Source organism: Aythya fuligula, chromosome 21 (genome assembly GCF_009819795.1).
Source record: "Aythya fuligula isolate bAytFul2 chromosome 21, bAytFul2.pri, whole genome shotgun sequence".
In the NCBI taxonomy this organism is placed as follows: domain Eukaryota; kingdom Metazoa; phylum Chordata; class Aves; order Anseriformes; family Anatidae; genus Aythya; species Aythya fuligula.
Window position 1 is genome coordinate 5,077,429 of NC_045579.1, and position 69,881 is coordinate 5,147,309.

At 42.9% G+C, this 69,881-nt stretch overlaps 4 protein-coding genes across 5 annotated transcripts in view; 3 read left to right on the forward strand and 1 right to left on the reverse strand.

Moving 5' to 3' along the window:
* Positions 1 to 28,028: 28,028 nt before the first annotated feature.
* On the reverse strand, positions 28,029 to 33,248 carry B3GALT6 (beta-1,3-galactosyltransferase 6). The gene has a single exon (XM_032201449.1). The coding sequence runs from the start codon at positions 32,903 to 32,905 to the stop codon at positions 31,859 to 31,861; it is 1,047 nt and encodes a 348-aa protein (XP_032057340.1). The 5' UTR covers positions 32,906 to 33,248; the 3' UTR covers positions 28,029 to 31,858.
* A 119-nt stretch (positions 33,249 to 33,367) lies between these two features.
* SDF4 (stromal cell derived factor 4) lies at positions 33,368 to 50,233 on the forward strand. 2 transcript variants are annotated; one of them, XM_032201422.1, is made up of 7 exons: positions 33,368 to 33,426; positions 34,769 to 35,135; positions 42,097 to 42,233; positions 42,721 to 42,834; positions 45,411 to 45,569; positions 46,538 to 46,713; positions 47,739 to 50,233. In XM_032201422.1, exons 2-7 carry the CDS (start codon positions 34,828 to 34,830, stop codon positions 47,913 to 47,915), a joined length of 1,071 nt encoding a protein of 356 aa, XP_032057313.1. In that variant the 5' UTR covers positions 33,368 to 33,426; positions 34,769 to 34,827; the 3' UTR covers positions 47,916 to 50,233. The 2 variants fall into 2 exon arrangements, with proteins under 2 accessions (XP_032057313.1, XP_032057312.1); XM_032201421.1 differs by lacking the exon at positions 33,368 to 33,426 and adding an exon at positions 33,770 to 33,894.
* Positions 50,234 to 51,615: 1,382 nt separating this feature from the next.
* On the forward strand, positions 51,616 to 57,778 carry TNFRSF4 (TNF receptor superfamily member 4). The gene is made up of 7 exons (XM_032201491.1): positions 51,616 to 51,966; positions 54,281 to 54,403; positions 54,752 to 54,853; positions 55,269 to 55,335; positions 55,862 to 56,094; positions 56,252 to 56,377; positions 57,207 to 57,778. The coding sequence occupies exons 1-7, from the start codon at positions 51,735 to 51,737 to the stop codon at positions 57,275 to 57,277; spliced, it is 954 nt and encodes a 317-aa protein (XP_032057382.1). The 5' UTR covers positions 51,616 to 51,734; the 3' UTR covers positions 57,278 to 57,778.
* Positions 57,779 to 67,020: 9,242 nt separating this feature from the next.
* Positions 67,021 to 69,881, forward strand: part of TNFRSF18 (TNF receptor superfamily member 18) — a 4,683-nt gene continuing 1,822 nt past the window's right edge. Inside the window, exons 1-3 of the mRNA XM_032201627.1 lie at positions 67,021 to 67,218; positions 69,009 to 69,140; positions 69,455 to 69,542. Of these exons, the coding sequence (XP_032057518.1) occupies positions 67,029 to 67,218; positions 69,009 to 69,140; positions 69,455 to 69,542 (410 nt within the window). The 5' untranslated portion in view covers positions 67,021 to 67,028. The remainder of the gene's footprint in view (positions 67,219 to 69,008; positions 69,141 to 69,454; positions 69,543 to 69,881) is intronic.

A 69,881-nucleotide genomic window follows, 5' to 3' on the forward strand; every position in this document is an offset into this window, starting at 1 on the left:
TGTAAAATACCTCGGGAAGAACATTTCCAGAATCTGTATGTGCAATGGCGTGAGAGAGGAGCAGTGGTGGTTGTAACCTCGGTACTTTGAACTGCTTCCTTTTTTTCCTTTTCCTGCCTTTTATCCTTCCCTCTCCCTCTTCCATCATGGGAAAAGAGGACTGTGCTCTCAGGTCCCTCCCTGTGGCAGAATCAGACTTGTAGCCAGTTCCAGATTCTTCAGAAGCCCTTTGAATTTCGTGATTTGATACCTGTGAGAACTTCCTAGCTTTATCAGTTTAAAATATTTCTGCCTGGGTTTCAATTTGTGCTGTTTGCATTGAGGGAAGATTTAATACTAAAAATAAAATGAAGAAAGGCTTGACAGCTTAGGGCATTTTCCATGGAGATATGGGCTCAAGCTCTCCTTAAGCAGAGGGAATTTGGCTTGGGGATGGTTTCCAAGCTGCTGCAAATTTGCTAGCCCTTTCTTTCTGTCCTGTTAGAAACCACCCTTAGTTGTACTCTAATGGCTTCATGCATTATTGTACATTAAGAAGAATTTTAAACCCTCTGTAGCTGGCTATATGAGTAAAGAGGTGGTTAATTATTTACCTGTCCTCAGGAAGAGCAGCCCTCTCACAGGAAGGCAATGCTCCCAAATTTTGGCTGTTGGTAACACACTTGGAGCTCCAAGTCAAGTGGTTTTTGAGCAAGAGGAGGTCTCAGTACATCACAAATAGATGCTCCACTTAATCTTTCTGTCTCCTGACAGGATGTGGGCAGCACATCAGCAGGAGGCACTGCTTTATGACTGCGCTTGCTGCAGGCAATTCCAGCGAGGTATGGCAGATACTTATCTGTAGGTGGTAATATTGTTTCTTTATGATTCGGAGGGACTGATGTCTTGGGTTTTGCTTTTGTTTTTGAACTTGCTGATATTTGAAAGGAATTGTCCATTTATGCATGCTTCATAAAGCTGATAGCATTTAGGAAAAAAATAATGAATATTTCCAGAGTATTTTACTTTGTTTTCTTTAAGAAAAACAAATAGAGCTAAAAACAAGAGTGAAAACCTCTTCCTTTGGAGTCTCTGTAGCTCAAATACATCAATATTTTGCTTGTGTATAAAAGATGCATACATCTGTTTTTGTTGTTGTCTCTATAGACACCACAAAAAAATGTGACTGCAAAGGACCTCCAGAGGTCAGTCAGTCCATCCTGCTGTTCTCAGCCCTGCTGAGATGAAGGGATGTGTTGTTTCACTACAGGGCTGAAGAACCCTAACCATAACCCTAACCCTAACTCCGAGACTTTTGCAAAGTGGGTAGCCACATTAACGCATGAGCTATGCCTGCTGCTGCATTATTAAAGGCGCAAGCAGCACTACCATTGTGCATTTGCTTGCAGGAAGTCATGCAGGCATCCTGAGCCTTTCACTAGCAATCTGATTAACACGGATAGCTTCTTGTTCAGTCCTTTTCTCACCTTCCTGTAGAGCTTGTCAGAGGCAGAGTTGGAAATGGAGCTTAGTATACTTTAGACCCACCCTCTTGCGCTTTCGAGGATAAATTCTCTTGCTTATCTTGCCCTGCAATTCCTTGTGTCTGTTGAGTCAGACACAAACACTGAGCTGAAAAGTTTGCTTGGGATGTCAGGCACCACTGGGGTGACAGAAGAAGAGAGAAAGTGAGATGATTCTTTGGAGACTGCCTGGGGCCAGCAGCAATTCCCAGTGAAACGAGATTAAGAGTGCACAGAGACAGTGTCATGTTTGGCCCATGGCTCTTGATTCCTCGAGTGCTGAAGTCAAACTGCCAGAAATCTGATAGTCTGGAATGTGCAGTAAAATAAATATTTCCTCATAGGTATTTCTTTTGTCTGGGGGTTACTAGGCAGGTTGACAGGCCTGCAACCAGCTCCCTGCTTTGGGTGTGCTCAGGCTCTGATTGCCCCTCTTCTGAAATGGATTTTGTGGCTTAGCTCCTGGAGTCTGGTCTCAATCCTTGCCTAGCCAGAAAGGATGAGAGTGATGGAACTTGTGCTGGTCAGGGCAGAGTGCAGACCATGGTCTGTGATGGACGGGGTCATTGCAGAGTCACAAAGAGGTTGGAAGGGTCTCCAGAGGTTTTTGGTCCAGCCAAACACACAGGGCCAACTTCTGCTTTACACAAAAAAACAGCTCACCAACCTATAAAAGTAATAGATAAGGAGATTTTCACAATCTTGATTCAAAAGCAATTTGTTGCAGCCTCTAGCTCCTGTTTGGTGGGAAGACTATGTCACTTAGTGTAATACATGTAGACACACGTGCTGCAAAGGCAAAACTGCAGGCTACAGTGTTTAAGTCCATTACTGGGCAATTCTTTGGGATGTGTTTCTGTTCTGGTAGCGTGAGTTAACTGATGTGAAACTGATGGTTTAATTAATGGCTTCTGGTTGTGGATTCTGTGAGCAGTACCATCCTTAACTGAACTTTAAGGTTAATTTCCACTCATCTCCCTCTCTTTTGATATTACCGAATGACCACAGAAGACCTTTCTGCTTTTGTTCTACTGGATGCTCTAACTACTTTGTAGTCATTCCTGATTGCATGTTGAATATATACAGCCTTCTGCTTCAGGAACAGGCTGTCACTCAGGCTGAAAGACTGTCAAATTTAGCTAGCAGCATTTGAGGGCTTATGGATCCTGATGGGCAGTTCCAACGCTTTCCAGCCCATGCACTGACATGTGCACAGTCAATTTAGTGTTCAGTCTGAGTTCCTCTATTCACGTTCCCAGCAGTAAATGAAATGCATGTTCTCTGTTGATGGCCTTGATTGGGATTTCTTCAAGGAAACGGATTTGTTGGAATATGAGGTTTTCAGATCTGTGAGAAGAGAGCCACTCACAAGCTCTGTAGTGTTTTTGGAAAGGATCCACTTGGCACTGTCCTCCAAGTGTTGGAATGAGCGTGTCACAGCTTTCATTTTCCAGAAATATTTCATGATTGGCAAAGGAGACTGACTGGTGGATCTTGCTAAACAAATCTGGGGATGAAATCCCACACATCTTGAAGGTTTGGGCATTGGAAAAGGAGGGCCCTGTACCAAGATGCCCTGACCAAGCAGTCCCACGGAAAAGTTGCACTGGAATGTGTAAAAGGCCTGGAAAAAAAAATAATAATGGGGACAATAGGCAAATGTAGTGATGTACTATAGTAGGAAATGTATTGTGTGTGTAATCTATGGCCTCCATGGCTGTACTCTGTGCTGACTAGCTCTGCTGTGATTAGTGTTTGATAAGGTCAGGAGGAATTGGTCCATGTGTGCTGCTTTGTGCCTTCCAACAACATTGCTGATGCACCCCGTGCAGACAAGATCTCTTGGTCAGTTGAATTTTCAGAGGTGTTTTTTTTTTTTTTCCCCACTGTTTTTCATAATCAATGCTCTGAACTCTGAGATATTTATGAATGTTAGCAAGTGCTTAATTCTGAAGAGCACAAATTCCAGAAGTAAGTTGGTTTATAAAATAAAGAGGCCATCTCTGCTTGGAAGCCTTTGATTTGGTTTATATTCAAAGATCCAAAGTATAGAAAAATGTCCTGCATTCCTAGAGCTCTGTTCACAACAAAGAAATGCTCAATGTGAGGAGAACATTTGTCTTTGTGATGTATCTGAAATTCCTGGCCATAGCTGAGAATTGGCCCTTTGCTTAGGTCCAGCTATGTGCCCAGGTGTGTTATTGGCTCAGGACTCCTCATCTTGCAGGATGGAGCCTTAAAGGAAGGTAAAGAAGAGTTAATTGTTTGGGGAATTTCATTGATGTATGCGTAATTAATGCAAAAGAAGGGAAAAATAAAACATTTTGTGTCTGTAGCAGAGCCCAGTGGATCCAAAGCAGATCCTGTTGTGCTGGATGCTTCTCAGACATCTCCACGCTGGGTCTTGATGGAAACGACTTGTGACATGGGGTAGATGCAATTTTGATGGCAGTCTCTGTCCTGTTACATGGGACAGGGGTTATATTTTTCCTTGGTTATACTATGCTGGAGCTGTGACCTGCCACAAGAAGGACATGGTTTTCTAATTTTTGAGATATGAATAACCCTCACTTCATAATGTGCTTTGAGATCCTAGGGAAAAATAATACTGTAGGAGTGTCTGCAGTTCTTTTAAAGTAAGGCTAGAGTATAGCTAATCAACTGCTAGAGGGGATAACTCTTCCCACCATTCTTCTGGTAGTAATTTCCAGCTTTCATGAACTCAACCCAAGTTGGATTTAGGGCTAACAGAGCTAGGGCTGGAGTCAAACCAGGTCAGAGCCAAAGCTACAAGCCAGCAAATGCTATTTTGGAAGCTTGTGTGCTGAAGTGTGCTTGTGCCTCTGCCCATGATTTTGCATGCTGCTTGTGTGGTTCTGTGGTGGCCTGAGTTATGACTTCAGAAAGGACAGAGAATAAGTAGCTGAGAATGAATAGTGTTATTTTTCCACAGCTCATTAAATCTCTAATAAGTGACTTGCTGTGTTGCTTTTGGGAGGATGTTCTGTGGTTGCTGAGGAAAAGATGGCTAATGTGTTTATTTGTATGTTGCAGTTTGGAAAATTGCTTAAGTTGTATTTCTTTCTGTTTCAGTCAGGGCCTCGGTTGGAGCTGACTGTACAGAGCTTGCCAAAGCTGCTGAAAGGGGAAGCAGGCAGCAGGGGAAAAGGGCTTTCCCCCTCTGTTATCTTGAGTACAATCCCCACTTCGCCTTGCACTGCATTGCTCATACTTCACCCAAGAGTGCCTCATCCTTGTCTTCTGGCAGGGGAGGTGGGAGAGAAACGACCTGGTTGTGCTAAAGCCAGCCTCTCTGACGTGTGTTTTCAGGCAGAACTGCTTGACTCCCTTTCCGATAGGATTGCTGGCTTCGTGCTGGTGAGAGAGGAGTCCTGTCACGGGGCAGTCACTACACGGGTATTGTTGGACTCAGCGATCATGGGTGGACTTGGTCTTGAAAGTCTCCAACCTGAATGAGTCATGGTCACAGAATGGAAAAGCACTAGGAATGCTGTCAGGATTGCTGTTTTGTGCTGAAGTTAACAGGGAGGCGTGTTATTCCTGCTTCTTGTGCATATTCAGCCAGCATCCCTGCTCTCAGTAAAGCTGGGTCTAATCCCTACACAGGCTGCAGGAAAACTCTTGCTCAGGATACCATGGGTGCCCTTGGTAGGTTCTGGGGAGTGCCAACACTTAAATTGTTACCTGCCCTGGGAATACCATGCCCAGACGGCTTGCACTTTCAGGAGTACAGGGGGAGTTCCTGGAAAATTTGGAAGAGGAACCCTTGCCAGGTTACTCTGGTGTGGGGCCAGCAGGTCTGCTGCCCATCTGGCTGCCCCAGGGCTGCTGGAGGAAAAATGGGGTCTCTCTACAGAAGGTGCTGTGGTGGCACGGCAGCTACTGTCCTTGTCAGCTGGATTTTGTTTCTCCACCACCTCCTGTGGTGGCTGGAAGCCCTGAGCAGCAGAGTTCATCGCCTTGCTGTCTGCTCAGGATGACTAATGTTTACTCGCCTGCCTTTAATCCCCGGTGCCTTTCTGTGGGTTTGGGCCAACAGCAGGGCAGGAGCAGGAGCTACAGAGAGGCTGGAGAGCACCGAGACACAGAACACAATGCAAGACTTCTCACTCTCAGTAAAATGCCCTGGCTTGTTTGCTCTAATCAAAGTCAAAGGATTAGATTTAGAAGACATTATTGTGGTGTTTTCCAATCCACAGCAGCTCAGTGGGCTGCTAGCTCTAAAAGTGGGTCTCTGCAGTTGAGAATAAACTGGATGAGAGGAAGTCCTATACATGCTATGTCCAGATCATGCCACAAAGACTAGTATATATAGCACAGTGACTATACTACTAGGCCATACTTGCAACCACTGCAAAGCTGGATTTTTCCAGGAGTAAGCCAGATGTCTGTCAAGGTTTACTTTAACTGTTACTGCTGCATTGCATCCTCTTGTAAATGCATTTTTTATCAGAGACAGCATCTTTCACTGGAAGCAACAACAGCCCAGGACTTTACTGAAGGCAAACTTCAACTCTAGACCTCAGAAGGGGGTGGTGCTGAAATGGGGGAGCTGTGCCCAGCGGTGGCACCACTGTGGCTGTGCTGCTGAGGGACCTAGGGTCTGCCAGGCCAGCTGTTGCTGTGCCAGGATCCCCAAACAGAGCATAAAACTGGTTGTTTATTCATTTCTCCAGCGTGTGTTTGGGTAAACGACACAGTTTGTGTGCCTGAAACACCCATAGCCAGACGTGCTGCTTCCCCCCAACCTTTGTGGGGATTTGGGATGCTAGGAGAGCCGTCCCAGCCAGCTGAGCCAAGCTGGAGGCAGCAGATAAGGGAATCCAGCAACTTGTCTCGGGAGGTGAGCAAGTTGCTGAGGTCTTATTATGAAGGAGCTTTACACAGGTTTTTTGGTAGAAGAAACCAAGACCACATCTTCCTTTCCCAGGACAATCCCAGAGATACAAAACTGCTTTGCGTATCCTCACAGCCTTCAGTTTTGCTCTCTCCTTACCTCTCCTGGCTCCACGCGTCCCGACATGGGTGGCAAACCCAGTCCAAGAAGACTACGCTTTCCTGTTAGATTATTCTTGGCAGTCTGTAGGTTCTTTATAACTGGTTCTCTGAGAGAGCTGAGAAAGATCAACACACACTATGTCATTTTGTCTGTGAGGCAGGAGGCAATGGGGGGATGGCCAGGCAAAGGGGGAGAGCAGCAGACCTATGGAAACTGAGGTCTCGTGTCAGTCTGTCAGGGGGCGTGTCAGCTAGAGAATTAAGGCTTAGAACAATACAGCACAGTGTGGGGCTGCTGGAGTCACTGGTGTTGTGCTACTTCATGGCTAATCTCAGCTAATGCCATTTTTGAGGAAGGTACAAGATGAAGCAAGAGCTGTGGACTCTAAGGCTCGCACAGGAACAAATACAACATGTTTGTGCTGCAGGAATGGGGCTGCAGGTCATGCTGCACTGCCCCTAAAACCATGTAGGTAAGGCACTAATGCCAGTGTAGAGGTTAAATCCTGCAGCTAATCCCTTCAGCACACTCCCTGCTTTTACATAGTAGGAGAGAAAGCCAGCCCAGTCCTTTTTCCAGCAGCATCCATGGCATATAAAAGCACAGTTCTTTTCCCCTGCCCAGGTATTATCCAAGTCACACCCTTGCCCAGTGAAATTTGAGAGTTCTAAGTATGCAAAGCAGTTCCACAGCACACACGCTTCTGCTAGGAAAATCACCAGCTACCTCCAGAAACACACACAAAAAAACAAGCAGTCTACTTCTGTGACACTTTCCTTTCCAAAATATTCCACAGATGTGAGTTCTTACCCCATTGCAGGGAGGTTGGTCCCCCCGTTTTGCAGAGGGGGAAGCCAAGCTATTGAGTGGGTCAAATGATGTCATTGAGACGGCCGTCAGTAGAGTTGCTGTCTTCTGATCCTCAGCCTTTCTGCATCCTGTGTTTGAGCAGGCACACAAGCTAACTTCTTGGCAACATCAGGCAATGTATGAAATCAGCCTTCTACTGTCAACTTCTCCAATATTTCATGGCATAATGAAGCTAATTGACTTGGTAGACCTGCAATTTCACACATAACAACTCACACATTACTAAGCAAACAACAGTAATTCAGGAACCACAGTTCTCACAAGATGAGATCATGTCCATTTCGCTTCTAACACAGCATTTCTGTTCTATATTTGCCTGACACCTAGGTGAAAGCCATCTACTTGTTTTATGCCATTTTAGCAAAGAGCTGGGAATAACCAGTGCTGAGTTTGTAAGGGAAGGTTTTCAAGAGCAAGGGGTTTAGCCCTAAAACTTAAATTTGCTCGTGCAGTGTATTAAGAATTGTCCACAATGCACTAAGATCGAGCACAAGGCCTAGAAAACAGTTTCATCTTCAAAGCAGAATTGATGTGTGGAGTTAACATAGTGCTAACAACTCTAATGTCATAAGAAACTGGGTTTTCAAGAAGTTCCAGATTCTGGAACCGTGTGATGATGTGGGACATTCAATGTTCATTTAAAACATAAATATGTTCCATGCAGTTGGTTGAAACTGTGAACTTCCAATCTCAGAAGCTATATAAAAAGAAGCCAGAATGTTTAAGTCCTAAAAGTCTTGTGATTTAAGATAACTTTGCGGGAAGTGTAGGAACTATATAATTAGTAGCTGAGCCACTGCCAGGATGTGAGTACTTCTCAGGCAGGAGGCTGCTAACACGGGCTGTACACCTGACTGTCACAGCTGGAGGGGTCCAGGCAAAGAGTGGTGGTAAAACTGGTAAAAACTCACAGTTTTTCTATTCTGCACAGGGAAAATGCACCACAGAGACATCCAAATTACCACAAAACGGGTCCTGGAAGCAGGACATTCAGAGGAGATAATGATATGAGAGAGGAGTATGAAGTTGCCACCATCTTTGTCCGGGACATAGAAATTAAATTTGTAGGTGCACCTAGACTTCTTATTGCAAAGAAAACTGTGATTTGAAAAGTAAAAAGGTGACTTCGGTCCATCCTGTGGATTCAGGAAATATCTGTAGGCACACTCGGAGGCTGGATCCCCCCCCAAAAAGCATTTGATCCTTCAAATTTCCTAACCTTTGAGCAAGATAGGCACACCTCCACCATTTTGTGGAGCAGATCAGCCTGGAATGCTCCCACCGCCAGTCACTGCAGCATGGAAGATGAATGATATCTCATTGCACAGAAATGCAACCATCATCTAGCTGACCATGGCCTGAACATCCAGGTAAAATAGTTACGTGCTGTCACAGCTGAGTTCACGCACCCATGGTGACAAACTGCCCAGCAGGCACCATGTCGTGCCCTTTATGACCTTGGACGCTGCTTCCTAGAATAACTTGCTTCAGATCAGCTGTGACATGACGCCTTGTTTCTGTCTTATTTTTCAGGGCTTGGGCCAGATCAGCCTTCTGACAGGCCAACGAAAACTGGGTGATAGAACAGAGAGCTGCAAGTTTGTCGTAGAAATGAAGTTTTCCAGCACATGAGGGAGCTTGGTGGTGTTTACCATCAGGAGATGATTGGAGGCCAGTTGGACACAAGGAGTTCAGTGTCACAAGATGATGGAGAACTGAGCACCATTTATGGAGACTCTGAAAGGAATAAACAGGAAAGCAAACGTCAGAGAGGGAAGGAATTTGCCTTCAAATGGATGGCCTCCAAGGGCATCTGCTCACAGTCTAACCACGATAATGATTTATTGTCTGCTTTGGGCTGACTTTAACCTCACTTGACTGCCAAATGCAGTGTATAGGCCTGCCTTGCCCTGGGGAGCTTACAGTACAAAATACAGACTCACAGGAGAGATGACAAGTGGGGAATAAGCATAGGAAAGGAGGTGATTTTGCCAGGTATGGATTTTGTCAGCACTGGGAGGGATCTTGCTCTCTTCAAACCAAAAATGGCTTGTAAACTGATTTTGGTGGTCTTCAGCAAGTTATAAGCAACTTGCTCTCAAGTTCAAATGAGTGGGATCATGCAAAAGGCTTCATCCCTCCATCCTTGTGGACTTAAAACTGCATTTAAAGGTAGAGAGTGCCAATTTCTTGAGCTGTTATTGTGGGGAATTTGGGCACTAAAAACAATTCATTAATGGACTGTGACTACTGTCTAAGTTGTAGGAATTTCTCCCATATATGTGGCCATATCAGCAGTAAAAATCACCTGCAGTGCGCCCATGCACCATGTGAGCGCTTCTGACAGGTACTCGGGTACTTTCTTTGGAAGGGAAATGTGGCAGAACTTCACTGTTATTGGAAAGGTATTTATGACTTCTTATTTCACTCAGTGTTTATTGCCATAGACTGCTTTCTAATGGGAAGACAAAATTTTGCAGAAATGACTGAGTAACAGGACAAACCATGCAGTGAACTGATGTCTCGAGTTCTATAAATAAGAAAAGGACTTCTATTTCTACCATGTATACTGTAATGTACTGAAGTAACTGTAGTATCCAACCAGAATATCATGCTTAAAAGTGTAGAGTAGAACTAGAAAAGGTCCAGCAAAGACCAAGGGGTGTTTAAAGAAGGGTTGAATAGATTATGACTATTCTGCTCGGAAAATAAAACAAAGATTAACGAGGGGGACAATAATAGTCTATAAAATCACATAAAGCAGTGAAGAGGAATAAGGTAGACACATTTTCTTGTAATATGTGGCAAAAGAGTATGCAGACCCCAGTACTTGACTATTTCCCTGCTTTGTCATGTGTTGACAAGAGGATTTCAGAAATGCAGCCAACACCCTCAGAGAACAGAGTGGGAGAAGCACGTAAGCCTGGCTTTGCCCAAAGTGAATCAAGATGATATTCATTCCAGGAAATTTGTTTTCCTTCACTGGAGAATTTAATTAGCCATGGAAGGAACTCTAATTACACTTAAGAAAAAAATATTGGGATACATGTGACTGAGAGCCAGTCATTTTCTATTGTTTCGAAAGTAAACAGTGGAGTCTTAGGCAATTTTTAGATCATCCGAGTTACAAAGAAAATAATGAAGATGCATAAAGTGGATTCAAAAATTTTTAAAAAGGCAACAAAGTATTTCCCATAAGCATAGTGCCTGCATCCCCTAGTAAGTACATGCTTGCTATCCAAACTCCAGCCTTGCCTTGTTTGAAAAAAACTGTGATGGGATCGATCCTACACTGGTGATTTCCTTGGGAACACCCCTCAGGAACATTGGTCAAACCTTTACTTTGAATCTCTTTTTATTTGAAAGCAGGTATTGCTTGGCTAGCAAACAGACCAGACACACAAAATAGGTAGGCAGTGGAGATATGTTGGAGAGGATGGCTTGCTACACAATTAAGATGCTTATTTCAGGTCTTTATGATGAGATTATTAAGAAGTTACTTTAAAAAGAAAAATCAAACACTGGGTTCCTCATTCATTTTCCTGGCCTCACAACAGATTTGCCCCATTGCATACTGTAAGCCTTCAAAAATTAAGAGTTGAGACCCCAGAATTATGAAGTTGCATCAATAATATATGACAACATTCATGCTAATAGCATAAGATCCAACAACCATGCCCAGGGCGAGTCACTTTGTTCTGCAATGCCTTGGTGTTTTCTTCTGTGACTGAAGCAGAAGAAATCCTTACTTGCCTCACAGATGTGCATATGAGGCTTAATGAGGCTTGATTAATGTTATCAAAGCACTTTGAGATCTTCGATAGGATAAGAAGCTTCCCAAATGCCAAACAGTGCTCTTTCCAGATGAGTTAGGTCTAACTCAATCCCTGTGAGAGCACACAGATGGTATTTCCCTCGGTAATATTGTTGAATTTTGGCTATGAGGAGAGCTCTTTGGTTCTTGGCTACAGAGTTGTGTAAGACAAACATCCTGAGGCTGGTGACCATCTGGAAGGCTCTGATTAGTGGTAACATCTGCCTTTAGTCTCTGGACACCAGATGGCAGAAAACAACTTCGTATACTGTCCTAGGAGAATCCTGGGGTTTCAGCTAACCCAGGCAATCTCTTTTTCTACTAAGAGTTAAAGCAACATTTCTAAGTCTATCGCACTGCAGTGTATGCTACAGGGTCCTGAAAATGTGATATCATCCAGGGTGGACATAGTACTTTAGACATGGACCCTAAGGGAAACATTGCATGATCAGGAGGTAATCCAGTACCAGAAGGTATTCTCCATGAGGTCTGGATTATCATCTTTTTGCTCAGAGTGCTATGGTATAGTGCAAAGAGAAGGTATAAGGGACAATAAATTCACTGGCAGCAGTGAGACACGTCTATGAAATGTGCTAACATTGCAGGAGATGAACATCTATCCAGGCATCATTTTTCTTCATCTCCCTGAGTTTCCAGCTAGAGCTTTATAAAGTGATGGCGGTGCTAACATCTGGAGTGAGAGAACGTTTGAAAAGCTCTGAGTGAACAGCAAAGAATGTTGTTTAACAAATTTGCTGGCTTTTTTGAACAGATAAAAAATAAATTGGAGTGGATGGGGAAAGTCAAGGTTTAGGTAGAAGGCAAAGGAGATGAGGACTTATGTAAGTAGATAAATGATGTTGAACTCAGGTGTTGGTCTTGTTGTCCTGGGTACATTATGGTTTATTTTACACTCTGTATTCCTGCTGGATTCCTTTTTTTTTTCTTTCTTTTTAAATTAATTAATTTATTTTTATTACATCCATATGGCTGTATGTCAGCAAGAGGTAAAGTGATTTCTCTCCTAGGCTTAGCCTTGCCAGGTGATGTATTACTTATAGCCTTCTTAAAGTCTTGTTTCAGTGTGCAAGTAGATTCATATTTTGAATCAGTGTTGACAGTGCCCAACTTCTCTGGGTTTTTGTGAGAGCTATTACCAATAGATGGAGAGCAGAGCTTGGCTTCCATCAGTGCCTTCAAACAGCGTGGGTAAGTGTGCATGGGGCAGTGGGGGCTTCATACACACCTGACTGTACTTGGACAGCCCAGGGCTTTGGCCCCTGCCTGTCTGCTACCTCGTAATAGCAATTAAAAATTGCAACCAACCCTTCCTGTTTATGGCTTCTCACACTGAACAGCTGTCTCTTTTGGGGAGTAGATTTCTTCCTAGCTTGAAGTGACTTGTTATGAATTTCTGGGCTGTTTTTTGAACCTGAAGGTTTGCTCATTTGTTTGAAGTCTGTTCAGACTGAAGAGCTAAACTGCTGCTGAAAAAAGAAAAGCTTGGCTGGCTTTTTTCAAATACTCCTTTAAAACCCTGCTTAGCAGAGATGCTTACATCTTAGTGGTTGTTTAGGTGCCACCTTCCATTACCGGGCTTTCGATCAATTAACAAATGGCCAGATCTGTTAACGATCAGCTCCTTTGATTCTGGCCTTCCAGAAGCAGGTGAGAAATAATGCAGAGAGAAAGGTCTTGGGTCTGTTGGAAGTGGGGCCGTGGGGTGGCAGGGTTGTGTGTTAGCGCAGTTTGCAGTTCTCTGATCAGGCCAACATGGCTGGAGGTTTTCCAGGCTCAGAAAACTGATGCTTTAAAACAGACTGGATGGGAGCTGACCACCCACCCTCGCTATGCTTTATTTATACAGGGATGGTAATCCGGATCTCCTCGGCAAGGATATGTGGATAGATCCGTGTACTGGCCTCTCTGTGCTTAGTTAACCTCTTTGTGGCCATTGCTGCAACAAGTCCTGCAACTCGGCATTGGAAACCAGGGGGAAAGAGGCAATGCTGAGAGAAGGGAGGACTGAGACAGACGTGGAGGTGTTGTTCTGTTTGGTGTGGGAGCCTGAGCTGGGGATGTTGCTTAGGCTTTCTTCCCTCTAGTCTTCACCCCCCAGCTTTCTTGCATGACCCTATGCTCTTCAGCATCATTTTTTGCAGCTTGTCTTGGGAGCTGTAAGACACAGAAGGACGTCTTGTTGACAGCTGTGCCCCTGATGTTCTTCTGTGCCATGCCAGGAGCCTCAGTGATAGATGATAACATTTCAAGGGGAAGGTGCATGGCTAACACCCCCTTCCAGTGATGCTCACGTGAGTTATCAAACATATTCTTAAATGCCAAAGTAATATCAATAACATCTCTTTTATTGATTAATAGTCTTTAAAAATAAAATAAATTAAATTAGAATTCTGAAACATGCCAATTACTTTTCAAATTCTGGATTTATCTTTTATTCCAAGCATACTCTGTGCTGCCTTTGAAAGCAAGAGGAATTTTGCCTGAGGCTGACAGCAGCCTGGTCAGAGGGAAGCTGGTGCCTGCACCACCAGCAGAATGCCATCACCTGTGGCGACCGCAGCCATGGGAAGCACAACTGGCTGATTCGTGGGTGGAAAACAGTGGGGACTTTAAGTAAGAGCTGAAACAGAGGAAAAACTCTTACTGTTGCAACAGGCACCATGGGCTCTGAGCTGTTAGTACTCCCTTGCCTTCAGAATCTCAGGGAGAGGTGAAGGCAGCAATTAAATCCTGAAAAGAGGGTTGATAACTAAATTTTGGTTCCACCTTGAGCAGGCTCCCTTCCAAGGGAGGCATTTTTTCCACCTGGAGAGTGATGTGCCTGATGCTATTATCACTGCTGCTAATACTTTTTGGCACGTATGCTGGAAAAGGATGCGCACTGCTTATCATATAAATGCCATCCAGAGTTTTTGGGGGGAGCTTTAATTCCTTAAAATCCACTCCCCAGATTCCCATGGGTTTGGTTTTGTCATTCACAGCAGTTACACCCAGAGCAGTCTGGAGCTGGCACTGTTCTGGGCGACCCGTCCTGCTCGGGGTGTTCCCTATTAGTCAGAGCTAATGAAGCTGTTTCTGGATCGCTTGTGTTGCCCAAGTGGTTTGGGGTCTGCTTGTTTTCAGCCAGGAACACTTCCCTTCTGTGCATAACCCTGAAAAATGGAGACTACTGGAAGCAAGCTGGGAGCACGAGGGGATCCCTGTGATAGCTGCACCTGGAGGCCAAGGACGGTCACCAGCTCCAGTGCCTGGCAAAAATCTCACCATCTGAGAATGCTGTTGGGAATTCTCCTTCCATATGAAGCCAGTAAGCCTTAGGTATCTCTGGACTTGGACTCCAGAGTGTGTTTGAACATGACCCCAAACTTTGAATCCAACCTCAGAATCAGTCTGGCTCTTGGTCAAGAGGAGCATTTTTGCAGCCAATTTCTGCTCAGTTCCACGACCTACATCCAGTTCTCAGCAACCCTGGAGTGAGATCTGAAGTAACACCATGGATGCTGGTATAGGTATACATGGCAGAGCCTGAAATCAGAATTTGACTCGGCTCCTCAGTGTTTATCACAATCCCTCCTTTCTGAAATGCCTTTTTGCCCCTGTCTTCTGGAGGCTCATCAGGGGGTGTCTTTGCAAACAGAATTTATGTACTGTGGCCAGATCTAAGCTTCAGTATTCTTTATTCCCTCGCATTTGCTTATGAGCTGGAACTTCAGCAGGCTGAGATGAGGGAACTTGCTCCCAATTAAAAACACGCCAGTGCCCTCTTACGTGAGAAGCCTGCACTGCTGCCTGCTGGGGATGTCCTGCAAGACTTTCGGGGGTCCTCTTTCTCTTCAAGGCCTTGGGTTGTTCTCGTTCCATGTGCAGCACTCACATTCCTCTTTGTCTCTGATGTTCTGAAATGAGAAGAGTTAATTTCTGTGCTCACTGCAGGGATGAGTTCTGGCAGATCACGGCTCAGTTAGGCTGGTGCTTGAAGTGCAGAGCAGTTCTACAGTTTGAGAGGGATGTAGAGTAAAACTGCATGAAAAATTGCTTTTTCTGTTTCCTGGCTCACTGAGAATTTAGGAAAGAATATTTACTTTGAGTTGAGCCAAAGCAACAGGAGAAAATTAAACATGCTGTTTTAGGTTAGGGTTCTTCCCCATCTTTTAATTAAGATTCAGTAGATAGACTCCTGAATGGAATGCTGCTTCAAACTGAAACACCAAAACACGCTATTTTGCAAATAAATTAACATTTTGCACTTTAAAGAAAGAGATTTTCATCCTGATTTCTAAAGCAATGGGATGAATTCACAACAGGCAACTTCAGCAGATACCAATCGGCCTCGCTCGGTGCGGACAATGTTTTGCCAGCAAAGGCCTGCAGTTCAGTGCAAAGGCAGGGTGGGCTGGGGTCAGAATCACCGGGCAAGCAGAAAAACAACCCCAGGGAGATGAGCAAGTCAGAGAATGTCAGGATATTGAGACAATGAACCAAGCTGTGTGTTCTTGGGAAAGGGTTGCAGCCCTCCAAGGTGGCTCAGTGTGGGCAGAAAAGCTGTTCCTTAAGAGGGAAATGTTGTGCTGATAGAAGCTGTGAGTAGGAATGACAGCAGTCTGCCCAAAGAGGGAAAAATATTTGATTTCCCCATCTGGAGTCCATTCAGCAGAGGTAAGCAGGCCATTTGCAGAATTTGCCTTAAATTTGCTGAGCCCTTGCAGCTTTACTGCACTCTTGCTCCATCCCCACCTTGGAAGAAATAACCTGGTCCTGCTCTCTGCTTTCTGGCTCCATCCCTTCTGCCTCCATCCCTTCTCTTCATCAACACCGTGGGTTCTGCTGTGGGTGGGCAGATCTTATCTTGTCCTCTCCTAGACTATAACTCTTGCAGCTCCAACGTGGCAGAAAAATTGGTTGTTCTCGGGTTGTGTGTGGTTGGTGTGCTTGTTTGCTTTTGTTTGTTTGTTTTCCTTTTGTGGGTTTTTTAAAAAAGTGTCTCGTGTCTCTGTTATTCCATCCTTCCTCTGCGAGCCCATGTTCTTGTGCAGAACATGCTGCTACAGAGCTGGGGACTCGAAACCACAGATGAGAGTAGGAAATGAATGTATAAATCAGAGCATTACCACGGCGCCCGCTAGCAGTGCCATACCAGACAGAGGACACTGCCTTACGTTGTCTTGCCCATAAACCCCTTTGGAAGGGGCTTGGATTACCATTTGCCATTTTGGCTTGGCCCCTGGCTCCACCTCTGCAGAAAGCTTGGCTGAATGGCACTGCAGAATCTGAGAGGGAGAAAGCCCGGTAGGTTTGATGGCTGCAAGACGATACTCTTCCCTGCTCTCTTTCTGTTGTTTTACAGCTCCTCCAAGTAAGAAGTACACAGGAGAAAAAAAAAATCAATTGGTTTCATTTAATATAGTGGGGTTTCTAAACAATCAGTCAGGCTGCAAAGTGGATCAATCACTTCGGCCTCTTGACAGAGGAAATACTAAATCAAATATTGATCCACTCTCCCAGCACCCAAACTCCCTTTGCTAACAAATTATTTCTCATTGAAGATAGCCCACTGGACCAAGTACGCTCACACTTGCAAAATCAATTTTTGTCCAGCATACGGAGTGACAAGTTTTCTCTTCTTTTATTCCTGATTAAGAAATTTCATGCATCTCCAGTGGGCTTTGGCTTGGCTGGGAGAGCCCCATGTGTTGGTTGCAGTGAGTGAAGCAAGCATGGCATGAGTTTGCCTAAATGGCCCACGATCTCATGGTCTGTGAAGCCTCTGGCACCAAGAAGCAGTGAGTTCAGATCCATGCTGGGCCAGTACAAGAGCACTGGGCAGCCACTGGGAACTGAGCGAGTGGGTTCAGGCCAGCCTGCAAACAGCAAATGTGCCCAGTCCAAGAACTGCTTCACGACTGGGAAATTTTCTTGCTTGCTGGTGGCCTTGGCAAAGCTGTCCTGTTTTGGATGGGCTCTAAGGAGCAGATTATGTCAGCTTTCTTGCAAGGGGCCCCTGCTGGCCCTACGTGGAGAAAAGGGCACGTAGCAAGAGCTTTGTTAAAGGGTGCTGTGTCCCGGTTCATTGCTGGGAACAGGGGCAGAGGAGGGAAAGCAAACAGCATCATCTCCTCTGCCTGTGCCCTGAGCCAGCAGGACTCAAGGTGCTCGATCCCCTGCGAACAAGAGTGATGGGTCACAGGGTGCAGAGATGTTAAGCCTCAGAGACGCTGCAGGATCAGGCCTAGGCTGACCTAGGATGCAATGCCCTGCTCTGTGATGGATGTCCCAGCTCTGTGGGTTGGGCTCAGACTGAACATTGCTGTAACTTTGTCTTTGTCGGTTTAATTTTCTAATAACATATTTAACCGAGCAATGCAGCCAGACTGGAGCCATAGCCCAGAACAGCAGTTGGCATGAAAAACTCTACTGTATTTCTGACACTAGGGTCTTTTATAGCCAGGGTATGATGGTTTCAGCACCAGTGCAATTGCAAGTAAGTATTAAATATCCCAATTAGCGCAATTCACAGTTATCGACAACACTGTTTTCTTTCCAACATTCCCCAAGGACAAGAAAATGCTCTGTGCAAATCTGAAAGCTTTGGAAAGAGGAGGTGTGCACCAGTGGGGTGCTGCAGCCATCACCATGGGGAGTTTCAGAGCTGATTTGGGGCTGGGCAGAAGCAACATATCAGCTTTGTTAGGCAGCCAAGGGAAAATAGAGTCAACGGCCCTAATCCCCCACCTGAGAGGGGCATGTGGAGCAACAGGTACTGAAACTAATGGCATTTGTTGGACTCTCAAACAGCAGAGTGAAGAAATGAGAAGACAGCGGGCCTAAAGGAGAGAGATTCACCCAGCAGAAGTCTGCATCGCTTCAGCATCTACACGAGCCTCCAAACACAGGCATTTAGCTTGCATTTCCACCTGCTTTGTGAAGGTGGAAATGAGAAGAGGAAAGTCTTTGTAGTCATGAAATGTTCAAGGGAGGATCACAGTATTAAAACCATGCCTCCAGGTTAGACTGTGAGTCCAGGTGGGTGTCTGGCTGGTTTGTGTCCCTGCTAAACACGTGCTGCTAGCTGCACTTTGTGACTGCTGCCCATGCAGCTATGTAAAAATGTCGTTTGCCCAAGCCCATTTTACTGGTTTGTTCTAGATTTGTGGAGTAAAAGAAGTAACAAATTTCTTCTTATTTTCTTCTTTCTAGCCTGGTTACCTAACTTCATTTGCAGTATAAGGGCATGAGCCTCCAAATGCAGGTGTGTGCACTCAGTAAGTACACAATGCTGGTGGAATACAGGATTGACTTCCAGGGATCAATGATTACAAAATGATCATTTTATCCTAAATTCTTTATATTTAGCTTGTTTTCTTCTTCTTGCTCTGTGAAGCCAGAGAGGGAAACTACGCAGCTACAGAAAGATGTTGGATTTGAAGAGTTAAAAGATGACAGTCAAAAAAAAAAAAAAAAAAAATAGCCAACACATAACTGCCTTTTAAATAAACATAAGTGTTACTGATCTAGTTGTTTATGACTCTCTGTTCCAGCCCATTTCTCTGACAAAAGCCAAGTGAAATTAGTGTTCGATGCCTGAAGAGAAATGGAAAGCCATAGGCCTCACATGAAAGGGGAAGCCGGGAAGTAAACAAACTCTGATTGCATGGAAGGGGTTGCGTGTTTGCTTAGAAAGAAATCAGTGAATCACAGGTTGTTTGCAGTCAGGAGAGGGAAGAACAATTTAAGGAACGGGTACGTGGGGACACTTCAAGAGCCCGGTGCTGCTGCAGAGATGCCACAGCAGCCTCGGAGCCTGAGTAGGACCAGAGAAATGTGGCTCTGCTCCTTGATTTTGCTCCTGAAGCCAAGATCTGCCTGTCCCGTATGGTCTGTGACCTTTTGTGGCTGAGATTCTGACCCTGAGTTCAGCCTCGTGGCTACGAGGTGCTCCCGGACAGTCAGCTTGTGTCAAGGCAGAAGGTGCGTGGGTCTAAGGGATGCTGTAGGGCTGTCATCGGGGGCTTCCCATCCCTCAGCTCCCTTCTGAAGTCGCTCCATCACATCAAGCTTTCTGATAGAGATACAGCAGGGTAGCAAACCCTGGGATGTTCTCTGGGAATGGGAGTCCCAGTCAGTATCTGAACTAAATGAAGTGGCTCCCCTCAGCTCCCAGTCCTCATAGAACCGACCTAACGTCTCTTGTGAGCCCATCTGTTGGGACAGGACCTTCCAGATAGCTTTGAATCTGTTTTGTAATGCCTCTGATTTTTTTTTTTTTTTCTTTTTTTTTTTTTTCCCCTTCATCTCTGAGTAATCCTACATCCAACTGCTGCCCGCTCAGCCTCACACACCTGAGGAATCCGCAGCTACCTCCAACCTGCTTCTGGCTTATGCCTGTTCTTTTGCCTGGGGGTTCTCCCCAGGCCATGAAGAGCTCCTTGGTCAATGTGAACCCTACCCTGAATGTGGAAGGGGAATGCAGTGGGAGGAAAGGAAATTAAGGCCTTTGATCTCTTATTTCATCTGCAAGGCATTGCGAGCCAAATGCTTTTGAATAAACAAGCTGTCAGAGGTAGGGAGTGAACAGATCCACATGGACTGGGTGGGGTGCTCTCGGCACAAGCCAATGTGGAACTGATGTAAAGCAAGTGATGGGATGTCTCCCAAGCATTCCCCTGCCTGGTGATGTAATCTCTCATTTGTCATGTGCCCTGGCCAAGGCTGATCTCTCTGCATGCCAAGGATGAGTGGAGGCAGACTTGCTGTCAGTCCTAGGATGGGTTGGAGGAGCCCTCAGGAGATCTCTAGTCCATCCTACTGCTCAAAGCAGAGCCAGCTTTGAGGGCAGACCAGGCTACTCACAGCTTTATTGCTTGGGTTTTGGAAGCCTTCATAGATAGAGACTGCACGAACTCTCTGGTCAAGCTGTTCTAGTACTTGACTGTTGGCATGATGGAAAAAATAATCTCTAAATCCTGTTTGAACCACTTTTATTTCAATTTATGCTCATTATCTCTCAACCTCCTGCTGTGTAGCAGTGTGAAGGGCCTGGCTCTATCTTTCTGATGACTTCTCATGGGTATTGGAAGCTCGCTATTAGGCCTCCCAAACCTTTCTTCCCCAGCCTAAACAAGCTTAATGCCCTGGGGCCCTGACCATGTGCTTCTCTGTGCCTTGCGTTTGCAAAGAGGCAGCTGAAAGCGTGCCCCACTGCCGTGGCAGTGCAGGGAGTGTGTCCTGGTGTCCTTGGATGGCCCTGGGATTTTTCTCCCCCACTCTTCACCCTGCTATCCCTCTGCTGAGATGCAAACTTCACCCCTGCTTGTCTCACTGCCCTTTGGTGTAGCCCACCTATGACCACAGCCTGGTGACCAGGTACCTAGCTGGGAGAAACTTTCTTTACGCAGGCATTGCCCACTTCTTGGGCAGAAGTACAACCCCTGGGCTAAATTCGTCTCTTTTGTTGTGCCCTGCTTGTTTCCAAAAGCAAATGGAACAGAGATCTGTTGGTGGTGCACTGTAATGAGGATAACGTTCCTCCTGTCACAGCTGGAATTAAAATCAAGGTCATTTTACCCCTTCAGGCTCCTCCTTTTCATCTCAGTCCTTCCCCAGACAAGCATCTATGTCTTCTTTAGTGACCCCAGCACTTAGGACAACTGGGACAGGACAGCCCTGCCTAGTGGCTAGTTCCACCCAGTTGCAATATTTATGTATTTCTCGCTGTCTCTTGCTCTTTGAGACCCTGCAGCTTCTTGATGACTGCATTTCATTTGTCTCAGGTTTTAGAATTTATTTCGGTGCCTCCAGTCCTGATGTCTGAGATTGGCTGAAAATAGTAACTCAGTCTGATCTTATCTGCAGCTATTACAGACTTCAATTGTATCCTCCCGGGACTATCCGTTACTCCTAAGAAATTAGATCTTGGTTATTGTTTTCTTACCCCTTTCCCTGTCCTCATAAACCTTCCAGCTATGGGTTTTGCTTTGCTGAAGCTTTTCAGGAGCCAGATTGGCCTTTTATAAAGTGTAAGATAATCACATACTTCCCCAGATCCTGCCATGCCTGGGTGCTGAAGGTCTTTGATAGCTTTGCTTCACAATGCCCTTGGAAGAGATTATGGAAGAGATAATCTGTGGCACAGAAACTGAGGCACAGGGTGGTTATTACTTTCATTTTAAGAACTATTTCCACTGGGTTCTGGTGGAATAATAGATGCACAGCTCATCGAGAGCTCAGTGCCTCGCAGACCATGGTTTGGCAGGCCTGCCCTTGGTTACAGACTAATCTGGTGGTCGGCTCCGTGAGTCCTGACTATAATGAGTAGGCAGTCCTCCTTCGAAATAATAAAGTGACCAGCACAGCAGGCTGCATTAAACAAAGTCCAACCCAATATCTCACTGCCCCATCACACAGGAGTAGACCTGACTTTGTGCTTGCAGAAGAAGAGCTCCAGGAGTGACTGCATCTGGGTTAAGGAGCTGGCTACCCTGACCATGTAAACCTGATGGGGTGGAGAGCCTGCTGTCCTCTTGCACCCACTGCCCTGAAAAGCTCTGTAGAATAGTGTGCCAGCAGGCAAGTCAGAAAGAGAAAGATAAAAGCCAACCAACCACCTTACCAGCCAGGAGTCTTATGAAACCAGGGGTTAAGAAGGGTAAGGAAAACCAGAATTTGTGTAACTTCCTTAACTTCTTGTGCATGGCACCCCAGAACTGGGAAATGCCCTGCATGGCAGAAGATTTCAACTACTTTACAGCCAAGATCAGCCAGATTTGTTTTTAGGAAGGGTCACGCTGCACCGTTCAGAGAGAAGCTACTTGATAAGGAACTCTCTGAGCCTTGCAGCAGATTAGGGCAGAGAGAGCTGAAAAAACTGCACGTGAGTGTACAGAGTGTAAATATCTGAGGAACTACAAAAGAGACAGAAATTAATTTAAGTCTGGTTTAGCTCCTGGCCTCCCTGATCTTAGCAGAGCCAGGGATTTGGGCCTGGAGCTCAGCATGACACAGTTGTATGGGTGTTTTCCAGTGCACAGAACATTTGTTTTATTGAGGTCAAGGCATGGAAAGAAAGACAAATTTATTAGACAAGATAAAATCAGAAAGATTAGACCCAAACCTCCAATTCTTAGCACCTCAATTGCTGGTATGTTTGCAATCAAGATCTACTATCTCTGGCTTGAGTCTTTCCCTAAAGTAAATATATAAAGTAAATATTTGTAACTCTTGTGGCTAGGATCTGTTCTGGATAAATGTTTTTGCAGCGTCTTGTGCTACAATGCTTCAAAGCCAACTGGAGCCATTTGGCACCATCCCAAATCAATTGATCACGAGCAACAACAACACCCTTCCCCTTTATTTAAAAAAGGCGATGCTATTAATTTTCCAGCCCCTGCTGTTGTTTAGGTACGGTGCACTTTGCACTGGAGGGACTTTGTGCGGGGCTCCTCCACTTACCCAGCACTTCAGATTTCAGTACCGCGCATCAGCCTGCTGCCTGGAAAATAAACAGATGCTGTAACAGGACTCACATTCCCTGGGTCTTGGCTGTCAAGCCAAGTGGGGAATTGCAGGGACCAGCAGAAGGTGGGGCTTGGGGCCAGAAATGAGGAGGTGTCCATCAGCCTCGCTGCCAGCTTGCGAGAGCACGCTGCCCCGCTGGGCAGAGGCGATCGCCTCGGCGTCTCCAGAAATCAGGAGTGATCAGCACACAGTGGGCAGCAGGGGGTGGATGTGCGGGCTTGTGGCTTTCTGAGTTTTCATCAAAACATGAATCAGTGTCTAGATTTTTCCACATTTTTTTTTCCATGTTTTCATTGAAACCAATATCTAAAAAAAAAAAATAAATAAATAAAAGAGGGAGAGCTAAGAGAGGATGTGGAAAGTATGGGTGAAGTTTGAATTTTAAGCAATGTTTCTGACTTGGGTATAAAAGCATAAGGCTACAAGAGCTCCACAACAGTTCTGGAACTGAACTGCTCCATACCCCCCAAGATATAAATAAGGATTTCTGGGCTCTGAAACCCTGGATGGTCCAACACCAGGCTATGCCAGGGGAGAATCCCACCATGGCTTCACTTGGCTTTTGTGTCCTCATGCTCCAGACACTGGAGCTGATATGTCTAAGCAGGAGCATGGGCACACCAGGAGATGGGACCCAATTGTGTCAGTACTTCCCTACAAGCGGGGCATCGCTTTACTGAGTGGGTGCTGCTCAGAACTAATGAGGAATTTGGAATCTGCCTCAGAACAAATATTTATTTCCCCTGCAATAACACTTAGGTATTGGGAACTCATTCCTTAACCCCACTTTTCCCTAATTCTTTTAACACTCCCTGTATTTCAGCACCAACTGCCAGGTGAATGTTTTAATTAAATATAATGAGTAATTATTTCCTTATTCCAACAAAGACTCACCTGAGAAGCTCCTAGATTCAATCAGTGCATTGATAATTTTTAATGTCTCATTTCTACATAGCCTTTAATCAAAACAAAAGTTCAGGAACAAGTCATGCATTTTTGCAACTGAATTCTTCTTTGAATATCTTGGAGGAGGGCTTCCTTTAACAAAATGAAATCTGACATCTCAAATCAATTGCATTCTTAGCTGATGAAACCCACAAAATGTATTTCTTGATGAAGACACAGGAAAACAGGATTGAAATGGGAGGGGGATGTGCTGGGGGGTTTGGGTTGCCTTGGCTTTTTATATAAAAAGTGCCCACCTGATTAAAAAGCTCTTTCTCTTCTACCTGCCAACCCTCTCTCCAACAATGACAAAATCCTTTGATGTTGAATTTTTGGCCAGTTAACTACAAAATTACACAGACACACAACAAAAAATCATCCAAGGAAGAGGCACCGTTATCTTTTCATAAACCCAAGCCATTGTACCTCCCAAAAAGTACCTAAACTTCACTGTTGTATCGACCAAAATGTGGTAAGTCACAGGGTCATAATTTTTAGTTATTTTGTTTTCTCCATTTTAGGAGGCTTTGTGGGCTTTGACAAAGGTATGCCTTGAAAACCTGGGAGTGCATTATCGACCATTAATTTCATGGAATGATATTTTGGCTCCATCTTCAGTAATTCTTTTACAAATCCATTTCTAAAGTGGCATGCATTTTTCCTTTTCTCCCCAGTCATCCATTTAAGCCTGTGTTAAACAGCAGATACAAGAGAACATAGCTAGGCTTTAGTCACAAACAACTGCCCTTCCACACAGCTTAGGCTCCTGCTTTGTTTCTGTTTTATTTATTTATTTATCTTTTAACTGAGGAACCCATCCAATTTTCCATGTGCTCTGAAGGCACATGGTGACATCTAGTGACTAAACTGTGTAGGGCAAGTAAGCATCAGAACCAAGGAATTTCAAATAGATGTTTCTTCAAGGTTCTGACTCAATAACAAATTTGACAATTATTTTAAATTACGAAAAATGGGAAAGCTTTTTTTTTTTTTTTTTTTTTTGTGTGTGTTGCAAAAATGCAAAAAGAAGCAGGTCCATTACATATTTGTGAAATACCTTAGGTTTAGTGAAAAAGTATTTAAAAGCAATCAGAATACACATTCAATTATGTCAGAGAAAAATGGATGATATCCACCTGGGGATGTCCCTTTAAAATAGTTGGGTCTAATCCTCATCTGTAGCTCGTTAATTGCTTCCCAGCTGTCAGAAATAATGTGAGGGCCAACCAGCCTTTTTAAAAGCAACCAGAAAAGGCCTGTGGGTTTTTGCTGGTGTTGTTTTGTTTCTTTTGTTTTTTCTTTGTTTATTTATTTAGTGGTGATAATAGGCATCATCTTGTGGGGACAGCATGGGGTTAAATGGCTTCTGATTTGCAGGGCCTGCTGAAAAAAGGTAAGGTAGAAAAATAGAAAGGATTGTTGTGGTGGGCGGGCTGATGGTCTTCAGGCAGTGACCCTCTAGAGAGTAATGTTGCTCTAGTGAAAGAGGGTGGGCTTGGATTCAGAGGAGCCATAGTGTGTTGTTTACCTATTCTGGAGTCCTATGTTGTGAGAAAAATCTTGTGTACTTCTCTGAAATTGTGTTTTGAATGTTTGGTGTTGTGCATTAACTGCAGAGCTTCAGCTGCCATGGCAAACTCAGCCTATCTTGTTTGCTTCTATCCTGCTACGTGAGCATCTGCTTTGGGGTGAACAACCCCAGCACTTGACAAAAAGCCACCTGAAGGGCTAATTTTTTAGGTGTAGGGGCTGACAGCCCCCACTGCAACTCATTAGTAATCTGCTGTGTGTGCCTAGATATCCACAGGGGAAGTCATTGATGGAAACCAAGCTTGACCACAAAAACAAGCCAGGGTTAAATGGCTTGGCTCTGCTGGCACAAGCACGATGGACATCTGATGCATTTGTAGGGTTCTGGCAAGTTTCCTTTAGAAAGGAAGAACTTATGACTAGCTTCTTGTGTGTAAGATTTGGTCAGCCTTCCCTTCAGTAAGGCAAAGGCAGCAGCATTCAGGACAAACCACGAGGCCGACAGCCCCAGCGACCAGTTTCTAGTTCCTAATCTGTTGCAGGCCTCTTGTGTGGTCTGGGACGAGTCACCTCACCCCTGGGCTGGCTTGTTTTCCTTGTGGAAATGAAACCCTGTGTGTCCTTGGACTCTGATTGTCTCTGTGTTTTTCTGGAATCCATATATTCTATATTTAGGCAACTTTCTTGGTTATTGGCAGAAATCCTAACATATATCTTGTTTGGTTGATGACCTGGGCAGTCTGTTTTGAATTAGTTCCTTTGACTTGCATTATTTGTCAGTTTTCTCTTCCTTATGTTCACTTCAACAGCAATTTGATCGCTTGTGTTGGAACTGAAACATCTAACATCATGCAGCAAAGTAACTCCTCATCTTAGCTTTAAGGCTTTGCAGTTGTGCCTTTATTTACTTTAGGTTGTTTGGCCTTGGAATAATTTCTGAGCTAGCTTTCTTTGGAATTGGATGACTGAGTTTGAAACAAGACTTTGAGCTATGAGATCTTGCTGTGTCCCAGAGACAATGCTTTAAAGGCAGGGTGGCTAGGTCCTGAGTAGAGCAAATACTACATAATTCATGGTGCCTCCCAGCAGACTTAGTTTTTTAAGAAATTAACGGTTCAATCCACTTGATCTTGGTTTCCTCAGTAACTTTTAGGAATTGTTAGAGACTGATAATCAAGGATCATTCATTTTCTATGACTTCAGGCACCAAGTGGGCTGAATAAATAGCGCAGAAGAGGAGAACAAACATATGTGCCCTGACCCTGAGTTGAGATCAAAAGCTGGCTTCCCTCTTCTTGCACTGATGTGGCTGTGTTTGCTACCTGAGAAGCAGCAGCAGGGCTACTGGTGACATGAGCTCTCTGTTGTGTTTCTGAAGTATGTTTTCCGTGCTTCTCAGCGCAGTGGTGAAGCAAGGATGAAGGGCGTTGTGCTGCCTTCTCCACAGAGCATGCTGGCACCGCAGGGCTGAGCACAACTTGACTTCCATTAGGAATGTCTCTATCAGTACTGTGCTCTGTTTTCTTTCTTTTTGTGATTGAGAAACCTCTGAGGTAGAGGAATAAGATTTTTTCCATGATTTATTTATTTTAGTTTCAGCTGAGAGTCAGTTTGGGCACTTTGTGGCTGCAGTGGTTTGCTGGGTCTGAGCAGTGTGCAATACTAAGTCAAGTTTCATTATCCCTTCTTGCTGATACGTAAATTGCTTTTTGTCCAAATGTAGATTAAACCCTAGTTTGTCTTGTGAATTCAAAGCTGCGCACAGATTAAATTGGGAGGAGAAAGCAGCATTACTGGGGTCAGGGCCTTTGAAATGTTGCTGCGTCTGATTTGATGCAGGATGGGACAATTTTACTGTGCTAGCCCAGAAAAAAGGGGAAGCCAAGGTGTACGACAAGCCAGAATGAAGCAGCTCTCCCATTGACTTGTCTGAAATAATTGCCAGCATGCAGAGAAGGGAATCTACTAGATACTAGACCAGTATCCCTCCCATAGTTAGAGCAGAACCAATGAATTTGAGTTGTTTCTTTAGTTGCACGTGCCAGTATCAACTACATTAAATCCTTCAGCTTTTTCACTGTCTTGCATATAGCCAGAAAGCAACTTTTCTTTGTATTGTAACATGCTACAGGGTGTCATCTCTTAAGATTATAGTCTCAAATGGAAAATTACTGTCTGCTCAGAATGTACTTGATTGCAAATACCTCAAAAAAAAAAAAAAAAGTAAACTGAAGAACTCCTAGTGAGAACCAGGACACTCCTGATTAAAATACATCTTACTCAGTCATCTTGTCCTTCTGAGCTCAGCTAGGTCGGTTTACTTAGCTAAAACCAGGTGTTTCTCTGGGCTAGAGCCCAAAGTCTGCTTCCAAGGCTTTGGCAGAAAAAAGTGGGAATACATTCAAACGGACTAGCTAATTGATCAGAAGTTAGTGCTACTTAAACTGCTTGAAGTGTTGAAATTACTTGAACAAATCTTATATTGAAAATACTTTTCAGTTGTTTATTAGTGTTGCTAGTTTTGTTTGGGCTTGTGGCTTTGTTTATTGTTTATTTAACATAAAACAGGACCACAGGCAGTGGTGTTTCCTGATGCCTAACTGCTTGGACGATTTCTTAGCTAAGAATAGGATCAAGCCATTCTTAGCTGGAAAAACCTTTTTCTGACTGCACTGCAGTTTGTCATGTCCAGTGTATTACCACCAATGTACAACTAGAATGAAGAGAGCATTGTATTTATAAAGTTTGCTTAGTGTCTTTCACACAGTGGCATAATAAAAGCACACTTATCTTAAACAGAACAAGCAATCACCTCTACAGCAAAAAGTCTTTTTTTATTAAAAATCAGCACACAGATCCTTTGGCCAATAATGGCATATGTGGAAAGACATAAATACCTATACAATATACTTACACAATTACCAAATGTTTTCATTGTCACAGACAGCTTCAGGTTTCTAGCAGTTTACTCCCTATATAAATGCTGAGCAAATAAACAGTGCCACACCCTACCCCCAAATGGCAAAGTTATGTAGCTGCAAAAAAAAAAAGTGCATTTTCATTCAATTGTTTAAAATATACTCAGCACAGTATCCCATGTTTATTCTGTTTCATAAAGGCACACTTATGTAGTATCCTTCAGCTTCACATAGCTTATAAGTAACAGACTGACACATTTCTGTTTTAGTAGACATTACCTAAATAGTCTGTATTAGAAAGTTGTAACTGGCATATTATGTCGGCATAAAGCAGGTCCAGTTCCAGGGTAAAAGCATTTCTTGCACAGGTACGTGTAGCAACAGATCGGAGTCTTGCAGGCAGTGTGATCTAAATTAAATACAGAGCAGTATTTGGTGACAGTTTGTCAAGCATACAGCGATACCGAGAACATACTTCAACTCTGATGCTGGAGCTGAACAGAAATTAATAGAAATGCAAATCTTAATCACCTTCCCATGCTGCCGGGCTTTTAATAAAATCTACAAAGCTAACACTGAATAGAGATCCCTGCCCCCTAGAACACTACCGTTAACAGATACGGAATACAAATTCAAATGCTCAAAATGAGGTATTTCAACTACAGAAAATCCACTGTTTGTCAAAAGTAGGACATGTAGGAGCTGTATTTGAGCTGACTTCACATGAACAAAGCGAGACATTCAGGAAAGAAAGTGTTCAGCTACAGGAATAGTATTATAAGTTTGGTTTTCCTTGTTTTTAAATTGAGATTTTATTTTTGTGGAATTTTCCAGTTAATTGGGATTAGCATCTATGCAATATATTTGCAGTATGGGTGTCTACTAAGAAAACTAAAACCATACACCAAAGAGACAAGAATCTCCCAAGTCTGCCATGTTATTTTGTTTTGCAGCTAGAACAAAACATGAGCAACCTTGAAGAGAAAAGGGTATAATGAAGTTGTGTTAGACACGGATATCAGGTATATAAGAGGGGTGATATCAAGTATGTAAGAGTGGTCACCATCATTCCTCAGCTTCATCTTGCAAGTGTGCAGGCAGAGCACCTCGGCAGGCAAAGGGCTGTGCTGCTGTTGAGAGATGCACTGAGCCAGGTGCTTCTTCCTGACACCTGTGTAAGAAACAACTCAGGAGAATTTCAATAAGTGTTTGTATGCATCATATTCTCCATGGGCCAAAGATCGAATGGAGATCCAGCGCTTCTCCTTCATTAAAAATTGACCCCTGTGGAAATTGTTGGGGGGCAGGTAAGGGGAGTCACAGCCAGCAATGTAAACACCTCCTGTGAACACGGAGACTGGTAGGAACGGATGAGCAGCACTCTCGCTAGGCTGAGAGACACGCAGCAGACTTTTCACCTGCACTTTGGATCCCAGTACTTTAAATAATGGCTCACATGCCAACAGATTCAAGCACTGCTTGATACGCAATTCTCATGGACGTTAAAGTACTTCCTTAAACAAATTTAAAATATGACACTTAACTACCTTTTCCTATACATAATACATTTTCAATATTTATAAATACTCACATTACAAGCATTTAATCACATATATACACACAATACTAGTTTACCCCAACTAACAAGTAGATATTTTTAAAAAGCAAAAACCAATTTAAATCTCCTGTAATCTTGCAAGTATGAAATCCTTGTTTCGGAATGATACACCTTGCTGAAAAGCACATCTGCCTATCTGCCAATACATGGACATGCATTAGAATGGACACATGCTAAAATAACTTATTTTCAGTACCGTAATTTGTTTTAGAATGAAGTCAAGGATTCAGGTTTTCAAAATGGAGAATTATCATCCTTGGCAAAAGACTCTTCTTAATCCTCAATAATTCAATCAAAAGAAGAGAAGAACAAAATAACATACTTGATTCCTTTGGTATTAACTACTAACTTGCTCATTTAGAAAGCAAAACTAGAGATACTGGCACCATTTTTTTTCCATTTGTGCCTTCCTGCAGGTGAGAAGAGGCTCCTGCCAACGCAGATGAGGGAATGGTAGAAGTTGTATGAAAGTGCAGTGTGCAACAGTAAAACTGATCATTAAGAACATACGTCCAGGCATAAAAGTAAAATCTCTGGTTGTACTGGGAAAGATTTGTAGCTGACAAAGGGTATTGGCACTTAGTAGCTCTGTACTAATACTGGAAAAAAAATCTGTGTATTAGAGTATCTGCCATGCAAGTGTTTGAATTACAGGCTCACCTAAAAGTTTGAGGGTAAATAAGATAATGAAATTGTATGAGTGATCTGTTCTACAGCCAAAAACATCCTGTCTGCATTTACTGTTCAATACCGTACCTGATGATGACAATTCTGTCAGCACTAGAATTACTTGTAGTGTAGACAGAACTGAAGGGAATAATCCCATTTACTGACATATCATTTGAGCAATTACTTAGACCTTCTGTAATATTCTTTGCTCTACTATGAGGTACTACTGGGGAAAAGGAGAGAATGTCACTGCTGGGAAATCACTCTCCTTAGAGTGCCATGCAGCTCTTAAAACAGGAGAAAAGGTTGTCTTTGAACACAAGACTTGTCTTAAATTTGGGGGGAGGGATGGGGGGGGTTAAAATCACCCTTCCTTTAAATGATAATCAGGGTGACCTACTTCTCTCTTGACCACATATTGAGTTTACTTTCTTATCTGTGCTAGACATTTTTGGGCAATCTTGCTTGAATTTTAAATACTCTCCACCAATCGAATCCTGCTAATTTACATTTTAGAAAAGTAATCAAAATGTAAATCTGAAGCCTATGACATCTGACTGTGTAGTAGTCTATAGGATTATTTACTGTTGGGAGGAATGTTTCTTCACACACAATGTGTCTGGACAAAAAGCTAAGAACAACACCTATGCCTAACAACTGAAGGCTAGCTTTGTAGTGTAACTATTTGGCCAAAAATGATTTGCTCTTATCTGCCAAAAACCATAACTCATCCACCTTTTTAAATACAGACTTACTCTGTAGCTGCCAGATAATTTATGTACATGATGTCCTTAAAGCAACAGAAAGCTTAGAGACAAGTTACAGTCTAACAATTCCATTCTTGTAAATCAGAGCACTCTCCAAAGACCTGACTTTCTCCCTCCCCTACTGTGAATATCTGATGCAAAATTGTTCTCTTTACTTCAATGCTTGTCAATAACCAGCCACCTGTTCCCACTGGCAACAGCAACTGATTTGCGGCCCCATTAGAATCTTCAAACCTTGCCAAACTGACACTTGTTTCTTGCCAAGAAATAAATAGCAGATGTTAGTTTCACAATCTTACAGATAATGTGCAGGCCTGTCATGATCTTTAGCAAATATACGTTCGAATGTAAAAATCTTCCAGCAGCTTTTGATCCAAGTTAGTTACCCCCAATTTTCTGTATTATCCATATTTTGCAATCTATTATTTGCCTTCAATCCTGTAATACAAGCCTTTCCAGGTTTTTGCCATTTCTGTTTTACAAACATTTTTACATCATGCCACATCAGTAGCTCTCGGAATTTCAGGGTTTCATTGATAGTGACATAATGAATCGTGCAAAATCTTTTCAATAATTTTTAAGCCCTAGTTACTGGGGTTCTCCGGTTCTCCCCACGTAATGGTAACCAAGCTCAGAGTCCATTAGCAATCTGCTTTTTATTTCCTCAGACTTTTCATGGGATGCCATCCTTCCTTTGGCAACACTGTGAAGGTGGCACTCCCCAGTCATACATGTAGGAAAGCCTGAGCTTAACCTCCTCCTTACAGAGCTTCCCTTCTTTAGCCAGGGTTTGGTGCTTTTCCAGCATGTCCTCGATGCTTTGCTTATGCGTTACTATGTACTTATTGTTGCAACCCCGTGACTTATACTCAGTGTCAAAACGAGGGTCGTGCACTCTCTTCACATCAATGGGAGCCAGCCAAACCCCCAGGGAGACATCTTCGCTCTGCCACATGTTCAGGTAGTCTCTACTGAGACGCAAATAGTGCACCAGGTCTGCAGAAAGCACATAACCACCACCCAGGGCATACGGTAGATAGTAGTCACAGAGCACCCAGGCGCTCTCTTTCCACTTGCCACCAGATTTCACTCGACCCCGGCCAGAAAAGAAGCCCCAGTAGAGGCGGCGCGGCTCCTTGGCTCTCAGCTCTTCCACGAGTACATCCAAGCGTACAAAGGTATCATCGTCGGCTTTCAGGGCAAACTGGAAGTCAAGGTGCAGATCCAGCCAGACGTACATGGCCAGGACTTTAGCAGTCAGGTTCTCATAGGAATCCCGCAGCTCCGGCAGAAGCAGGAGGTCCTTGTGACGGCTTTGCTCCAGCTCCAGGCTACGAAGCTCCTCGGCCCCGAGCCCGCCGGTGCCGATGACGAAGCGGCTCCAGACGTCGTCGTGAGGAGGGCGGCCAGCTGCTGACAGCCACGTGCTGCGGATGATGCTGCGGCGCTCGGTGTACTTGGGCCCGCTGGTGATGAGCACGGCCAAAAACGCCGTCTCCTGAGGGGATGGCGGTGGTGGCGGCGGGGCTGCTGGCGGCTGTGCCCCCCTCACACCCCGAGGCGGCGGAGGCTGGTTGTGGGGGAGCCCCCGGGGGGCTGGCAGCGGCCGCAGCCCCTCAGAGGTGCACTTGGCCAGGTAGAGCAGGACCACGGCGAAGAGCGAGAGGCCGCCCAGGCCCAGGGCCGTTTTGTGGCGGCACAGCAGGCGCAGCAGCTTCATGGCGCTGGGGTGAGCAGACCCCGGCCGCAGCCCTCCTCCGTCCCCGTCTCTTGTCCGGGAGAGGACAGCTTTCCTCCGGGAGCCCTCAGCGCGCCTCGCCTGCCCTCGGAGGTGGCTTCATGGCTCCTTCCTGCCTCTTTATTATTATTTTTTTTTTGGCTTCTTCCCCTTCTCTCCTCCGGGGAGGAGCTGCCCCGGCCCTGCCTACCTGCTGAGCCCCCGGTGTGGGCAGCACCCTCCGCTCCGCTCCGCTCGCCGCCTGCCGTGTGGAGGCCGAGGCGGGAGGCGGAGCCGCGCCTACGCCGCCTCACGGCGCCCGGCGGCCGCCATCTTGCGACCGCCATCTTCCCGCGGACGCCATCTTGCGGCCGCCATCTTGCAGCAGGGCAGGCGAGGCCGGGGCGTCGCCATTTTGGGTGCGGGCACGGAGAGGCGGGAGGCGCTGAGGTGGTCAGGGCCGGGGCAGGCGGCGCCGGGAAGTCGGTACAAAAGGCATTGTTTTAACGCTTCCTGAACAAAAGGTGAACGACGAGAACAAAGCTAGGGGTGTTGCCGTGGCCAGGATAAAGCAGCTGGCAAGGAATTAGTGTTTTAAAAAAAAATCGTTCACGCTCGGAGGGGAAAATCTATTATTAATTACTAATTATTAATTAAGGGGAATAGAAGTGAATGAGGAGCTTCGCTCGCTGCCCCACATTAATGGTCAGCAGCGGGGGGGGGCTTTGTCCTGAGGGGAAATGGCGGCGGGGGGGGCGAGGGTTTCTTCCTGCCCTACTCCAAGATGGCCGCTCCGCCTTCGCCACGCACGCCGTGCGCATGACGCACTTCCGCCGCGGCGCTCGTCCGGCCCGCTCGCCTCTCTCCGCCAGGGGCCGCGGGGTGGGAGCGGGCCCGGGGGGAGCCGCAGGGAGCCGGGGAGGGCCCCGAGGAGCCGGGCCAGGGCCGGAGGGAGCCAGGTCGGGAATGAGGAGCAACCGCAGCCCGCACAGGTACCGGGGCTGCGGGCTGGGCTCCGCGGGATGAGGGTGGTGAGGCCGCCGGGGGTCTCCCTACAGCCCCGGCCCAGTCGTGAGGGGGCCTCGTGAGGTGGGGGGGGGTGCTCGGCGCCCTCCTGTCCTGCTCTGTGGGGGTTTTGTGCTCCCCAACGCCGGGCCGGGGTTCTTCTGCCTTCCCCTGAGGCCTGGGAGCTTGGAGGTGGGGGAGGTTCGCCCCCCAGCAGCAAGCAGGTCGTGAAAAGGGGGCCCCGGTGGTGCTTTGCCTGCCCCCGTGGTGTTTTTCCAGCTGCTCCCTGTTCCCAGCTACCCTTAGAATCATAGAATGGTTAGAAAGGACCTCTAAAATCATCCAGTCTTCATGCAGTGGAGTTGTCACCCCTCGGTCATTTCTCCCCCCAAACGGCTTGATGTCGTTCAGCCTTTCTAAAGGTTTGCTGTGCTGCTGTGCCTGTTTCTGCCGCTTGACAGTGGTAGGGGTGTTGCCACAGTCGGGCTGTGGCTCCCCACACAGACAGGTGGGTGGTTCGTGCTCTGAGCTGGCCCCTTGCTAAGTGCTTGGGTTTTAGGCCTCCGGTCACCACCTGTGCCAACGCCTAAAAATGGTTTTTAGAGCAGAGATAGGCTGCTTACAGGATGTTACCTTCTAAAGTCTTCTAATAGAGGTTAAAGCTGTGCAAAGTAAAAAAAAAAAAAAAAAAAAAAAATGACAAGATCAATTTCTTGTTGTATACATTTTAATGTGAATTTTTATTCTTTCTCTGTGAATACCTGTGTTTACGTAGCTTCATCAGAATTTTAGGAGACTTTATTAATGATGTAACACTTTACAGTTCTGCTTTTGTTTATGCTCTTCCCTTTCTGTTTGTAGGTCATTTAATCCATTCACAATAATTTAATTGGCCAGTATCTGGAGTAAAAAAGGAAAAAATGATGTCAAGACAGGCCTTCCTCTGCAGTTTGGGATCTCTGTATTTGTCCCTTCTGTTTGTGTTTCTTCTAATGGATGTTTATGCAAGGCCTGCAAACAACTCAGCCCTCAAAGAAAAGGCAGCTGACAGTAAAGATGAGAATGAGATCTTGCCCCCCGATCACTTGAACGGGGTCAAAATGGAGATGGACGGACATCTTAACAAAGAATTTCATCAGGAAGTTTTTCTGGGAAAAGAGATGGAAGAGTTTGAGGAAGATTCAGAACCCAGAAAAAACAGGAAGAAGCTCATGGCCATCTTTTCAAAGTAAGTTGTGCACGCTGCCAAGAAAAGTGCAGCCTTTTTCTGATCTTTGGAGTAAAATTAGTAAATTTTTTATTTCATACTAAAAAAAAAATGGTAATGGGGGAAGCATCGTTCCGTGGGTTGTGTGCTTGCCTTATTAAGATCGTAACATGCCTGTCTCAAGTATTTTTAGAAGCAAGAACATGTTGAGAGTTGCAGTCAGTATTCAGGATTGTCAGAAAAAGTAACGTTACTTTTTTTCTAGTGTACTGGGTTTACGTGGCAAGGGTTTTGGTAGTGGGGGGCTGCAGGGGTGGTCTCTGCGGGCAGCTGCTGGGCTCTGCTCTGTGTCAGAGAGGAGCTGGCTGCAAAAGGGACCTGCTGCTGGCCAGAGATGAGCCATGAGCAACTGTTGTGCCTCTGGGAGAGCAGATTTGCCCCAAGGTGAGTGCAGCAGGAGGCAGGAGGTGCTTCAGGCATGCAGATGCAGTTCCCCTGCGGCCTGTGGAGAGGCCCCTGGTGGAGCAGGCTGTCCCCCTGCACCCATGGGTCCCCCATGGAGCAGATCTCCACGCTGCAGCCTGTGGAGGAGGTGGATGTGGCATGGAGGAGGCTGTGGCCCATGGAGAGCCCCTGCAGGAGCAGTTTGGGAAGGATGGCATCCCGTGGGAGGGACCCCCTGTGTCCTTATCTCAACCTCTGAGCCTTTTTTTTTTTTTTTTTCCAGCATATTTTCTTCTCCTCCCCACTTCTTTTGAGAAGAGGGGGAGTGAGAGAGCAGTTCTGGTGAAGTTCAACTGCCCAGCAGGGTGAAACCACAAACCACCACACCTAGGTTCCCACCTCAGTGAACCTGTGAAGAGTGAAATCATGTTTCAAGTTTAGATTAGAATTAGTAGATTAGGGTTTCCTGACTGGTAGGATGCCTACGCAATTAACTGGAGAAGTAGGATTTTGTTCCATCACGAAGCTTTATTGCTTTGCTGTAAGTTTGGGGTCAGTTGCCATTCGAAGTTTCTTTTTTCTCATTTGGGCTTATATTCCCTTTGGATTTTGTTTTTATTTCTCTTGTGGCTTCTGCAAATTACTGCAGAGGAGAAAACACTGAAAAAGATGCAGTGGGGAAGCCAAAAGGGGAAAAGAGACAGAGAGACAAAGGTGTAAGATGGCAATAAACAAACTAACAATTGCTGTCTGTTCATAAAACATTCTGCTGGGTGCTAAGTATTTAAAATTTGAGTGCCTGGAAATACACGGGGTTAAAAATAATTGTGTCTAGCTGCATATATCAAGAACTCAGAAGTTGACATGAGAATAGAAAGGTTAATTTTTTTGTAGCATTTTTGAAAACTCCATATAGCTGTTTATTTGGTGTAAAATATTTTAGACATTAAAACTTTTCCTTTTATAAAACACTTGTGTTAGGAAAGGTTTGTGTCAGCTAATGCAATTTCAGTAGGTAATTAATTGGACGTCAGTAAACGTAACAGAAACCAAAACCAAGGTGTACTGGTAGACACTAGATGGCGGAGTTGGCTTTATTTGCATTTTTGCCATTGAGGATTAATTTGATGAGAACAGCTTTGATTGCACTGGTGCTGTTACTGGTGGTGTGGGGACGTGCGTTTACGTGAGATGAAGTGAGAAGGCTTAGCAAAGCTTTTTTTTTTTTTTTTGCTGACTTTTCATTAGCAGGGGAAAAGGTACCAATAATAACACAGATTTTTTTAAATTTTTTTTTGTATTTCTCTTGATTAAAGACAACTAAAGCCAACAGGACAACCAGAATTCCTTCTACATTTAGATTACTATTACTTACTGCGTCGATATTCAGACCACTGACTTCACTGGTAGGATGCACAAGTAGCTCTTACGTGGGACTGAAGAAACAAGTGGCACTTTACAATTCTGTTTCAGTGCCTGTAGTCACTCTGTACTGGCCTTAATTGTCTACCAAAGCAGTTTGTTGCAAGTTAATCCATCTAAATGTAAATATGAAGATTGTGGTGAGAAGATTACATTTTCTTTATTGCTGTATACATGTTCAGTGGAAACATTGATTTGGTGGTTAATCTATCTTGTGCACAATCACAAACTGTTCGTTGCTGCCTGTTTGTTATGAAAGAGGTTGATTTAGGCAGCTTAAAGCAATCGGATTAGAGATCAACTTCAGTCAGATATTTAAAATTGCATTCTATTAGATGATCCCATTAGAAAAGCCTAAATGCATTCCGAGGAGCTTGCTTGTTTCCTGGACATTCTCTTAAAGGCTGAGTGAAGAGAGAAATACTATGAGCTTCTGACAAAAGCTAGTATCTCACAGGTGTCCAGATGCTACGGAAGTATTTTCTTTCAAGGCATAAAAAAAGCCTGCACTGTTTTTTGTTAATGAAAGCTGAGGTTCTGTGGCGTGTCAGGATGCTATAAAGTACTCAGTTCAAAGCATAACCCCTTGTCTAAGGAGTTAGTGAAAATAAAGGTGAAACGTGGAGGAAAAGCTTCCTGAATGATGTTTTTCTAGCTCTTACGTGTGACTGAAAGAGCAAGTGGCGTTTCAGAATTCTGTATTTCGGTTTCTTTCGTTGCCCTTTACTGGCCTTGCTTGTCTGCTGAAAGTCAGTCCGTATTTCCACTTCATCCCGTGAAACTGGGGCATGGTGCAGAAATCCTGGGTGCATCTTTCTAGCCTTAGCCAAGGGTAAGTGGTCAGGTACCTTCGGGCAAAGCAAATCTGTGAGAAGGTGTGAAGTGACATGCTTCTCTTTCATCCGTATCCGAACTGGGATTTTTAAAAGGAGGGGGTTAAATTAGCTGTGCATCTATAGATGATTCTCTTCTGTGCTGTAGTTTGGCATGTGTAGGTGGGTGTTGATGGGAGGGAAGGAGGAGGAAGGATGTTGAAAGCAATTGACTGTAGTTATGGTGATGTTGATTTCACTAAATCGACGGCACTGGTACTAGAACTCAGTCTTGGTGAGGTTTAAGGGAAAGTTGTCTGGTAAATTGAGTCACGTCTCTTCTGTACTAAGTACTTCAATTCAGACTGATAGATTCATCAGTTTTGTTCAGTAATGTGACGTATGTGGCTTTCTGTCAGGATGTTTGTGGTGATTGAGTTCTCTTTGTGAGTTTGAGAGTTGAGTACCCTTCTAGGATTTGCATTTTGCTGATGTTTTCAGTGACTTACAGGCAGCCCTAGTTGTGGTTTAAGAACAAAAATCTTTGTGTTAGCCAAGTGCCTTACTGTGAATTTGTCGGATCAGAGCCTTAGCTACACCTTCAGTCAACTATACCATGCACAGATATTTTCTAATTTAATTTTCCTTGTTTAAAATTAATGGATTTATCCTTTTGCTAAAGCAAAACTCCTTCTGAAACCCACAATGCCTCTAAGTATAGCTCTCTTGAAATTCACAGCTGTGACATTTTGCTTGTGTTCATAGCGCACATACAGAACAGATCTTGCCAAAACCATATCCCTCTTCCCCATGCCCCCTTTCTTAGTTTCAGGTTCATCTCACAGCTTAACAGAGCTCTCATTTCTACTGGTCTGCCTCCCATCTGTGATGGAAAGATGGTGCTAATGCCAGCTGATGTTGGACAATAAGCAGGTAGAATAAAAAAGGGGAGAAAGGGATGTTTTAAGCTTTCTTGTTCTGGAATCTCCAGGATAGATCTTGGATTTATGTTGTTCAGTTAAGAGAGAGTAATGTGAGTACTTTGATTTATATTTTCCTAACGCATACAATCAAAAACTCATCCGATAACTTCTGTGTATCTCCTATGATTTAAGTAATGCCTTGCTTTGAATTCTGGTTTTAAAAATTATTTTCTGTATCTGCTTTTCTTGAATGAATCAGAAACCAACTCTGAAGTTGTAAGTACTCAGTGATCAAGGAAATCTTTTATCTGTAGTCCTTTAGGTAAGAACACTGCCACCTTACAGGCGCGCACACAGTACATCAAGCAACATTGCAGTGTTGTCATTCAGGTACCTGAAAACATGAATCTGAAAAATCCGAGTGGCCAGCTGTTTATTGGTAACACTTTCAGGCCTTTTGAAAGATGGCCACAGAAGTCTGATTTTTAGTGGCTTGTGGTTGAGAAACAGGGTTGAAATGTTTAAAAGCTGTTCTTCCAGGCTTAACATCTATCTTCAATACAGCCATTATCACAGGACTTTTGTTAAGGAAAGTTTTACAATTATCGTATCAAGTGGAATACTCACAACACCTTAGGGTAAGAAACAAGTCACCATTTAGCCTGTGAATAGATAATAATAAAAAATAGTTTGAATAGTCACAGGTATGTTAACCTTTAATTTAGAATTATTAGAATCTGTTATTTCTGATACACATATTACTGAAATATATTAAGATTAATGGTAGTTATCACACTGCATAAACTATTGGGGATGCAGTTTATCTGTTATTTTCTTTGGGAAGAGACAGATGAACAAGGTAAGTTTCCTTATGTAGTCTTCATTTCTGAATTGAGAGTTGTGCTAACAGTAGTCCCTGCTGTATAGGGACTTTTTCTGTCAAGTCAGGAATAGTACGCTACAGACCTAAGTCTTTACCAATTAGAGATGGCACGCTCTAGCTGAGAACTGGATAATGCTAGAAAAAGTACAATCAATATTATTTTTGGAGCTGCAGTATCATGATGTGTTGAAGTTGTCACAAAACTTCTCGACACAGATTACTGAGGAAGATTTGAGCAAAGTTATCTGTGCTGATAATCTTGCTTGGATTCAGATTGTTTTAGCGTAAATCATTTCTTGCCAGTTCTTGTTCTTTGGCAATTTTTTAAGGACTCCATAAGAACATACTAATATTTACTAATATCTTTGGAGTGCGCAGGCATGTCTGCTTCAGAGAAGTGGTTCCCATCAGCTTGATATTGAATTGGTTCTCCATGAATTAGTGGCATTTGGTTGTTTGGCAACACAATTATCTAAGCTCTTCATTATAAGTGGAAATGTTTTCAGTAGCCTGTTCTGAGTGAGATGGTTACCTGAGGAAACATGGACAGTCTTTTTTTTATTCCCTTAGATGTAAGCTTGCTACAGGACCATACCTCATATTTCACACGACTGTAAATACTCCTCTCAAAAGCAGCAGTGCTGTTTGTGGGCACTGAATAGATTTTACCTCGCCGTAAGGGATGGCTGTTTGTTCTTGAAAATCTGAGTCACTGGAGACTTCTTGTGAACTATGGTAGCAGAACACAGGTGTACATTCATGACCTAGAGGAGCAATGAATGGGATGTTTGTTACCTCCTTTGTTACAATGCGATTTAAATGGAAAGTACAGTTTGGAAGTAGTCAGTTTGATAGCTTACATCTAAAGAAATTAGAATGTAAAATGTTGACGGGAGGAAAAAGGCTTTGTTTTCTCCTTTTTGGTAGTACCTACTGCATTTCAAAACCCCCATCTATTTACCTGCTAAGTGCAAGGTGGCAGGAGTGGAATGTGACCGTTTTACTGGTCTTGCTGTTGTTTACTGAGAAGTTGTTAACGCTGAGTCAGTGCATGCATATATATGTAGAAAGATGTGGTTACAGTTTTTTAAAAACACCAGCACTGCACTTATAGTTCTGTATTTTAGACGATCAAACGCTAGGGTTGTTATTTGTCTTCAGCTTTTAACATTTAGCTGACATTTAAATGCAAATCACATTTAATAACTTGACTTTCAATGACAACACTTCAGTAGTGCTAAGACTGATTCAAACAGATAAAGTCAGGTTGTTTTTTTTAAATTGAACAAGAATGCTTGGTGGTGTGTTTTTAAATATAATCTTGCCTATTACATGTTACTGCTGTCTTTTCATTTTTAAATCTTGTTATATCTTTAGTAAATATATGTTAAAAAACTCTTAGGGTGGCAGGTTATTACTATTTTTTGTTGTTTGTATTTTTTCAATTGTGACTTTTATATTCTTTATATGCCAAACAAGCATTTCCATTAATGCTTATTTCAGTCTGTCTGTCTTGATAAAGCAGTATTGGTAGTACATGAATGAGAGCAGTGGAGATTGGACATCTGCTGACAATTTAGCCAGTGAGACAGAAAAAGTATACAAGTGTTTCCCAACAAGTACATAAGTGTAGCTCAAAAGCACTGTGTGCAGGCATATATTTTGATAAAACATAGCCTAGTCACTGTAAAAATAATGGGAACAACTAAATGTGCTCTTTTAAGAATTAAAATCTATCACCTGTAGTGTATTACCAGAGATCAAGGGATCGTAGAGGAAGCTTGATTTCCGCTCCCCTCCCTTGCTTACAAGTAATAGTATTAAGTAGTTTGAAAGTCCTTGCACTGAGGATATTCACCTTATATTTTCATTGTTTTTGATGTTTGCAACAATTGTAATGTGAGCTAGGCACACACAGAGAGGCAGCTTATCAGTAAACGTCAGAGATCTTGAAAAATCAAGGGAAAAACGTAAATTGAGAGGGACTTAACTGGTTTGGGAGAATGTTAGGGAAGAAATTTGTCCAAGTAGTGACAGTCAGCTGCAGCTGGCCGTTGACAGTTCTGACCCATTAGGAAGTGAGCTAGTATGCAATGAGCAATGTCTTTGTAGTTTTCTCTACTTTAAAAATGTGTTCATGAATAGAATACCAAAATGAGTTAACTTAGAGCAAAGTGAAGTAGGGCTGAATGTTTTTGAACTAGGTAGTTACCTCGATGTTCCTGATTTGAGACAGATGGGTGTGAAAAACAAGGAAACTTTCTACCATGCATGCTTAAGTCCAGAGTCTATACAGTCATCTGTGTTTAATTATGAAACCATTTGTTAACTTGCTGCTTGTTTATAGTTCAAAGACTCTACAACTTCTCAGACGTGCTTATAAATATACTACTTTTTAAAGCCACCTAGGTTTGTTATTGTTGAATGATTTGTTTAGAATCTACAAATGCTCCCCCAAATCAAACAAAAAACCATCCTTGTCTTCTATTCCTCCATAGGGTGGATATAAATAATGATAAAAAGATAGGTGCTAAAGAGATGCAGCGCTGGATCATGGAAAAGACGGATGAACATTTCCAGGAAGCTGTGGAGGAGAATAAAATGCATTTCCGGGCTGTGGACCCTGATGGTGATGGTAAGACAGAATGTTTCCTCCATCTCCTGATGACATCCAATTCAGCTGCTAGCTGGCAAACTGACAGACTGCTTGTTTGATGTGCTGTGCTAAAATCCTAGTTGCTTTGGACTGCATGTAATCCTTCACCTCTCAAGGGTTTTGATCCGTACAGAAGACAATAGAGCAAAGAAGTAATGTGTTTGTCAACACCGTAGTTCTCTGACTGCGATCTTATTTCTCTTGAATTCATAGGAAATCCTAATTGGCTCTGCCAGGGATGAGGTGAGGATCGTGACATAAATAGGTTATTTTCACAAGGCTTATCTGCTATAAGGAAACATGAAAGTGAATTGGGTGACAGCTGTCATGTTGCCGTTCATAAAGCTTAGTGTAGTGGTTATAGTGCTGAACCAAAAGACTTTAGCACGTGCCATTTTAAGAGATGAGACCAAAAGTTTACCATTTAACTATAATGTTGTGTCTGAGGTAAGGTTCTCTCTTACAGGCCATGTGTCCTGGGATGAATACAAAATCAAATTCTTGGCAAGTAAGGGATTTAATGAAAAAGAGATTGCAGAGAAGATCAGAAACAACGAAGAGCTGAAAATAGATGAAGAAAGTAAGTGGAGACAGTTGTTGGTGAATTATGTTTTTCTTTTACTTTCCTAAATTCTGAATATTAAAATTGTTCTTAATGCGAGATGAATGTTTTAGCTGTTCTGCTGCCTCTATGCAAATATAGAACGTGTAAGTCATAAGACAGAAATACTCAATTTTAACTCAATTCTGCAGTTCCAACACTCTGGATAGAGGTATTTATACTAAAAATCTTCATTCCCTTTTTGTTACTCTGACTTGTGTTTAATGCTCTGCTAAGATGTGTTAACCTATGTTATCTGTGGCCCATTCTCTTGTTAACTGGGGTACCAGGTCCCTGGTTGCTCTGAATGAGAGGAAGCTGGGCGTACTTGATTTCTGAGATTGAGGAGGGGCGTGTGTACTATCAAACCGTGTTGTGGTTAAATAGGTGTGTGCTCAGGCACTGCGAAGAATGCTAGAAAATAGCAGGTTGCCTAACAATTGTTTCGTGTTTCATCTAAGTTCTCTATTGAGAGAATCTTTAGGTTAGTGAGATTAATCATTTCTTCCTTATTACTTTTGAAACTTTCATTTAAATTTGACTTGTTATGAACACGGTAACGCTTAACAGAGTAATCTTCCCCCCATTACCCATCTAAAAGTACTTAGGCTTACTGTTAAGTAGAACATGAAGCCTTAGTCTTTCCTTGCAGGAATTAGTCATTTAAAAATGGGTTATGTTATATTTTCCATTCATCAAAAAGCAACTACAATGCAAATGGGCCTTTTGAATTTTATGGCGGGGAAAACACCTGTGCAGCATGTTTTATGGCTGTGTGGTTAACTACAGTTTACAGGAATGCTCATCAGATAAAAGATTTGCTGAATAAGGAAAGCATGTGCATAACTCCTCTACCTAGGTAACAAGCCTTGTTTGGGAAAACCAAATGAGTTATCTACCGCTTCCTGAGGATGACAGGCAAAACTCATTTTCATACGCCACTGTTGTGCAAAAGCTTTTTGGTTTTTGTTTAATTGGCTGCATAATAGAAAATAACTGAACGTGTGGAATGTAAGACGTTCTGAGTTTTAGGGAGAAGCAGGTAATGTTCTCTAGCATGCTACAGTTTGAAAGCCAAGCCAAAACTTGGGGACACAACTTTATATTTACCTTAGGCAGATAACCCAGTTTTGAACTGATGACTGATACTTGAGCTTTGTTTAGGACTAAAAAGAAAAGCAGCAAAAGGGAGGCTGTCTTTTGTTTTATAATATTTGGGATTGGCTACACCATGATTTGATTATTCTAACTGGTGTTTTAAAGAATTAAAACATTCACAAATGTACCTTCAGGTTCATATTAAGACTCAGAAGGATTTCTTTATTCTTCACCAAAAAAAGAAAAACATTCAATGAAGACTTAAATCTTAATTGCAGCTACAATTTCAAAAATTGAGGTACAGCCATTGCTGCTGCTTTTTCTTATGCAACCAAAAGCATGCTGGAGATATTCAAGACACTTCATTGTGCAATGACTGTAGTCTTTCAGAGCGTTTTTAAAATTTGTGAAATGCAAATACTTCATATTCATGTTTAGTAGTGTATTTTGCAGATGGGGTGTGCCACAGACTTGTATTTTTCTTCCAGTTTGTCATTTAGAAAATGCCTACACCAGAAAAAGAATGCTCTGTACAGGTATTTTTTTCCTGTTTGGTTATGTTCAGGACCACTGGTTGCATGTCCTGTTCATGCTGTGTGCTGTAGGGTGGTTTTTCAACAAGTCAGTGGCATAGTTTTAGCGGAAACTCATCTTCAAATTATGATTCTCGGTTGAGCTTAGGAAAAAACTCACTTAGAAAGTGCTTGTTGACATGATGTAAGATGAAATAGGTGGAAATGTAAAGTGATTTCTGCTGCTGCTGTTTGTTCATACGTGTGCTTAGACTTCCATTTCTTTTTTGTAGCACAAATATTTCTTTATCATAGTAACAATTAAAACATGTATGGTTTAGGTCTGTATCGAAATGCAATCAGTTTTCGGGACAGACAAGATAACTAAAAGGAGTAATAAGTATTCATATCCTGAAGTGACTGGAAACTAAAATACATTTCTTGGTGTGTACTTAACGTTTCCGAGTTTTCTTTTGTAGCGCTACCTTCTTATGTCTCTCATAGTTGCAAAAATTCAATTTTTCAGGCTGAAATACTGGATGCTGCTTCTGAGCCAAAGGATATAGGCTTTCTGGGGGGGAGATTATTTTGGATTCTGAGCCTTTGACAGGGTAAAAGAAAAAAGGAGGAGCAAGGACAGTGCAGAAGTCCTCTTACAGTGTCCCTAGTCACTTCTTACATTGAAATTTTGATCCAGGTGTAGCTAAATATTTTCATCTCCTAATTTCAGCTCAGTGATTTGGTTAAAGGATCTTTCCTAGTGTTGCAGCACTAACTTTTCCAAACTAATTGTGTTTTGTTTCCCTTTAGCACCCTCTTTCCCTAGAAGGTTAACTGTATAATAACTGGTTCTTAGGTCATCCTTGTTTAAACAATTGACTAGGGGTAGGTATATTTTTAAAACTGTCAACCTTAAACATAACGGTTTTAATCTTAAATTTCTAGCACAGGAAGTTTTAGATAACCTGAAGGATCGGTGGTACCAAGCTGACAACCCACCTCCTGATATGTTGTTGAATGAAGAAGAATTCTTGTCCTTTCTTCACCCAGAGCATAGTAGGGGAATGCTGAAGTTCATGGTCAAAGAAATCATCCGAGATCTGGGTATGCCATTTTAAAAGATGTTTTCTTCAGAGTTGTTTACTTGCAAACTGTTTTGTTGGGTGAATGTGAGATTATTGTACTGCCGTGGCTCTATCTGAAATTCTGGCATGTCTTGTTTGCTGTTTTACACATTCCAATATGACGTGTTAAGAAAAACATGCTGTTAGCACAAATATTGGTATATCAATGAGGTTGTCTGTGCATTGTTCAAGACTAAATTTAGTCTGTTAAGGAACAGCACAGCATTATATGTTATGAAAGTATTCTGAGTACTTCTTACAGAGCTGATCAGCTGCCCCAGCTTCACACTCAAGTGCTGCTGCATCATAGGGTCTCTTAGCAATAGTAGAAAAGGGTTGAATATTAAAATACTCTAAAATATATTTATATGAATGTTTAATGAGGCACTAATTGCTTTGTACTTCTGCAGTGTAGCAACCATGTAAGAATTGACATACACTTAGGAAAACGGAAATCGTTGAGGTTTCTAAGAAAAAAATATTTTTTTAAATATTCCTGAGTACTGTCAACAAATGTTTTTTTTTTTTCCTGGTGAGTGAATAGTTATGCATATTTGGAACTGCTAGAACACCTCAAAAAAAAAAAAAAAAAAAAAGAAAAAAGTGAACTTCAACTTTGCTAGTAGTTGGCTTAATAAATATGAAGAGTTTCCAGTGATGTTTAAGTGTTGTGTGCACAGACAAAACAATTCCAGTGCACGGTCGTTTATGAATATTAATTTACTTGATATGCTGATATAAGAAGAGACTGCACACAGCTGTCAGAAACTTTCAGTTGCAGCAGATACAGGGTGGAAAAAAATAACACAGCAACATCAATAAAATAAATGCCCAGCCTGTCAGCTGGTGTATCTTTCAGGCCCAGTAGACAACTCTGACGTGAAGGAATATCTCATTTTTATGGACATTAAGCAAATACTTTTCAGTTTCCATGTACTTCTGTTGTAGATCAAGACGGAGATAAGAAGCTTACCCTTTCAGAGTTCATTTCATTGCCTGTTGGTACTGTAGAGAACCAGCAAGCTCAAGACATTGATGATGATTGGGTAAAAGACAGAAGAAAGGAGTTTGAGGAGGTCATTGATGCAAACCATGATGGTATTGTCACAATGGAGGAGCTGGAGGTGAGTCTCCATCAAACAGTTCGAGTTCTTGAAGTCAACAGGTGGTTTTTAAATACAAGACTGAGACCGCTTTAGAGATTATGAAGCTCAGAAATATTTGAATGAACAGTACAGGATGTGTGTACTGTTTTGGATTATAGTATTGTGCATCAGTGCTTGGAGTAGGCTGTTGTACTGCTCTTTCTCGGAGAAGGGGGAGTTTTCCTAGTGTAGCTATTATTCTTAGGTATGCTGTTAGGGTTTTTTGTCACACAGACACTTGCATGGATATGTAGTGCATGAAAGCAAGTCAGTGCACCTAATGAAATTTGTGGTGAATGGGACAATGAGTCATACTTCCACGTACAAAACAAGTAATTGGCAAACTGTGTATTCATTTAAAAAAAAAAAAAAGTCAAACAGGCAAAATGAACAAACCTTGGGGCCCCAGTAGCTTAGAAAATAGCAGAGAGCTCTATCTTTCTGAGTGTTTTTTGTAACTTTTTTTAAGTGTGGTTTGTAGATTGTAGCCTTTTCAGGCTTTTGTTTGCGGAAGGAAGGATTTAATGCTTAATTTTTGAGACTTCAACCTGGGTAGTTTAAAATGGAACAAGAAAGTTATCAATTGAACATCCTCCAAAAAGGTTATGTCCAAAAACAATAAATGTAGGAGATACAGAAAGACACTGTACTGATTTTAATTCTGAATTTGTATTTCTTCACAAATTACTGGATTTGATGGTGGGTTTATTTTGCAACCAAAATGTCAAAAATGTTTGTGGGTACTGGCATGAACTGAGAAAATTTGTATTTCTTAGAATGGACAAGGAAGCAGTGAATGGAAAAATAGCCAGGAGGTGAATGTAAGTCTGAAACAAAGATGTTCTAACGCTCTTTTTTATGACTTACATTTGCTTTAGGGTGTTTTATGTTGTTCTCACAGTTGTTGAAGTTTTTGTTGAAGTTTACAAGAAGCCAGGGTTGATAATCCTGGTGTGTGGAAATGTTTTCTTGGTTACTGAAAATGACTGATTTTCTTGTCCTAGGAATATATGGATCCTATGAATGAATACAATGCCCTAAATGAAGCAAAGCAAATGATAGCAGTAGCAGATGAAAATCAAAACCACCACTTAGAGCTGGAGGAGATCCTAAAATACAGTGAATACTTCACAGGCAGCAAACTTATGGACTATGCACGTAACGTCCATGAGGAGTTCTGACCCTGCTCGCTTTTCCAGAGTTCTGAAGCACTTTCCTGCTTTCAAAATAAAAATAAAGGAACAAAAACCAACACTCACAAACGGACAGAAAATTTCCTTGCTGCTATCTGTGTTATATGCGTACAGTGTGTTGTACTAGACTAAAAAAAAAAACTTCCGTCCATATAGAAGATCTACAGCTTTGCCTTCAGTATGTTTCAAAAGAAAAAAAGTTGATTAAATAATGAGGCAGGTACTGGACTATGTTGGTTCACCCTGTTTTGTACAGTTAATCCAGCTGAAGTTTCAGCTGCTTTTTGCTAATTGTATTTGGTGGAGGTATCTTAAATATTTAACTTTTCTTGTTGCCCTCATAGCTGCTGATCCATGGAAATCACAAGTAACACTGAAAGATGTTGGCTTTTGTAAAGGGGATTGCGGTTCAGATACGTGTGTTCTGGCCCCATGAGGATATCCATACATAGACTGATTGGAAATACTTTTGTTTTGCTCAACAAATTTTACATTTGTATTTTGTTTATGGTCATATTCATTTCAGAATGTTTTAGTTACGAAAATCAGTAAATTGGATCAGGTTGCTGCTGCCTGGACTGTTCTTGCTGTGTGTGTTGTTTTTTCCAGTCATGCTTAGTTCTTCTACTGTCCCACTGCTTTGTGTAGTCAATATACATTTAATGGTTTGTGTTCAGTATCAGTGGGTTCCTTGTTTTCTGTCATTGTTTGTCTCAGGAATTCAGTTCTTACTGGATTTTACTTTGCTTAACACTGTAATTAACTTGCTATATCCAATAAGTGCTGTTCTCTTACCTATCTCCAGTAACTGTTACATGTATTTAAGAGTCAGGAGAAAAAAGATGATAGTCATGTTCCTGAGATTCCTAATTCAGCTGTGATAATTTGGCTAATCTTTCATTTTTATTCGTAAGGCATCTCAACCCAGCTATGCGTTGCTGGGAAAATAATACAAGTTCTCCTTCCATCATTGAATGTTTTTTAAGAGCTGTGGGGAAGAACTTATTTTAAATACTACAGAGAAACTCGTCCACATCTACTTTAAAAAGAAAGCTGGTGATAGGATTTGTAACTGCACTGTGAATGTGGAAGACTTGAGACTGCTTAGGTCTTAAAAAAGGAAAAAAAAAAAAAATAAGATTTCACAATGAGACAATGGGGAAGGTTTCTCTGTAGACTTCAGATGCTGCACAGAACAATGGGGTTCACCTAGATGTATGATTCCTACTTAACTACAGTTTACTGTTGAAACTGGTATAGTTACTTGTTTCTGTGCAGATTTTCTTTCAAAAAATTCTTCATTGATGCTGAATGGTAAGGCAGGGGGAAATACAGGCTTCGCTTTTTGAATTGCCTTTGTTAGAGCAACGTGCAGTCAGCATTTGAGAAGCTTTTTGATCAGTCTATTTTTGGGTAGTATCTGAAAGCATCAAGCAACGCAAAGGTCATATTCACTGTCTAAACAGAAAAAAAAAACTTTTTTTCTCTAGTTCTGTCTTTACTGTAATAACCCCTCTTTTTGAGGGCTTGCCTGAAAAATCCAAGATAGATATTATGTTTGATTAAATTTATTCTCTTAATATAATGTAAATATAAGTATGGCTGTCTTTCGGTTCCAGTATTCACTTTGACTTTTTACTTTTTTGTTGTTAAATGGCTTGTATCAGAGTCTTTTGATATGCATATAAATAATTTTCTTTGTGCTTTGGAAATGTTGCTGATTTTAGGTTTCTTAGTGAATGGGGAAAGAAATCGAACTCTTCAGATGAAAGACATCAAAATATGATTTGAAAGAAGTGTAAGAAATGGCTAAATTCAGGTGATAATCTTGTGTTGAAAGGAGCTTACGGAGACTGACCTAGGAAGTCAGACACGTTGGTCAGTCCCCGCTGTCTTCCACATGTACTTGATTGCAGAGTCTGTGGAAGTTCAGAACCAAATCTGTCCAAAAATGTTCAATAAAAGCAGGACAAGGTCTTATTTTAGACCCATAGCATGGCTCAGCTCACCACTCTGAAACTTTTCCTGCTGCCACTGAGTCCCCGTGGCAATGTCAAACTGCCTGGGAGAGGCTAACTGGCATTGCCAAAAACCCAGCCGAGGGCTGTAGTAAATGCCAGGGAGAGAGCACTGTGGTTATGCCATGTTTTATTTACTTGCATAATACTGGCCACATAAAGGACTGGCAAAACCAAGCCTGGTAATGCTTGAGGATGCTCTACGTAAAAGTTGAACTGAAAGTTTGTGCGCTGACTGCTTTCATTAACGAGTATTTCATTTGTATTAAAGCATCCTTAAAAAAAAAAAAAAACATCCTTAAAAAGAATCTCAGTGCTTCGTCATTGCTGCTCTAGCATTTGGAGAGTTTTCAGTTTAAATGTATGTAGCAAATTTTAAACTATACCTTGCTTCTGAATATAATGAGGGTTTGTTTTCAGTTTCCTACTGAATAATAATTGACTTACTGAACAAGTAAAGTCTGCTGCTGTTTGTGAAAGAATATTTTTTAAAAGTCTGGCTCGATGCTGTTGAGGGAATAACGGAGTCATGAAGCATAAAGCCACTTAAATCTCATTGAGTGTGATCCTGCACTTGGAAGAGATTTGGATATTTCCTGCATGCAGATTCTGAGCGTGAAGGTGGTGAAGTTTAGCTGGTCTGGTTTGTGTGCTGTCGGCTCTGCTCCCTTTTGGAAGGAATGGCTTTAAGGTTTGACTTCTTCCCCGTAGTGATTGTTTTCCAAAATACTTGGAAAATAGGAGAAGTAGAAAACCAGTTAGTGTTCTGCCTTACTTTTCGATCTTCTCTCCCACTCATAAACAGTCTCAGAGGAACTGAAGAAAGAAATGAAAAGCAGCAGTCTGGCTAAAACATGCCAGCTGTATTGCTGTGCAGTCCTTCCAGGTACTGCAGGCTAATCGGGCGTCCAAGTGTGCTTCTGTTCCAATGAAATCTTTACGTTTACATGTAAATTGCCAGCAGATCCACTTTGCCTGGTAAGTCTGGATGTGTTTAATTTGAATAAACCATCTGATTACTGTAGGGCGTCTTTTATTTGGGTTTCTACAATAAAGATCGCTGAAATTTCTTGGCACTGGAAGATTTTTCAGTTTGGATCCTGGGTCAATAACGTCAGATTAGTAAAATTCCAGTAGCGAATCTGGATAGCTAAACCTATTAATTCTAGCGTGGTCTATTTTTGGTCTGTTCTGGTCTATTTTGGTCTATTCCACGTGCTTGGGTCAGGTGAGGGTTGGACTGCTGTGCTGCGCCCCAACCCTGCTGTGTTACTGCTGGTTTGTACAGCAGGAGGGAGTTGCATTCAGGGATTTTGCTTCTGTGCAATAAAACGGGCATCAAAACTAGCTGGTTGTTTTTATGCAGCAATAAAAATCACAGCTTTACCGTCCCAGTGAGACCAAGGGACCAGAATCCATCAGCACCTCACCTTTTAGGGAGTAAGGCTGTGTGGGCTATGTTTCATTTCACATATGGCTCAGATTTGTAAGGGTTTTCAGCTGTTACCTCGGCATTGCTTTAATTTTCCTCCTTAGGAGAACGAGGATCACCCAGTTCTCCTGACATCCAAGCCACGTACGTGACACCGCTGAGAGGTACGTACCAGGCCAGAGGTGTGCTCTCTTTTAAGGCTAAGTCTTTTCATAATCCTATTCAGCATGCTGCCTTTCTGAGTATTTCGATTACAAACTGCAAAAAAAAAAAAAAAAAAAAAAAAAAGCTTGCCAAGGGGTGGGAAGAAGTCTGGGGGCGTGGAACACTTGCTGGGAAATTCCCAGCAACCGACATATGAATTTGTTCTGGTCACCAGCAGTTTGCTGTCATCTCTTCCAAGAGTTTGCTGCAGTCAGAATTTGGTGGGGACAGTGGGGCTGCATTATGGTGGCTGTAGCTTTTTCCTTGCGTTATTCTAGCATTTTGTTCTTGCTGCTGGCAGTCGTTTTTCCCCCTTGCTTGGGGTTGCAGTGCAAAGAGCATCAATATCCCTTTGGCAAAAAATGCTGCAAGTACTGTGCTCCTGGTAAGTGATTTTTTCCCTATATATTTGTTGTACTTGTGTGTTATAATATCTATCAGTTAATAATCCAGAAGGGGTGGGAAAGAGCTTGATGAAAGTATTCTGATTAGGAAGCATAACATGGGGGAAAAAAAAAAAAAAGCATTTGGTGAGCACTTGTTATCATTCTAGACTGACAGATTATTTCTGTAACATACTAAATTTAGGGATTCTCTTCTTTGAGAGACAATTCTTTTGCGTGGCTGAGTTTCCTACTGTGTCAGCCTGGTACACTTGTATTGTGGGAGCGGTATCTGAGAAAAGAGGGTATCATTTGTGTTACTTTTTACCTATTAAAAAGACATTCAACCCAGAAATCTTGTGTAATAACAGAAAATTTCAAGTAATTGCTATAGATATTTTGTAAGCCTTTTTTTTTTTTTTTTTTTTTTAGCAAGGCTTACACTACTTAAGACTTGGTGTCTTAAGTTTTTAGGATGTTTTTAAGAGAGAAATAATTAAAATTTGAGTTACAGATACTATGCACACAACTTCTGTTGGGCTGTGAAGAAATTCCACATTTACTTATTTTTCCCCTGTGAAGGGAAGCAAGTCTGATTCACAGATCTAGATTAGCAAAGCATGACTTGACGAGAACTGTATTTTTCTCCTTTTTATAAAAAGAGTATAAATTTTAGATTTCGTGCATTTTTTCCACATCCAAGTATCACTGAAAACGATGCTGAGAAGCACAAATGCAAACTAGCAAGCCTCAAACACTGCAATAGTTGGGTTTCATTAAAGTAATGGTTGTGATGCAGTGTAACCACAATGAACAGATAATTTTGCTGTTCAAGGGGCAATCAATATTAACTGAATTCAAAGTGTGCGTTCACACCCCTAGAAGGTGTTCAGATCCCATCTGTAAGTGCAGTTTCAACTTTAAATCTCGCATGAGGCTCTGTGTGTTTCTTCCACAATGGTTGCTTTCTCTTTTCATAATTCTCTACTACATAAAATTGATGCCGAAGAAATTGAACATAGCATAATTATCTTCAAAGATGCTGATTGGAAGAAATCATCCCCATTCAACCTGAAATCTAAGAGTTTTATTCTCAAAACTGTTGAAATTTGAATATTTCTCAACTCAGGTTAAGGAAACGCATGCTTGTATGCAGACACAGATAATCCTATATATTTAAATTTGGTTACTACTTATTCTGAAAGAGCTCTTACCAGTTTTTTTGCTTTGTTAGCTAATCCACTGATCGTGGGGAAATTCCTGCATTTCTTCCTCATCGTGTAGGTAGTGAAAATGGAGAAACGAATTATATATATTGTGGTTGCTCAGAATCTCCTGTTCTTGCCACTGACAGCACTCAGTAAAATACAGAGGAAAAATCGGAGTGAGCAAGAGGCTTGGTGCTCGTTGTTCACCTATGAAATGGAGAGTGCAGGACTAAAATGAAAGCATTATGGGAGAATAAGGACTAATTAAGGATAATATTTAGCTTCAGCTGTAAAACCCTAGTCATTAAAACTGTTCCTGCAGCCTGTGCTGTATGGAGAGAAGCCAGTGAGATGGAAGGAACGTCTCCGACTCCTTTTCAGAGGCTGGTTGTTAGTTTGCTGTTTCAATTTGGACAAGTAGTTTTGCTCACAGGTCCCAGTGCATACGTCAGTTCTTCTGTGAGCATGCTGTGTGTCATACAGGTTGGTATCTGGATGCAGACACTCAGAGCCTGGCTCTAACTGATTCATTCATTCTAACTCATTCATTCATGCCTTATGGGCTTTGAGGATACCAACAGGAAGATACTACAAATGTATGTTCTCGAATGCTTCACTAGTGAATTGCCTTGAAACCTAACCAGTCTGTCATCATATTCTCTGTTCCGGATTACTTTGACTTGAACTGCATGACATATCTCATACGGGAAGGCAAGATCTGTCACAAAGCCACTGTGTTACATAGATAACAGACCTACTACCATGATAAAAACTGATTTTTTTTCCTTATTGACATTGGCTGCAAACCCTGGTATCTAAACCATGTGAAGTAGCAGCCTGGAGAAGTGATGCATGGAACACACCGGGATACTGGGAATGCATCAGGGACCTCGACTCTTAGCAAGTCAGCAGGCCTTTATGGCCTGCTTAATTTGCAGGGATGCTATGGGACAAATTTCTTAGGAATTCTGAAATACCTAAAGCTGCTGAATGTTGCAGAGTTGTAAGTGGAACTGAGATTTTTCTGGGCACTTGTTCTAGTGTGTAAAAGTAAAGAGGATTTCCTTCTGATAACGATCAATTGCTCCTCCTGCGTGGCCTTTTTTAGGTGAAAGGATGAGAAGTCGCTGCACAGCAACAACAGACACGGTCTGTGCCCCCTGTCAAAACGAATACTTCAGTACTGACTACAGCCACAACTTCTGCAAGAGCTGTACCATCTGCAAAACGAGTAAGTTGGTTGTACAACAGTCAGTCCTCGATAGGAAGCTGGGAGGGAACTGGTCTGTGTGTGTTTTCCTCAAACGCTGATGTCATGCAGCCTATCTCCTGAGAAAACTGAGCCCAAAGACTTTCTGGGTTATCGTTTCCATAGCTGGTATCTCCTGGTTGATACCAACGATAGAGCCTTCAAAGGGAAGTGGGCTTACGCTGCCCGAAAATTGGTGTTTCAAGAATTACTGCTAAACTTTGCAGTGTGTTTCTACGCACAGTTGATAGGCACTGAGAGATTAATCTGTGCTTTCTAATCTCTTTTCTCTCCCTTGTCTAATTTCTTGTCTCCCTTTATCGTCCCTAGCAAAGGGGAGCATGGAAGTGAAGAAGTGTGAGAAGACTTCTGACAGAGTTTGCAGGTGTATAGCCGGTTACATGCCAGATGTCAGATATCCCTTGGGGAGTGGTAAGTTAGGGCCACATTATTTTCCAATCTATTGCTTCTGGTTCAGATGAGCCAGTTGCTATTTCTAGTACAAAAGCTGTTGTCGTTTATCTCGTTGGTATTTCCAAGCAAGTGTTTATAGCAGTTGTGCAAACATCTATTGCATAATTTGAGCTGTCAGAACTCTTAATGCTCTCATTAATATGCATAATTAGCCTGTAGAGAAGACAAGAAACCTTGCTAGCTGCAGACTAAAATGAACCACTGGGCATGCCATGCTACTTCTGACTCGACAAAGCCTATGGTTTCTGTAGGCTGTGTGCATTTTGTTGGGTCTGTTTTAGAAGCTGTTGGCATAACTACTGCTGAGCTACTATACAGTTACGTTGCTAATTGAACTCAATTTCTGCCTTTTTTTTTTTTTTTTTTTTTCCAGTGTGTTTACCATGTCCTGAAGGGTTTTATTCCACAGGGGGAAATGGGAACTGTCAACCTTGGACCAAGTATGTATCACTGAGCCCAACGCATTCAGAGCAATGTTTTGGGTTTACCTTTGTAGCCACTGATGCCCAAGTTACGATGTTTAGAATAAACGAGCAGTAAATTCAGTGAAACCACATTGCTGATGACTCCCAAGTCACCAGCACAGTTTCTGTGCACTGATTTGAGACATCTGTCTGCTTTCTGTCCTTTCTAGCTTCACATATGGCAACAGCAGTATTCTCAGCTTTTTTTTTTTAAAAGGTCTGGAGATGTCTGTGGCAAAAAGTTCCCTTGCCAAATGCATCTGTGCTTCAAGGCTACTATATGCACAGATGCTAACAAAAATAGAGCTTCAGTTTTTCTGGTAATAACTTGGATTAGCTTAATTGTTCTTTATGTATCTGTAGAACCTAGGAAAGGTGAAGCCTGAGTCTGTATTGATAGAACAGAGGGATCAGTGTTCACTCTCTTGTTCCATGGAGGTGGCTAATAAAGTCATTACTGCAACTATTTGAAGAATTACACGAACTTATTTTACATCCGTAGCTGCAGCACTGTTGGGAAAACGACTCTTCGCGCAGGAACAAAAACAAATGATGCTGTTTGCAGCAGCCATGTGACACAGCCAACTCTTCCTCCGAGTGCAACATCTGCTTTGGATCTTTCTACTACCAGCCACAGGAATAATACATCACCTACAGTGCTCTCACCCTCCAAATCCAGTGTGATCCCTTCCATTATTTGCTCAGATGCAAACAGCCCCGCAGAGACTAACTGGGGTAAGGAGGGAGAATGACCAAGTCTAGTCTCTCTATTTTAGAGCTAGTTGGTAATTTTCATTTGAAACAAATGTAATGAGTCTTTCCCATGGAAATTCCAGCTAGAATCATAAATCTTTGTTAGTATATTCTTTTTCTACTTTTTTTTTTTTACCAGGATCTCTATCACTTATCCTTATTTGTCTAATACTGCTTATGGTGTCTGGAATGTCCATCTTCCTGTTGATTATCCAAGCAGCCAAAAAAACGACCAAGAAGAGGCCTTATAGGAGCAACCATCAGAGTGAGTATCTCATTAGGGAGAAAAATATATAGGAAAGAGAATTAGTCAGGGTCACTTGGCCACTTAGTTGCACTTCGTTTCCATTATAATGAAATCTACCTGGTATTAACCACAGATGACGTTGTGCTACTCAGCTCACGTTCACTCCTCTTCTTATTCCTGGTGCACTGGAGGTCATAGTATGTCAGGGTTGCAATGTTATAGAGCAGAGATTCCCCTGCCTGTTGCTGTGTAGAAGGATTGAGTTTCTAGAATGTGCTGCTGGAAATGATGTGAAATTATTCCTGTGCAGCTCTTGATTTGAATCATTAGAGCATATACCAGTGTATCATTAACTAATTGACTTGGTTTGTATTCTTCTTTTGCTCTCATTTTTCTCTCTTATCTTCTTTCCCCCCTTAATCCCTGAAAAAAAAAAAGGCAATGAATTTGTGCATAGAATTCTATTCAGTACAGAGAGGATCTAAAAGCAAGAATCTTTAAGAGTATATTGTGTGAACTTTTTTGCCCACATAGAAGTGAAATGTCTTGAAGTGTCTTCTGCAAACACAGGAAACGCCTGACTGAGAAGAACTGTGCTCTCTGTTTGGAATTAAGTGGTAGCTTGGCTCTGATTCAGGCAACAGCTGCCTCCTGTTCCACTCAGGGAGCAGTGGTATAGTCTATTTTCACTGTTTCTGATGCTTGGTCTATCCTAGTACTTGGCTGGAAGGTCAAGCAGCAACCAAAAGTCACTCATAGGTGCCTAGTTGTCCATGAACCTAGGAAAATCCCTTGGTTTCCTTTGCCTTCTGCTCTGTACATTATTGTGTGTGCGTGTGTCTTTCAGAAGAAACGAGCTGTCGAGTTCCCGTCCAGGAAGAACAAATTGACTCCAATTCCAGTCTCATCAAAAACTGACTTCACGTTGTGTTACTGTTTCCTGCGTTTCTGAGCCGATCAATCCTAATGACTAATGTGACACAACTTTCAGCGGCTATCTGTGTGGATGTCTGTAATTGTTTAATTGCACTTCCAGTCCTTTGGGACTCATTGAGTCATCCCTTTGGCATTAGGACCCATGGGAGTAGCTGCTCTCAAATTGTGACTCTTCCTATTAGGCAGATCCTGTGCACAGCATCCCTGGTACTGGACCTGAGTTGATACAGTCCTCTGCATTCCTAGCCACTTGCCTTTGGGCTGCAGAAAGCGTTTACAAAGCTGTAAGAGCTAATTGTTGAGCAAACTGACGTACAGGGAAAAAATAAAAGACCTGATTTATAACTAGGTTTATATCTTGCCCTACAATTTTGAGGTGCTGAGCAGGACACGTCTCTTCTCTCAGTGGAGCCATGTACAGGGTTTCAGTTGAGCTCCCAAAGGAGCTCTGTTCCTTTTAGGTGGAGAATCTCCATGCATGGACCTAGCCAGTTTCCTTTGTGCTTCCATTTTGTTTTTCCCTTTTTTTTTTTTTTTTTTTTTATTAGTCAAAATAAGTGGCATACATCAACTGTGCCTCCAGAGACAGTTGTCACAGCTGCTAATTCTGGTGCTGGCTTTTAAGCAATGATTAAGAGATGGCTATTCAGTGCCACTCTTTTCCTTTCTGCCTTTCTTTCGGGCAGACCCACTGAGAAAATGTCATGTTAACATTGAGCAGGATCCCCACAGGCCAACAAATGGAATGATTCACCGTCACTGAGTAGCTCCAGATCTCCAAGTGTTTGGAAATCTCTGTGAGATCTTCATCTGTGTGGAAAGTAGAATCCATCTACTCACTGCAAAGGGAATGGTAATTTCTGATTAGAACGTGATTAGTGAAAACTGTAATTCAGAGCAGGGGGAAAGTAGAGTACAACTTGTCTGCACTGTAGACTTAGTTGCTGTATAAAACTGTTTGATCTGTAAGCTTTGTACATACAAGCTCTGTGCTGCTTCTTGGTGGATGTTCTGTTGTGCTGAATATCCTGGTGTGTCTATCCCCAGCAAGGCTGCTTCAGTCAAGCTTGAAGAGTAAAATAGTGTAGTTTAAACCACTTCTGTGGGAGTTGATTGCTTGCTTCAAAGTAATGCTGTGGATAAAGGAAGAAACACACAAGCAAGTTTGTTTCCAGGTGGTCTGGATTTGGGGAAAACCTTTTCATGTCCTAGGTTTAGTAGCATGTAAATGGACATTCAGAGTTTTTTTTTTCTGCTGATGAATGATAATTTGTGGTGACAACTCCCTAGATGTTTTCTGTTGATAAGAGGCAAGCTGAACTTTTAACACCGTGTGACCATATGGGCCTTCAAGTGTTGTATTTTGGCAAAGATGTGTGAAGATCATGAAACAGTGGATAGATACTGTTCATATGGATGCTCACTTCTGTGTACTGTCACTTGAATCTGCCTTCAGAACTGAAGAAGTTTTCTTCGTGTGATCTGTTCACAGTTAAAATACACCTGGTTGTTTGCCTGCATGCTGTATGAAATTAATTTTACTTCTGTAATGTTTTTTTTTTTTTTGTGAGTTAATCGATGTGTCTTTTTAAAGAATGTTCAAATTTTAGATAACAAATTCAAAGCCCAAAGTCTGAGAGGCAAGAGTTATTTTGAATAGCTTGTGATGTAATTTAAATATCTCTGTGTAAAAGTTTGAGAAAAAAAGTTTGATATAACTTGAAAGTTATATCATTCAGAAGTGTTTTCACTTCAAATACTCCTTAGTATATAACTCATATACATAGTGCCAAAGCATATGGCAAAATATGCAGCACGGAAATGTATTCAAGAATACAGCTGGTTATCTAAAAACATGTTTTTAAACATATGTTTCATTATATGTTATACATATGGTGTACTTAGTGGCTTCCTATTTTGAAGTGCATATACAATGTATATAAATATTTGTATTATATATGAAGTATAGTACTGAGTTTTTCAAATAAATTGTAGTAGTGGCTAGATGTGCGTGTTTGCATATGATTTGGGGAGTACAAAGAAACCAATGGTATTACTCCAGCGTGGGAGCTTAAGATGGGCATTGACTTTTCAGAAGGTTCCTGTACCGGAGCATTTGACCCTTAAAAAATTATTTCTATTGTCAGGGACCTTCTGAAGACTTTAACTTCTAGTTTTTTTGTTAAAGTCATGTGGGGGCCTTTTAGACTACTCTGTTCATCCTGACCTGGCGTGACATCTTGTCATTTTACAAGCATGGTGGAGGGTGCTCTATTAATTGCTAATTAAACTTATTTACATTCAGCTGTTGCACCATCATAGCCACTGACTGCAGTGGGAGTAGCCTGAGCCCATGGACCCTGACCTTTCCTGAGACTGCCAATGAGAGGAATTCCCTAATTGTGCTAATTGTGACAAAGAAGGGGTGTGTGAGCTTGTTCTCTGCTGTCTCAGCTGAAGTATATCAAAATTATTGGGTAGCTTAGATCTGGACACAGTGACCTAGCTGCAAGAACAGAGAGACCTGCTTTGCTTGAAGTGTAATTCTCACAAAAAGCAGGATCCCCAAATGGGCAAATCCATGGCTTAGCAGGCTTTAAGTTGACACGCTGTCTGGGTGAGCTGAGCGAGCGGTGTAGTATTGTGCTTTGTGAATTGTGTCTGGTGGCAGTTCCCACCTGAGCTGCTGGGAGGTTTGAGACGATAAGGCTCAGCCCTTTCAAACAAAGTTATGAATGTAGAAGTCTTTGAAAGTGCGCTGTGGTCTAGATGCTGTGAATCGGCGGAGTGCAATGGATGAATCTGGGAAATGGATTCCAGAGAGCATGCGGCCACTTCTCAGAAACAATGCTTATCAGTTCTGTAGCCTGCCCTTCCGAGGCAATACTGCTCGTACCGCGTTTCCACATAACTGAGCACGGTGCAGATAAGCGATGAGCTATTTGAGGCTGTGGGGTAATGATGGCAACGCAGCCCACAGGAACAGACGAGGTGCTTATGGAGGTGTTGCTGTGGTGTGTGCTCACCAGCTGCTTCCACGAATCTTTCTTGTTTTCTGCCCTCTGGCTGAGCTGCACAGGAAGATGCTCAAGTGCTCCGTGTTGTTGTGCCCTCCTACAGCCTCCTGATGGGGAGATTTCCTGGAAAATGGGGCCTGGGCTGTTCCATCGGGCAGAATTATAAACTGGTGGTGGCCCTGGAAGTGCACAGCCAAGCGAGGGCAGCTGAGCACGAGTTGAATTTGCTTATCAGCATGGAAAAGAGGAGTGAATCCAGCAGGCCTTTTGGCTTGTGTGCATCAGGAAGTCTGTGCCGCTGGCTTTTATGGTGATGTGTGACCGTGAGCCTGTCTGTGCTGCTGTAGGACCTCTGTATCCAACCCCTGTGCCGACAACCTATAATCCTTTCTGCAGTTATACCATGGTTACGTTTAATGCTTATGTTTATGATTTGATTTTTTTTTTTTTTTTTGAGTATTTGGGTGTTGGTAGACTGGTTTAATAAACTGGTGTGGCTACTTTGCTCTGAATAAAGGGATAATGTTTAAAAATTATGCTCAGTCTTGTTGCTTTCCTGTCAAAAACCTGCTTGGGTTTCTCATTCCAGAATGAAAACCATGGAACAAACAAGCTCTAAAACCCCCAGTTAAAAATAGGCAGAGCCTCTTGAACACCTTGTGCTGCTTTCAGCCTACATTTGTCTTCCTACGTGCTAGAAATAAAACTTTCCCTTCTCAAAGATACGGGCTATGTCACAGAGTAAGTTCCTGTTTTTCAGCCATTCAGATTTCCCCCTTTTCAGGCACTCAAGCGACACGGGCAGAGTTGTGCTTCTTCAACTAAGCTGATGAAGATAAGGCTATACTAGATTTTTTTTCCGGTGTAACACAACTGATTGCCTTTTTTTTAACTTAAAAAAAGCCATGAGCCTCTCTTTCTGATTGCAAAGATACCGGTTTCTTTTATGCAAGCAACTCTAAGCTCTGGTTTTAGTGTGAACTTACAGTGGCAGAGTAGTTGGTGAAGTTTTATGATTTGTAAGGTATATACGTCTTGGACACCACAGAGCCCTGGTTCAGGAATTCATTTAAGCCCATGTAAAACTTTCTGCATCAATATTGTCACTGAAATTTGACCTCTTTGTTGTTTTAAGAACCACCTATAAAAAAGGCTATAAGTTTGTACTTGAGAATAAAGCCAATTTTTCCATGAATAATTTAACTTTAACTGCACTAGCCATGACTTACAGGGCCTGGGGTGAGCACATTATGTTATTTGTTTGGAATTGCTCTCCTCCACAGATGGAGGTTGCATCATAGGACTGCTGCAAAAAACCTTTTGAAAAACAAACTTCTCCTTTGTCTTTTTTTTTTTTTTTCTTTTTTAAATCCCTCCCAAAATATATGAAAAGTGCTAGCGCCTGCAGCTACTATGTGTCGTGGCTACTGCAGCTCCTATGTGTCATGCATTTTCTCTTCCTCACCACCTTCTCCTCTGACCTGGAAGTACACCAAAATGACTCAGGTTTGCCATGTGAAACTTCAGAAAGGTCACATCTGCTAATGACACGCTGTACCTGGTGGCTAGCTGAAGAGGAAACGCACAGCTTAGGAACGTCAGTGACTTGAGTTTCTTGTCTCTGTCTGGTTTCATAAAGTTTTTCCCTTTATGAAATGTCAATGTTTTTACTACCCAGCCTGTGCTCTTGCCTTTGTGGGGAGTTGCCACTGCTGGTGGGCAGGCAGTGTAAGTAACCCAGAGAGGTTCTGTGTGTGTCCTGCAGGCTGCTTAGAGCTGCTCAAAGGAAGGATCCGGTCTTCGTAATGCCCTTGTTTGTTTTTTTTTTTTCAGGGCGAGAAGAATTTACCTTGCCTAGAGAAACCACACGTGGCATAATGCAGACCACTTCTACTATATTGCCTGACTCCTGCCCTATCTGTTGCAGGCTTGCAAGGCAGTAATTCTCCTCATGGGCCAAAAGAGGGCAGACCTTAAACAGCCACAGCAAATACCCCAGGTTCTTGGAAACCCCATGGTAGCCAGTCCCATTCACTCCAAAATCCCAAGGAGTGAAAGGAACACATAACAATTTTGTTTTCTAGTTTCCAGCTGCAGCCAAATCACTGCTCTGTCAGTTGTCAGAGGGTGTCCTGCTGGAGAACTGCTGTCCCTGTATCCATCGTGGCACCAGGCTCATGTGCTCGCTGCTGCCCTGGCTGCTCCTCCACGCTTCCTGCAGCCCACCAGAGCTGCTGCTCTGCTGCAGGTACAACAAATCACATCACCTCATGTAAGCTACTCCTCCTATCACTGTCATGGCACAGCAAAGGGATCTATAATAAAGACTGATGTTTGCTTTCCAAGAATATAGACAAATTCTGTACAATGTATAAATCCTTTAGTTAGCAGTGGAGTTTTCTACAGCAGGACAAAAAGTGCTTATGAGGTATAGCTTACAAGGCAATTTCTACCTCGGTCTAACGTATAGTCATTCAGAAATTACATTGACTTCACATGAATAACCTCTTACTTGTAGAAGTGCGTGGCTTGCTGCTTTAATCACCCATTATAAGAAATCAGCAAAATCTCATTGTCAGTAAACCAAAAACTCTCCCTGACTTACCATTGACAGCACCAAGTCTGAGCAGTGTCTGCAAAGCCACAGGACTTGCAAGAAATAATTACCTTTGAGAAGCCGTTACACTATTGTCATTTGTTGTTGTTATTGTTCTTCCCAAAAGGTAATTTGAACAGTCAGCAAACCAGTGGCTCCAATGACCTCAAACAAAATGAGAACTGTAAAATGAGTCACCTGGCAGTGTGTGTAACACTCAGCTTGTGGCGAGATATCATTATTAAGGTGGGTGAAACTAGAACTCACAGCCAGCTCTGAAATTAATCGTGGAAATGCGTGCCCTGAAGCACGCAAATTGCCAAATTGGTGAGCTTCATCAGGTGAAAGAATTCCCTGGTTCTTCCTTCAAATCTCATCCCTGAGCACCCCTCCTAGTGTTGTGCATGCAGGTCATGGCAGCAGAGAGGGAGAAGGGGCTGAGGGATCTGTAATAGCTTTTCTTCTGTTCCACTGCTGTGTTCACCTGTTTCCATCTGAATCTGCCCTGAACTGACAGCTAGGTATTGGCGTGTTCCTTAGGAGACTGGAGCAGGAGATAAGTCACTGCATTTGGTGTCTGGTAACATTTGTTTCTGTGCCCCCTTTCCTTTGCTGAAGGGAAGAAAAGAAACCCATTCTCCCTGGATCTCCTGCTTCATTGAGGCCCCACTCTCAGAAGCGAGGTTCATTTCTTGGAGACAGTCAGAGAAGATTAAGACCTCTTCCTCCAAGACTGAGGAACTAGAGCCTGGCATTACAGAGACCATTCGGTCCAAACTCCACACACTTGTACTGGATGCTCCTGTGTTTGGATGCTCCTTTTTATTGACAGCTGCAGACTCTAAACCCTGAGGCTTTTCTGAACATCTCAGCCCCTAGCTTCATCTCTTTGCCTGTTCTAGACTGTGCCATGTCCTCCTGTTGCATGCAAAGGAGAAAGTATGTTGTGATATAAGTGCTCAGGCAACCCTGAAAATTGCATTACTTCCTATGGCCTTTTAACCCTTGGGATTATAATTTTGAACACAGGTCAAGTGGATTGACGGGACCTCTGCTCATGTAGGAAGTTGAAAAAATGTAAGGATTGCTGCTTTCCAAAGTATTTAGTTTTAGTTGAACTTTGTATGGTTAATTTTGTAGCTCCTGCTTAATACCGCCACCAAACCGGTGAAGAGGAGATGAGAAAACTTCTGCTTATTGCTGGGCGAAATGGGCATTTGTTCTACCAGTAGGTGCAGAGCCTGCTGAGAACCTGGCCGGGTAAGGCAGCAGGATGGGACCCAGGCCCTGGCGGTAATGACATGCAAAACACACAGAGCTGAGCAAGAAAGGGTTGGCAGATGAAATGTCACTACCTCAGAGACAGGTAAGATTAGCTTTAGAAAATCCCCAGAGATTTTGCAGCCAGATAGTTGTGTTGTCTCTGAAAGGTCACTGCTGACTCGAGTCGTTTAGTCTTGGCATGTGCTGTTGTCTGTTATCTGACCGTCATGTCCTGTCATCTGGCGGTGTCTGCACACGACTGTAGCGCTTCGACAACAACAAAAACATGTAGAGACCAGTTCAGAAAGCACCAACATTCCCAAACAGAGAGGGAAATGAGTGATCTGTTCCAAAACACTGAGGGAAAATTGGTTCCCAGTCTGATAAACACTTCCCAGCAGGTGAGACCAACAGCCTCTTTTTGAGACTTGGACAAGGCCTTGCAGAGCAAAGGCAAGCTCTGGGCTGAACGGGGAAGGCGTACCCCCTTCTGTCCCACTTTTTACGTGTGGTAAGGGGATTTAAAAGGTGCTGGTGCTGTTTCCACCCTGCACCAGCCTCCGTCTGCTGGGGAAGGAGTATAGGGTAGGGGAAGGTGTGAGGCCGAGTTTGGTAGCAAGCTGTTCATGAGAGCAGCAGCAGTGCTTGCTATCGAGGCCTATATGGGTGCTCTGCCCCCCAGTTTTGGCTGCAGCCACAGCTGGGCTTAGTGTCCCCAAGGTATTCCTTGCCCTGTTGTGCAAGGAGGAGCATTTCCAATGGTATTGCCATCAAAACACCCTGGGGTAAACATAAATGTAGCTGTCTTGAACCACATTATCTTTATTCTCAACCTGTTCTTACAAGAGGATAACAAAAATCCCCTCAGAGTTGGTCAGGGCCTGTGTGCAGCTCAGACGTGGTCATAACAGGTTGGTCTGCAGAATGTATCTCTGCAGTGTCTGGTGCTTTTGCTTAATACTTTGCCTTCGCCAACAGACTCAGCAGAGTCTTAAAATCCTCTTGTGACCCTCTTCTCTCTTCAGGGGCTGCTGATGGTACCATGCTTTCTGTGGAAGGGAAGCACCCCGTAGCCCTTCCTGTGGAGCCCAGGCCTTCTGGTTTTGCTCTTTGCAAGAGCTGGCGGTGGGAACCTTGCATCAGAGCTCTGAGCCCAAAAAGGGTGGCTGGTGGCTTCCAGCCCTCGGTGGCCAGCTGGGAAGCAGCACGAGCCCTCTGTGTGTCGCTGGGTTTCCTCCAGGCTGTGACATGTGTGACGAGCAGCATGTGATGGAAGGAAAGGGGATCTCCTTTGTGGTAGGTGTACAAAGAAGGAGGCTTACGTTTTCAGAAATTTAACTGCGGGCCTTCTAGGGGCATTTTGTGGGGAAAACAAACCACAGAGACTGGCGCCTTTAGCCTGCTTGCAGCTAGCTTGGATGTAAGCTTTTCACAGCAAGGTTTCACCTAGCAAATTTAGCAGTACAAGAAGCTTTGCAGCATGTGTTTGTTAAACTAGAAGTGTCTGTTGTGTACCTAATCAATCCAATTGCTTCTACTCATGATAGGAGCATGGGTAAATAGATGCCTGACCAAGGACTAAGTGAGGGGTGTGATAACTGACCTTCTCTTTGAGATCTGTGGATAAAATCTTCAGGAGGAAGGTGTAGAACACAGCAAAGGCTGGAATCTGCCTGCAAAATTTGTTTAGGCTTCATAGACTGTGTGTTAAACTAAGGAAATAACGCAGCAAGCGTCAAATGCCAAGGCATGGCATTTTCCACATGCACTCATCTCTCTTCACAGGTCTGACTCTCCCTTGCCTTGACCTATGTGTCATCACATGCAGCGTGGAAAAGAATCCGTTAAGAGCTGCTTCTGTGTCTGAATTCATCCGCTCAGATGAGAATTAGGTTGGATTTGAAACGTTATCTTCGCCGTGCACACATAAAAGTAACCACAAGCTGCACGGATAGAAGCAAACAATAAGGTACAGTTGAAATGCAAAAGGGCAAAGAAAAGTAAAATGAGATAAAAATAATAATAATAAAAAAACAAGTTGCCAAACATAAAGCAGTGATTGAAGTGTGTGTCTGCATTTGTATGGGATGAGACAATGTGGAATTGAAATCCAGCAGCAGGTCATGATTACGGGTCATGACATGGCTGTGCCCGTGTGTAATTTTGGTGTAATTTTGCTGAGGAGCTGTCTTTTGCTACCTGAATCCCAGGGAATTGGGGGCAGAGGAGCTGCACGGGTCCCTAGAAGGCCTTGTGGGGCTGTTCTCCATTTTGGTACCAGGGCTGACCTTGCAGCAGCATTATTTCTGGTGGTTTCATGCTATCTATATTGAGTTATATCAGCTCTGAAAAATAATTCAGGAGTCTGATGCTCCAGATTGTGAGGAAGTTGAAATCAGTGAACAGAATCAGAAAATCTGTGTGGGTGAATGGAGTTACAGTACAGTGCACATCTGATAGTTAAATCCTTGAGGGTTTCTAAAGGAGCTGTAAGTCAGAATGAAATAGTGTGAGAGAGCTGCAGTTCACACCCAGATGGAATAATTTGTGTTAATTGTCCACTGTATATCTACTGGTAAAATTCAATGAAAATCAAATTATGTGATGCTCCATCTTGCTCATAATCAGCTGCTCTCTTAGTGGAGCCACGGTTGCATCATTGCTTAGCCCTGTAAGCATTTGATGAGGTAAAACAAAATGTTTTCCCCTCCCCTAAAGGAACAGGAACAGGAAGAGCACAGCCACAACTACAAAAAGCCTGCTGCCTTCACCCAGTGTCAGGGGAAGGAGGACTTCTGCAGGGGGAGCCCTGATACCAGCCCACTTTAGCGCGCTTTGGGGTTGTATAGCTTGAGAGATGCCTGCACAGAAAAGTGAATTTGGGCTCCTCAAGACTCAGGTTTTGTTGCTGCTGGTGCTGAGCCTGTGCCAATGGACACAGCGAACTCTGGCAACACCATGCGAGGGGGGTGAGATGAGAATGGTCAGTAAGGGTGTAAAGAAATGCTGCCCTAAATGCGTCTCAGACACAGGTAAGGGAATGATGTGTCTTTTGTCTCTCTGCTTTTCTTTAGTGATTTGTGTCAGCCAGGGTATTGCAGTGTGGGGAGCAGGTGCATGTGTAAATGTATCTTGAGTAGCTGTGTATGCAAAACAAAACCACAAGGGCTTCCCTCCTGTCTGCCTAAATTCAAGATGTGCCTTCGTGTCAGGATGGATTCCTGTTTCAGGTTGGTTATATGTCTGTGCTTGCTCTGTAGCGGGAAAGGGAGAGTTAGTTTTCTGGGGGTTGGCCTTGCTCACTTGGGAAAAAGGTGTTCACGTAACTCCTGAGCCCTTGCTCCACTCAGACATAGTCTGGGGGCATTGACTGTCTCATTCAGACTTTGGAGGGAATGCAGGGCGTGATGCTCTCTGTTGCCTTTTGTAGTTTTGAGAGTGGGAAGATCCCATTTCATTCCCTCCATCCCTCTGACCTACGCTTGTCTGAGAAATGAATGCCCAGAAAAAGTCTCAGATGATTTCTAGTTTCCACAGCCTCGTCTAACCTGTATTCTTGCCTGACCTTAGAGCGGTGGTGTGATGGTACTGAATTCTCGCTTGTCTGTGACTTTGAGTCAAATGAAGAGACTGGAGGTGGAGCAGGCTGGCTGCAGGGGTGACAGGGTGACATCCCCGAGCCTGCTAGGCTGAAGGACAGAATTGATGACTCTGATGGCCTCTTCCATGGTCCCAGCAACAATCACAGTGTTCTCATCTAGCGCTGTCCAAAACAGCAGCCAGAGCTCAGTAGTAGGGACCATGTAGCTGTTTGCATCACCTTCAGCAAAGGATGCACCTTTCTGTTCTGCCTGTCCTAAAATAGGGTCCCATGGCCTCCTTGAGGTACATTGGAGGGTTTGTGTGCAGGAGGCAGCATATCCATTTCACAGTGGACATTGGAGCTGGTGGTGACCATGGAGGAGTGAAACAAGAGGCAGTGCTTGTAGGGTGAGAGAGGGATCCCTGCTGCTGTAATCCCCGCTGCTGTATGGGCTGCCTCTGTTCCGCAGCTGGAGGATTGCTTGATCCACGTTTTGTGTTCCAGTCTCTATCAGAAAGGCTAAAGTGGCCTGGAAGGTGACTCCCTTTCATTTAGCACTTGCCAGAAGTACTGTGGAGACCCCACAGCATTCCCCTTCCCACTGAGATCAGGTCTTTCAGCATGAGGTAGAAGAGTCATTGCTTGGTGAGATCAACTCTAGGATCGACTCTAGACTCATCTACTAGTAATACACTGAGAGAAGCATCCCACAGCTGTTTCTTTTCTTCTTTTCTTTTTCTTTTTCTTTTTCTTTTTCTTTTTCTTTTTCTTTTTCTTTTTCTTTTTCTTTTTCTTTTTCTTTTTCTTTTTCTTTTTCTTTTTCTTTTTCTTTTTCTTTTTCTTTTTCTTTTTCTTTTTCTTTTTCTTTTTCTTTTTCTTTTTCTTTTTCTTTTTCTTTTTCTTTTTCTTTCTGCCTTCCTTACATTTTGAAGACCAATAAGAAGAGACCGGCAATGAGCAGAGGAGGATGTGGGCAGCATCCTGGTGGCCCTGTACATTCCATCATCAATCTCAGGAAATGATCTCTGTTTGATCTTTGCCACTAACTGTGGGTTTTTAAGCATTTCTCTCTTTATTCTTTTTCCTTTAAGGTCACAAAACTTCCTAGTTGAATAGCATTTTTCCTCTCACTGGTCTCCAACTGGTGAAAGAATTACTTGATAGTGATGGGATCAATTTGCCAGTAGCACTGATGGTGAAAGCCATTTCTAGCCTCAGTTACAAAGGCCTAACTTCTCTCTTTCTTCTTGACAGCCAACAAGCCATGTGCAGAAATCGAGGACACGGACTGCAGATGTCCTCAGGGCTACAGCTGTGCTAATCGGGCCTGCGACTCCTGTCAAAAACTGCCTGAATGTGCAGAAGGCGAGGAGCCGTTTAAGCGTGGTAAATAAACAAAACAGGCTCTAAAAGGCAGAGGTCAATAGAAGGAGCTTGCTGATGGTTCTGTGTACTTACTATAGTCCCCTCTTGGGAAGTCTTCCAATGCAAGGGAGGAAAATGGCATTTATACCATGGCCTCAGAAGGTAACACCCATAGGTTTGCAAAACACAAAGCTGGCAAGAGCTGCTTATGTATTTCTCCAGGGGGGTGATTCATACTGCAGAAAGAGTGTAGAGGAAACACATCATCCTCACATTACCCCCACCTTCCAGTAAAAGCATTGACCACTGTTAATTCCTGTTCTCTTCTCTTATAGGCATTATTGACTACTCATTTGAATGTAAACCATGTGAGATGGGAACCTATTCTAATGTTAAGAATAGCTGGTGCCAAAACTGGACCGAGTACGTATTTATTGATGCTTTTTTTCTTTGGTAATATGCACAATACATTTATCATGATAAATCCTTAAATTGGAAAATTGCTTTTGCATCAAAAGTAAGGTCACCAATGACATTAGATGATTAAAATGATTTGTTTATTATTTTTTTTTAATTAAGCAAGAGACTTCTCTCTTCTCTGGCTTCTTAAGTAGTTTGTCCGAAAGCAAAACTTAAACTGCTATGGATTCATCCTGCTTCCAAGTCCAGCACAAACTGATGCAAAATTATTCCTAATGTGGACATCACTTGTAACAAAGACTAAAAAAAACTGTGCATGTAAACAATTGTAATAAAATGTTA

What these genes read in the sequence shown, in the direction of transcription:
- TNFRSF4 (XM_032201491.1), top strand. Translation starts at nt 51,735, where the DNA reads ATGAATTTGTTCTGGTCACCAGCAGTTTGCTGTCATCTCTTCCAAGAG. An exon ending in CTGCAAGTACTGTGCTCCTG is followed by an intron (nt 51,967 to 54,280) that starts GTAAGTGATTTT and finishes GGCCTTTTTTAG; the next exon opens with GTGAAAGGATGAGAAGTCGC. An exon ending in CAGATATCCCTTGGGGAGTG is followed by an intron (nt 54,854 to 55,268) that starts GTAAGTTAGGGC and finishes TTTTTTTTCCAG; the next exon opens with TGTGTTTACCATGTCCTGAA.
- SDF4 (XM_032201422.1), top strand. Translation starts at nt 34,828, where the DNA reads ATGATGTCAAGACAGGCCTTCCTCTGCAGTTTGGGATCTCTGTATTTG. An exon ending in CTCATGGCCATCTTTTCAAA is followed by an intron (nt 35,136 to 42,096) that starts GTAAGTTGTGCA and finishes ATTCCTCCATAG; the next exon opens with GGTGGATATAAATAATGATA. An exon ending in GCTGAAAATAGATGAAGAAA is followed by an intron (nt 42,835 to 45,410) that starts GTAAGTGGAGAC and finishes TTAAATTTCTAG; the next exon opens with CACAGGAAGTTTTAGATAAC.
- B3GALT6 (XM_032201449.1), bottom strand. Translation starts at nt 32,905, where the DNA reads ATGAAGCTGCTGCGCCTGCTGTGCCGCCACAAAACGGCCCTGGGCCTG.